This window comes from Alnus glutinosa, chromosome 12, assembly GCF_958979055.1.
Source record: "Alnus glutinosa chromosome 12, dhAlnGlut1.1, whole genome shotgun sequence".
In the NCBI taxonomy this organism is placed as follows: domain Eukaryota; kingdom Viridiplantae; phylum Streptophyta; class Magnoliopsida; order Fagales; family Betulaceae; genus Alnus; species Alnus glutinosa.
Window position 1 is genome coordinate 2,393,181 of NC_084897.1, and position 51,291 is coordinate 2,444,471.

Genomic DNA, 51,291 nt, shown 5'->3' on the forward strand with positions numbered 1-51,291 from the left:
ACAAAACCCTAAACACACTTTGAGCAACTTAATTGTAATATTCATCATTATAAATCATTATAATAGTAGGCATATATAGTGTAAAATTGGAAATCTCCAACCCAAGCTTGATCGATCTATTACATCAACACCCCCAGTTCCCTGCTGTACGTGACACTAAAGGCACGTACAAATTCCTTCCAGCTGGTTGCAGGTCTGCTATACATTTATAAAGAGAAAGAAAGAGACGTCGGGGAAAAGAAATGTTGAAGAAGCAGCTAATTAATTATTACTAATTATCACAAACTTGTGGATTCTGTGTGCCCTCGCACGTCAGCTTTGCATTTGAGGATGAGGATGAAATGGATTTGTCATCCTCATCGCCCGCGTATTTTAAATTGATGTCCACCAGCTCAATGTCCTGGCAAGGCACCGATGAACTGCATTTGAGAGTCACTGCTACAGCCGTCGCCGAGGTGCCCCAGATGTTCTTGTAGTGAACGTCGCTAATCTTCACTTGTGATGGCTGTATATAATATTTTGTGATACACAAAATGAATTAGCCCAACAACAACCCAAATCAAATTTTAAATTTATATGTGTGTCTGTATATATATATATATATATATGTGTGTATGTATTACCTCACCCGAACCCGAACCATAGTTCTGATCTATAATAATGGGATTGTTAACATTTTCCATACTAATATCTTCAAAAGTGATGTCAGAAGCTTGGCTTGGATCTGATCCGGCCCAGGTTTTGATCCTCACACCGTACATGGTGCTTTTCAACGTGCATTTAGACACAGTAATTCCACTCACATCCAACTCATTTTTATACCTTCCAAGGCTGCCAACGCTGCAAAATATATATATACATATCAACAAAAAGCATTTAGAATTTGGTAGATAAATTTCAACACCAGTTACTAACAAAATATATATATATATATATATATATTAAGCTTTTAAAATAAGTCATGATTTAGTATGATCGATATTAGAGCAAATATACGTATATATTTATAGAGAAAACTTCACTTACCACTCTTGATCTTGTATCACTCTACCCTTAAACTTTAAAAAGTATCAATTTAGTGTATTAATCTTTCAATTTCTTTCAAATGTATATTCTTACATTTGATATCAGAGCACATATACGTGTGTGTGTATATATATATATATATATAAAATTCAAATATTTAGGCAAGAATATTTTTACAAATTCTATTAAATCTTGATCTAACACTTAAATCCTTACAAATTTTTTTCTTAAAACAATGAAGGGTATTTTATATATAATATATACCTAATGCCATGTCCAGGGCCACAGGTGACACCAGAGACGGTGAGCTGGGTTGTCCCTTCTCCGATGGAAACGCAATCATCTCCGGTTCCAAATTTGCTGTCATATACATCAATATTATTGGACTGGCTGATATGCAAGCCATCCGTGTTGGGGCTATCTTCCGGAGCAACCATACTGAGATCGTAGACCTTAACGCTTTCGCTTAATGTTAAATGCATGTGGAACGATTTGCTGTTTAGGGAATTGATCCCATGAATTTCCGAATCCTTCAGATGCATGAATGTAAGTGACTGCAAAAAGTTATCAAGGAATTAATCACACAATCATCATCTCGATTAATTAATTGTTAATTAGCATTAATTTCAAATTAATTGCTTAATTAATTTCAGAATTAAACAATTAAGTTGCATGCATGTAGGCGCTTACACTAGCGAGAAGCTGACAATTGCTGTTGCCTTTACAGTCATTGTACTTCCACGAAGCCTCACCTTGGCCATCGAAAGTTCCACCACCAGTAAGTTCAAAATTATTGATATATTCGAACAGAAACCAGTCAGGACCAGAATAATCACTAAGATCTGTTGTCGCTTTAATTGTTCCTTGAACTTCAAAAGTTATTGATGAGCCCTTGCATGGCCCTTTGAAAGTGACTGGCCCTGACACATATGTCCCATCCGGAATAAGAACCTTGACCGCACCACTGCTAGATTCACATGCATCAACCCATGTCTTCATGAATGCCTGCATCAAATCATCAACGTATATATATATATATGTAATTAATTAATATTCCCATAGATTGAATTTATGATACTATATATACATTGTGATGATCATAATTCATTCTAACAAACGATAACAAGGCGCATATATATATATATGGAAGCCAAACACAATTAATTTCAATTAATATTGTGTCCGAACCCATCACCTCTTGATTATTAGTTTCGCCATCTGCTTGAGCGCCATAGGAGTTAACATTGAAAACTGATTGATCACCGCCACCGCCACCGCCACCGCTACTGCCACCGCCACCGCCAGATTGACCCTGATAATCACTATCATCAGCCACACCATGGCTGCTGCCAAGACGGGATGTAGCTTCCGCCTCAAGCAAGAGCAAAGCTAAGCCGATGAAAAGAAATCTCTCTGCAATGCTCATGGTGGCCTTAAGCGATGGATTAGATCGATTTTTTAGTAATTCTTCTAGCTTGTTTAACCTGTCCAATACAAGCTCAAAGATTTCTTGATTTATAGAATAAACCTGGTTCTAGATGGTGACCTCCAATTTGTTAGCACTTGACTATCTTTAGCAGCTTCAAAAGATCATGATGAGAAGATCTAGATCGATATATATCTTCTAGAGATTAAGCTAATTAGTTTAAATTTCTTTATTTGTTATTGCATGGCTTACCCAATATTAGAAATTAGAAATTAGTTTGTCTACGTTGGTGCACGGCTTACCCAATATTAGTAATGTTTTGTCTCTACCCTAAATAGGAATCTCCGAGGTAACATGTAAATGTCCCTAATAGCCACAATTCACGACCAGAATTTGACTCACAAAGACCAATTCCCTTCAACAAATTGGAAGCCTGCGACGCTAGCTTGAGATAGGAGGACAGTACTTTTGGGTATCTCCTGGACCCTTGATCCGTCTGCGACTATACCGGTTATGCATAACCTCCAATTGATCGAAAAGATCGACAACAAAAAATGTAGAACGACAATTTTTGTTAATTAATCATATGACCATGTTTGTTAATTAACATTTTTATTTGACGTTTTCAAAACAAAAATATTAACAAACAGTTCAATTAAAACATAAAACATGCCTTTAAAGATATATTTTTTTAAAACTAGAAACAAAAAACAAAAAACACATGAACAAACACATGAACAAACTAAGTACATATCATGATTATGATTCAATTCTTCCTGATTACATACTGATATATATATATATATTCATGATTATTATATTGTAAAGCACAAGGAAGATCCATGAACCAATTAGGGATAAATGGCTAGAAGAACGGATCAAAGATGTGAAGGATAATGGAGCTAGAATTGCTCTTATAAAATATCCAATTAATAATCCTAAATTGCCCTCCAAGATATACACACATGTGTTTTGATAATAGCTTAATTTTACATATTTATATCATGCATTATTAGATAGCATTATCATATTTATTTTGGGTCAATTCATGCATTTTTTATATGGTTTTGAAATAATGTTCGATAATTTATTTTAGAGAAATGCTATATATATTCGTGTTTGTGCGTTTGTGTGTTAATTTTTGGATTTTTACTTACCCTCAGTAACATTTTATATACACTTCAAAGAACTATTTGCAACCTACTTAATTAGTGAAATCTCAACGACTAATTTTGCATTTTTTTTTTTCTATTAAAAGCTTCTATTTGATTGTGATCAATATAATCTTAGTTTGATTGATGATCTTGTGCATTAGTTGAAGATTAATCCACAACTGTATTGTGCGAGTCCTAGCTGTTGCTTCCGTTGGGTCGTCAATGGAATGAAATAGAAATTAATGTAAAAAAAATATTACTCAATCTTCTCATTCAATCTTGTAATTGTTTTTCGGAAATAAATAAAGTCCTTTTGGACGACGTTCGATCATGAATCATAGATCAATTACTCTTTGTGTACATTATAGAGTACGTAAAAGAGCCCTTCGTGAGTTTAATTAAGGGTTTGGCTTTATTATTACTACGAGAATATATGAGACGATCGAGCCCTACAGGCTTTTTTATTCTGGTTTAAAAGCTAATCTTAAAAACCCTAAAAATATATACTTGAAGGAGTTAATTTGTATTCGCGCGTCATTATATAAGGTATATATATATATAGTATAAATTGCAAGGGAGATGTCTCTGATCCGAAGAAGCTTCGAAATCTCCAGCCCTAGCTTCTATTACATCAACACCCATGCAGTTCCCTGCTGTACGTAGCGCACCAAAGAGGCTTACTTGTAGCACACATTCCTTCGCCGTATGCAAAACATTTATAAAGAGAAAAGAAATTATGTTGAAGAAGAACGACCTAATTATTGATCATTACAAGGTGGTGGAACCTGTTTGCCCTCGTACTTAATCTTTGCATTTTCGCATGAGGATGAAATGGATGTATCTTTCACATTATTTCCCTGGTATTTCAAATCGATGTCCACCATCTCAATGCCATTGCAAGGCACCTGTGAACTGCATACGATAGACACGGCCACGTTCGAAACCGTGGTGCCCCTAATGTTCTTGTAATGAATGTCGCTAATCTGTACTTTCGATGGCTGCATGCAAACAATGAAGCCGAACACAAATCAATTGCTAAGCCTGCTGTGAATTGTGACAGTAAGAAAGTTTGCAGATCGAAATAGTAAGATAGAAACTGATGATCATATGTGTATGTATTACCGCACTCTTATGCGAACCATATTTCTGATCGATAATAATGGGATTTTTAACAGAATCCATTATAATATCATCAAAAATTATGCCAGAAGCTCGGCTTGGAGGTGAGCCGGGCCAGGTTTTGATCCTCACACCGTTCGTGGTGTCTTTCAGGGTGCAATGAGACACAAAAATCCCACTCACATCCTGCTCGTGGGGATACTTGCCAAGGCTGCCAACACTGGCAATGTTATCAACACAAAAAGCATTTAGATTTAATTGGAGGATAAATCTCAAGAAAAGTACTAACAATATATATATATATATTCTACAAGTATTTTAATTGCTTTGTCTCAAAGTTTAGAGTTATTTTTATATTTTTATTTCTTTTTAAATCTCCAAGTATTATATTTGGAAAGTAGTCAAACTTAGCCTATATAAAGGCAAGTCTGTATTATTTTAAAATCAAGTTTTGAAGTATCAATTAAATATCAGTTTTTCAGAGTTATTTTTCTGTTTACTTATTTTGGACAATTAGAGTCTTTCTCTTCCTTATTTGTTATTTTCTCTTTTCTTAGATTCCCTTTTCAATCTTCAATTTTTAAAATAATTTTAGTTTTGACCGGCGTGATCACTTTGGATCAGGGTTTGTAAGAAAAAAAAAAATCAAGTGTTGATTTTTACTAATACATTATCCAGTTATATATAAGTCTACTAAATAGAATTACTTTTTATATATATATATACCTAATTCCATGTCCGGGGCCACAGTGGACATTGGTGACGGAGAGCTGGGTTGTCCCTTGTCCAATGGAAATGCAATCATCACCAGTTCCAATTGAGCTGCTGGATATATTGACAAGATTGGACCTGCTGACATGCATGCCATCCGTGTTCGGGCTATTTCCCGGAGCAATTACAGTGAAATTGTGGACCTTAATGTTTTCGCAGCCTGATACATGCGTGTGGAACGATTTGCTGTTTAGGGAAGTGATCCCATTAATTTGGCCATTCTTCACATTGGAAAAGCTAATTGACTGCGTGCACGCACAAAGTGATCAAGAAATCACACAATCATCTCGAATAATGTTAGCATTAATTAAAAGTGCTTTTTATTGTTACTAGTCAAACTCAAATATATACAGCAAAATAAAAAACTATGTAAATTAATGGTATATATGTTGCTTACAGTAGGGAGAAGCTGACAGTCGGCGTTTTGATGACAGTCATTGTACTTCCACACAGGTTCACCTTGGCCATCAAAAGTTCCTCCACCAGTAAGTATCAAACCATTGATGGATTGAAAAAGAAACCAGTCTTGAGAAGTATAATCACTAAGATCTGTTGTGGCTTTAATAGTTCCTTGAACTTCAACAGTTATTGGAGGTGAGCTCTTGCACGGCCCTGCGAAAGTGACTGGCCCTGACACATATGTCCCTTTGGGAAAAACAAGCTTAGCCGGACCACCACTAGATTTACATGCTGCAACCCACGCCTTCATAAATGCCTGCATCAAATCATCAACGTATTTACTACTGCTTAATTAATTAATTTGGAGTTATTTTGATACTTCTCCTCATATTAATTGGTTATCCCCTAACCTTTAATACTAATTTTAAATACTCAATTTTTATCACATTCTCATTAATTCCATGAGACGGTACCCATCAATTTTTAATTTTTTTTTTTAATTTTTTAATAAAGGCCGATATAAAAACTGATAAACATTGTCACATCAACCTAGTGAATTAAATAGGAGTTTAATTCCCATATTCCACTCTCATTTTATTAGGCTAATATGATAGTGTTCATTAACCCATGCCAATAGGATAAGAGTAGGATGCATTAGAGTGGAGCACTTAGAATTACTCTTTATGTAGTCCCATAGAGTCTTGGATATATATATATATATATATATATATATATATATATATATATAAACTGATCATATTGGAACTACATAATTTTACAATTAAGATTAAACTCCTCATTTCCAACCCTTACCAAAAAGATGGAAAAAAAAAAAATTGTAATTAGATTTTGACTTCAAGTGGCTGCAAAGACCAACCAAAAGAAAGTTGGTATGAGTTAGAGTACTCTAAATTTATGATAGTACCACAGATTGAGATTGTCATGTCAACCCAAAGAAATAATGCAATTGAAATTTAAAAGACGAAACCAGTGGTGGCCGGGGGCTTGAGGGCCGGCCCATACTAAAATTGTTTAAAACATCAATAATTCAAAAATTCAAAGACAATGTCCATATATTAACATTTAAGAATGTTTTATTTGAATAGTAATAAGAAGTGATTGATGTGATATAAAATTTAAGAATGTTTTATAGAAAAGTAAAAAAGTTTTGTTTTGTAGTGGTTTTTTTATTTGAATAGTAATAAAAAAATTATTGATGTAATGTAAAAAGTGTAAAAAAAATTAGAATGTTTTTTATTTGATTTTTTTGAGAGGAGTGAAATGGGAATTGGAAATTTTACAATGGGTTACCAAACATCCATTGTCTCTAAACTCACCTGATCATTATTAGTTTTACCATCTGCTTTAGCACCATAGGAATTAACATTGAAAACTGTTTGACCAGCTTTAGCTTCTTCGTCGTCAGCATCACCAAGGCCACGACGGCGGGATGTAGCTTCCGCCTCAAGCACGAGCAAAGCTAAGCCAAGGAAAATTAGAACAAATATTTCTGCAATGCTCATGATGGCCATGGCCTTGAGCTACAGCTAGCTGGTCTGACGCTTAGATTTTAATTTCCTTGTTGTTTTAGTTGTGAAAATTACAAGCTCAAAGATGTTTAATTTATAGTATACGCCTGCTAGCTTCTAGATATATATATATATATATATATATATATATATGTATATATATTTCATGAAGAGAAATTAGTTTCTTTATTTGTTATTTGTTATTGCATGCCTTGCCCAATATTAGAAATTAGTTTGTCTAACGTTAATTGGTGCATGGTTTACCTAAATTAGGATCTCCGAGGTAACATGCATGCTCGATCATATGCAACCAGAATTCCCACAAAGACCAATTCCCGTCGACAAATTGTAGGAAGCCCCAATGGCAAACACAACAAAAAAAATGTAGAACGTACGACAATTTAGTAGGACCATGTAATTTCAATTACATTGGGTAAATAATTAATCATATTCATGGTTAAGTATGTTTGTTAAAATTTCTAGCCTGTTTTAATATTGTCTTTTGTTTTCTGTTTTTAAAACAAAAATATTAACAAACAATAACTCAAAACGTACTCTCTTAAATAAAAACACTAAAACATGCATGCATGCATGCATTGTCCGATCCTGTCAGAACATCTGTCAAACTAAAAACCAAAAATACTTGGTGTAATTCCAAAACTCAATTTGTCATATATATATAATCAGGTCCCTAGATATATAAATGCTAAGTTTTCCAAGACTTTTCCCAAAAAAACTTGATTCCAAACTGATGTGTCGTTACGTTCTCCTGTGAGTATTGTTTTAGTAAATAAATGCATAAAATGTGACATCGATCAATTTGGAACCAAGTTTTTTATCAATTTGTTTTAGTAAATTATTAATGAAAAACCTAGCATTTCTCTTTCCGCTAATGTCGGATGCTTTGGTCAATTCAATCAAAGTTTTATAGTTGGAACTGGATGGAAGAGTATATATATAGAATGGTTTATTAGATGCTTTGTGGGGGCAATGCGTGCTTTTCTTGAGATAATTATTCAATGAATTGAGATATATTGGAAGAAATGTTCTTTTTACAATGAATTGAGTTAATTATACTACCAAAGTGAAAATATTAAGATAGTAATTCAGGGTATCCTATGATTTAATTTACAAACTAATTAATAAATCAATTAAGTCTATGGCTATATATATAGCAAATGTGTGTGTGTGTATATATATATATTCTATATAGAATATATATATTTCTATTTCCAAACCAACATATATATGATAATTCATCGTCATATATATACTTCTAATATTAGAGTTTTATTGTATTAAAAAGCACAAGGAAGGTCCATATGAACTCATTGGGCCGGATAAATGGCGAGAAGAACGGATCAAATATGTGAAGGGTACTGGCCGGAGGATTACTCCAATAAGACATCCAATCCTAAATTGCCCTCCAAGATACGCATGGATTATATATGATAATAGCTTAATTTTGCATATTTATATCATTATTAGATACCATTGTTAGATTATATTTGGATTATCTTGAAGTTAAAGATTTGATGAGAATTGTATTGTCTTTGATAAATATTAGATTAGATTAGATTACAATTTAATAAGGTGATTCAATATCATCAAATTCCTAAATTCAAGGTAATATAATTTAATCTCTGTCAAAGACAATACAATTCTCATCAAATCCCTAATTTCAGGGTAATCCAAATATACTCTAACATGTTAAATCAACACTTATCTAACATGTTAAATATACTTTAATACTTTAATCATGTATACTCTTCCTCACGTATTAAAGTATTAATCAATACTTTTATACGTGTGAGCTTAGGTGAGGCTCAATACGTGAAATATTTAATTGAAATGAGAGGTAAACGATAGAGTCAAGGTTCGAACTCAAGACATTTGGCTCTGATACCATGTTAAATTCCATTTATCCCAAAAGCTTAAGCCGATAGGAAGAGGTAAATTTAATCACTTAATCAATACTTTAACATAACAACCATGTTCATATATATTTATAATTTTGGGTTAATTCATGCACTTTTTATATGGTTTTGGAATAATGTTCAATAATTTATTTTGTGCTTAAAATGATTTTTAATGTGTGAATATGTTGTTTGTAGGACTTTGGAATTAATTCTAGCAAAAAAAATATTAAGAAAATCAAGTTTAATTTTATCAATACTGCACAAGTAGACCAATTAGAGTAAAACTATCGTATCTTTTGACTCTGATATTAGAAATATGAAGGCAAACTTGCTGGCATTCAAAATTTGATTTAAAGGTCTACAATTTTACATATCACAAAAAAATTCAATTAATGCTTACTAGATTAAAATGGAATGTCAATAGAAGCTTAAAAATATGGCTCAAAAATTTCGCTCGACCTTCGAGCAACATTCACTCGAGCAAACCTGTTTAATAAAGTTGTATTTGAGCAGGACTAGGACTCCTAAACTTATTTAAGGCTTTCAATAGGCCGAATTTTGATACTTGTGTGGTCTTAAAATAGTTTTAAGTTTTCTTATTCAAATTTTAGAGTTTCCTTTGGTGTAATTAATGGCTTGCTAGAAGCCTTGCTAAGGCAAGGGTGAAGCCCGACACTTCATTAATATGTTCTTAACCATCGTTATTGTTGGGAATAATCCCACTATGGCCCGGCCCATATTTAGGGTCGCGAGCCTGACAACCCATGTCTGTTCAAGCTGGAATTTGGGTCCAAGGCCCACCTGATATAAGCTAGCAATGACGGATATTTAGAAGTCCCAGGCAGCGTATTGCCCAAGAGGAACTCAATAGACCAGAAGACCGTTATGTGCGACCCCGATTATCACGGAAGCACGTACACCCCGCATTATCCCGTATACTTCGGAACCGCGCCTCGCCCCTAATAATTCAGGATTTATGTTAATCTCGGATTATCCTCTGTAAATCTCGCCTTGAGATTATTAAAAAAAGAGTCCCGATATGAAAGGCGGGCGGTTACGAGCTAAAGCCTGACCTTGGTGGCATTCCTAAGGTGGGAAAGGAGAAAGAGACAAAACCGTAAGGGTAAGAAGGTAATTAACACTCGACTTATAAATATGTCAGGACCTCAGGTATGAAACTAAGATTGCAATTTTATACACTTCCGTTCAATATACACTCAGTTATTGACTTAAGTATCAGATGGAGGAATGCCGGCTAATCTCCGGCGTATATATTCTCTTCACTTTGTTTGTCTTGCAGTGATCAGACGACGAAACCATCGAGAGGGGGTAAGCTGTCACAGCAATACCATATTGTTTTTAAGTTTATGTTTTTAATTAATTGATTTACTTCTTTAGAAAAAATAATTAACTATATATATATATATAATTCTTTGATTTAACGTAGATTCTAGGCTCTTTAAACACTTAGAATTCCCTACGTATTAATAGAAAAAAATGCTCCAGTGGTCCATTATGTACGTACTTTTATTCAATCATTCCCTAAAATTCAAAAGTTGCTAATTTACTCCCTAAGAGTAGAAACGTTATTAAATAAATCATTATGTCTATTTTTTGTAAATTTTGAAATGCTACCGTGTCATACCCAATCAAAAAAATGAAATATGGCCCATTTATAAAAAATATAAATATAAAAATACAAAATCAAAAAACAAAAACAAATGTTTTGGAGTGGTCAGCTAGACGACCCAAAAAAAAATAATATATATAAATATATATGAAGTTTTTTTAAATATATTTTTATTTTTTATTAAACGAGACACGTGTCGTATTTTGATTGTGTATGACATGGCATCACCGTTAAAAACTTAACGGCATTAACTATTCGATAACGGTTCTAACTATAAGAAGTAAATTGATAACTTTTAAACCTTATGAGGGCGATTTGATAAAACTCTATACCTAAGGTACCAACGGCTCATTTTTCCCCAAATCAATGCACTCATTTTGTTATGCCCAAAATCAAATGAATTCATGACTCTGCCTTTGGAAAAATCATTTCTTGTTCTTTTATTGTTAAATCATCATACTAAAATCATCATTTGAATGAGGTTTTTTTTTTTTAGTAATGTATGAATATTTTTAGCTGAGTTATAAAATAAGATTGTTAGAACTACCATTAAATATATGTGTTGTGTGTGGATCCTTAAGTCTTAGTTTTTTAATGATATTATTTTCTCCCAATTTAATTTACTTTCACCAATTAACCAAACACTCAACTCTCACTCTTTGTATATAGTTACCTTCCCGATTTTCTTCCATGGTTCCTTGCGCGCGGTTTCTTCCTTCTCCCCCTCCATTTGATCTTCCTCCTTCCTTCTGATTCTCTCAAACTGTGCTTCCCCCCCCCCCCAATTCTTCCAACTCACCAGCCCCGTCCCCCTAACTCAACACTTGTTCCTTCTCCACCGCAAACCACCCTCATTGCCCCTCCACCTGCCTTAGTCTCCCCCCTCCTTCCCCTTTCTTCCCTAGGCCCCTTGTCTCCCTTGAGCTAGGTCACCTCCCTAGTGGAGACTCCACTGGCGAATCCCCTTTTCCCACCCTTGTTGGGTGTTGCTTCATCCTCTCACTTATGACTTCCCGATCCTTTCCTCACAATTGTACCATCATTAGGGTTGTGCAGATCGGTCGTGTACTGCCACTAGCCGTCATCGCACTACCACCGAGCCGCCACAAATAAGTAACGTCCGGTAGGATGTACAATATTTCCCTACCGACGTTAGTTCAGATGGTAGGCAAAACAGAAAACCAGAAGTTAGTTTTCAAACCAACCCGAACTGATAAGGTGAGTCTGGTGTGACTTGCCATTGGTCTAGTATTTTCGTAAGGCTGGGTTTTTTTTTAAAAAAAAAATTATTAAATCAATGTATTTTTGTAATTTTATTAACATCTTAGAGGTATTTTGGAGATTTCACTTCCTCCGTTAACATTTAATGCTAAATTTAGACAGGATGGTTGACATTGCAAACTTCTCGAAGATGTTAATCCTAAATTGACAATTTTTAAAATTTAAAAATACGTATAATTGCAAAAGTGACAAAAGATTAGGGGTGGTAAGTGAAGTTTTTCAAAAACAATATTTGTCCACCCTACTCTATAAAATTAACAAGCTAGAATATTACCCAATGAAATTAAAAATGTATATGGCCAAGTTTTTATGAAAACTATGCACCTTTGTGACAAATTATGCACTATAAAAATTAAATAATGCTAACACATTTAATGAAATAAATTAGCCATGTTAATTACATGTGATCCATTGAGTTAGGTTAAACTAACTAAAGTGTGGATGTTATGGGGATCTTTAAACTAAGAAGATCCCTCTACTTGAGACAAAAAAAAAAAAAAAAAAAAAAAAAAAAAGAAAAAGAAAAAGAAAAAGAGGATGGTTTATCTATTTTATTTATTTATTCAATTCAACTCCTTTGGTTGGAGAGCCTTTAATTAATTTGTTAATCGCATCCATTTGTATATGGATACGTGTCACATTAGTTTATAAAGATGATTTTAGAGATAAAACTGTCACCCAAGTGAGGGCGAATGCTTGGTAAGCTTAAGAAGATCAAATTAAATTAAATTAAAAAATTAAAAAATTTTAAAAAATGGAGATTCTTATTCTTTAAGCAAACAGCTAGCTCAAAACAACAAGAAGATTCGGTCAACGTTAACGTTGGGGACAATTAGAAGAAGCGGATCAAGAAAAGCAGAGAGACCTTATATCATCGATGATGTAGTAAGAAAAACATAAAAGGTTTAGGCTTGATCCCTTTTTTTTGGGCATAAAATATATTTTGTCGAAAATTGCTTTTAAAAAATTTATTTTTTAGGTACACGTGTTTCGCTGAAAATATTTTTTAGTACTTAATTGGCGTGTATGAAAAAGCACAAATTTCTTTTTATATTTTTATTGAATCATATTTACAACATAAAAATTAAGTTATTAATCTATAATCTATAAGGTATCAATATATATATTAAGTTATTAATCTATAAAAGTTAATTTTTATTTACAACATTAAAATATTAATATTAAATAATTTTTGAAAAAAAAACTAATAATTTAAATTATGACAGTGGTCATGCGAGGTTCGATTGTGGCTTGGTAGTGGTTCAACTGTGGTTTGAGGTGGCTCAGTGGGAGTCTGGTGTTACCTGGTGGTGGTTCGGCTGTAACTCGATAGTGGTTCAAGATTGCTCGGAGGTGATTCGGGGGTGGCTTGACAGTGGCCCGACGATAGCTCGATAGTGGTCCGACAATGGTCTAGTGTTAGCTTAGTGGTGGTCCGGCAGTTTGAGAATAAGATTGAGCACTCAAACTTAAAAAATTATTAACGAAATTTCAAAATGAAAATATTTTTTCCAAACTAAAGAATTTTTTTGGTTAAACCGAAAATATTTTCGGTTTAACTATTATTTTATGTTGCACTAAACATAAAATATACAAATATATATATATATATATATATATATATATATATATATATATTTTTTTACACCGAAAAAAAAAAGCCTTAATATAACAAAGATCAAGTCAAACAAGTCAACCCCATTTGATATAACTGGTCAAACTAGTTAACCCGTCCGCTTAACCCGCAAGGGATAGATAAGAGTTGATGTAAGTGAGAAACATTTCCCAACTTTCATGACTAAATGTAGTACTGAATCTATTTCTGATTACAGGGGATCGAGACTACTAAAACTTACAGAATGGCATCTTGCCTTGTTCTATATGCATGTCATGGTATTCTTGGAGGATACAAACTAACAGTGTTTGTCTAAAGTTTATTACACTTAACGAAATGATGGCAGTGGTTTCCTGTTGCGATAGCACTCCACAATCGAAACACCACCATACATTAGCGCTGCTTGATGGCTGTCAATGGCTTCTTTTGTGTGAAAAACTGTAGTAGTAACAGATGGGAGTTGATGGTGATGGCCTTGATGAAGAGGGGGGGCCGGCCTTGGCTTTCGCACCAAGCACTCCTCCAGTAAGGCAAAAGCTTCACGTCCAACTGCCACAAGGTCAGTCGAAGCTGCCATTTCACCTAATTCTCTGTACTGAAAGAGTCTTGAGAATCTGTTAACCCAGCTGTGCTTACACAAAGGCTAATGAGAAACACCTTTTTATACATAATTTTCTTCTACTTTGCATTATTATGCAACATGGTGTTATTCATATTGTGATTGGCCGGAAAGAAAGTGAAGCATTGATTTGATCTGCTTTCGGTGCCTCTGCTTGTGCATAAAAAGCATCTCTCTCTCTCTTTGTCCAAGCTACAGAGTCAGCAGGGAACATATTTCTTCCTATCCATACAAATATTTGAGTGGCATGGTTATTCTACATAAAAAGCATGAGGATATATATGGCAGATGGACCAGTATGGTAGGGACAGGTGGCCGGAGAGAAGAATAGGGGATTAGGGATGCGAGGAATAATTGAGGAATATTCAAATAATATCCAATTTTTTGTGGATTTTTATTTGGACAGTACCAAGTTGTCTCTATCCAATCCCTTTTGTTGAAACAGTTTGGGATACTTATCCAAAAGATAAAAGGATAAGAACTCCCTCAACTTTGGATATATATATGGTAATGAATACGAAATATCAACTGACAGCTTGTAAAGTTCACGTTTCAATTAGCCTGAGTTATATTCAAAGTTGGTTATCATTTGCTATCAGATCCAACTATTAAATTAAGTATTAGCTTAAACACAATTCATTAAATATGAGATTGAGGGTCCGTTTAGGTTTGCGATTTCAAAAAGTGCGATTTAAAATAACGATTTTAAAATGTGCGATTTGAAAAAAGTGATTTTTAAAAACGCAGTTAAGCGTTTGGCAAAATCACAGTTTAGCCTTTAAAATCGCGAATTTACCTTTTAAAATTCTGCGTTTTCAAAAAAGCACCATCTTATCTGCGATTTGAAAAAGCAGATTTTCTGCGTTTTCAAATCGCAATTTTTAAAAATGCAGTTCCCAAACGATCTATGTTCTACGATTTGGTTTAAAATCGCACTTATTGTCTACGAAATCGCAATCCCAAACGCACCCTGAATGAGTTATGATTTTGTGGTCAAGTTATATATAAGCGTAATATTAAATTATTAAATACTAATAAATGAGTGGAGCCGACAAAAGATAAATGACTATTTTCGAGTAAGAGTCAGTAGAATTAGCCGCTATAAACGTTGATTGTGAAGCATGATTGTATGTTATGATCGTAAATATCCCATATGATTTAAATACAACTTTAATCATTAATTTGTATAAAAACTCTTGAACATCAATTTTTTTTTTTTTTTAACAAACCGGTTTTCAATAATTTATAGTTCCACATCAAAATCAAAGCTCCTGTGATCAGCTCAACAAAATCCATGTAGAGTTGATCTTGTGGGCTATGATTTTGACCATTTACATAATTACATGGTTTTGGAGGAATTTTGATTGTGATAGAGGTAATTAAGGACCCCCACCAAGCAAAGTCATAGATTAACAAAAGTGATTAATTTTGTTGTGCAAAATACTCCACAGGCAGGACTCTGCCTTTTTACTTGATGGGATCATTGGGATGTAGACTTGTAGTTCAGTTCACTTTACCCAAACCTCGATCAACGTCCAAGGTTATCCATAGAAAACAAAAATAATAATAATAATAATAATAATAATCAGGATTAATTAAGATCAAGGCATATCCAAACAATTAAGTTCATTGAATGTTGTGCAAGACTCAAGGGTGCCTGAGATGATTGACTAATAGACTAATAGACTAATTATCCATGTTTGTCGTCGCACAAAACCATATATAAAAGTAATTCTAAGATATTCTTTTATCTTATATTTGATAGAAGGATCGTGAAGGTATTATTTTGGTATAAAATATTTTTGATATTTTTTAACAATAGGTGAGGACGAAAATAATAATTAACGAAAATTATTTTTAATTTGACATAAAAATCTTTTTAAATTTTGAAAAACGATTTACAGTTTTAAATCGTTTTCTATGTTTAAACTTTTGAAAAAATTATAATTTAACCTCATAAACAACTAACCATTCTACGGATAGTCTCCCGAACTACCAATGCTTTGACTCTATTCTCCCAAACTACCAAAAAGTTTCAAAAGGTCAAATTTGACGAAAAATGCCTATAATACCCCTGCCACTTGTCATTTTTCAATTAAAAAAAAACTAAAAATATAATTAAAAAATTAAAAAAACTAAAATTTTATTTTTTATTTTTTCAATTGAGAATAATCTCAGTTGATTGAAATTTTATTTTACTTTTTTTTTAATCTTTTCTCGAAATAAAAATATGAACTCATTTTTTAAAAATAAAGAAATTAGATTTAATCATTTTAAAAAATTACTCTTTTTGTAATTTTTTTTAAAATAAATTATTAACAGAATTTTTGTCATAAGTGAGTCAACAAATCGCCATTTGAAACAAATTTTATTTAATAAATATTACATATTGAATCTATTGACTAATTTTAATAAAATCTTTATCCAACATTTGTGATCCAAATTACATTTTCATTCGATTTAATCAAGGTTTTTATAAAAGAGACTAAAAGAGTTATGCTTTTATATATCTAAAATTGTAGGGAAAAAAAACTCATATTATATTTGATATATACACCACATTATAAAAAAATTATATCATAAACATGGGGCATTACTTTTTTAGGATTTATTAATCAATAAATTCATACTGATTTATAACCTTGTCAATCCAACGACCTACAACAAAGAACTATGAAAGTGGACGACCAAGATGTTTCCCCCCCCCCCCAAAAAAAAATTGGTGTTTCGGGGTGGCTTGCAGGCGGCACCCACCCCCCAAACACTAATTTTATATATATATAAATTTTAGTTTTTTTATTTTTATTTTTAAAATTTATTGTTTTTAACAAATTTATTATTTTTTAATTGAAAAATGACACGTAGTAGTAGTATTATAGGCATTTTTCGTCAAATTGGACATTTTTAAGACTTTTTGGTAGTTTTGGGAGTCAAAGTCCAAGCGTCGGTAGTTCGGGGGGCTATCCGTAGAATGACTGGTAGTTTGGAGGGTTAAATTGTAATTTTTTCAAAAAAGTTTATTCTTGCACGCACATTTGTGGGAATTCGCCACCGCTGGGCACTGGAGTTTGTTGGTAATCCGACTCTACCGCCAAAGATCTCCGAATTTTGTTGGGTTAGGATTAACCTATATAGTCTTATATCTATGCTTCGACACGATCCGAACCCAACACGCGACATAATGGCATGTAATTTTTTACATGACTCGCAAATCGGACACGAACCCAATATAAAATTAGAGCGTTATTGTTGAGGAATTTGAGCTGTTTAATTAAATGGATCGGGTTATGATTGACCTATATAATCTTATGCTCATGCATTAACACGACTCGAATCCAACACACAAACATGAACTGCGATCCCTAGAAAAAAAAACTATAGAAAAGATCTCCAGTAATTTTTTTACACAATATCTAAACGAAAATCTAAGAATAAATTTAACTCATACCTCAATGCAACTCAAACCGACACGCAAATATTAATAGTCATATCTAAATGTCTTGTCCTCTCTTCGATGGTAAGCAATGAGAGAAACATGCATCTCTGTTTAAAATGATAAGGACCTTATCTGTTTCATACAGATTACATCTGGCTAGCTGAAGGCCATAAAACATGAATTGGCTCTGCATTTGTTTTTTTCCCTTCAGCGAATCTAGTCCACAATTAAAAGTTTTCAGTAGCAAACGAATCCTTAAACCTTTTCCTTCTCAGAAAAAGTCCGAACAGAACATGATTTGAACTGGATGGGAAGCACCTACGAAGAAAAACCCATAATCTTTATATATAATCAATTTGAAGCTAAATAATCATATAGGAATGAAGCACGATACATAAAATATTTAATTAAAATTGAAGGTAAATTATAGAGACAATGCTTTGTTCTAATATCATGTTAAATTATCTGTAACGATCTAGAAAAAAGCGTTAGCCACATCTATGTTATTACCCTAAAATGACTAGTTAATTTGAAGTTTTCCTTAGAATCATTTATAGAGCCTAATTTCACCTAGTAACTAGGCAATGTGAGACTTAACACTCATCTATTTCTTATAAACCACCTACTCTATGTGAATTATTTATCTCTTATCAATATGGGACCAGAGTGTTACATCATCAATTATTTCAAAATTAGCAAAGTCGAGAAATAATGAATTGTCATCATGTAGTTACTATTATAACATGTGCAAAGCTAAAAAGAGTACATGATCATGATTGAGCTCATTTGGCAGCGCTTTTTGTGGTAAAATTTTACTTTTTAGCAATAAAAGTAAAAAGTCTTAACGAACAACTTAACACTCTCACAAAACACTTAAAACTAAAAAAAAAAACTCTACTTACCACTTTTAATCTTTAATTACTTTTGTAATTATACTATTCAACTTTAAAAAGTATCAATTTAGCGTATCCAACTTTTAATTTTTTTCAATTTCACCAAACCCTTGCAATTTTCCATTAAATTATGTCAAAATTATCAAAATACAATTTTCTTTTTTTTTAAAAAAAAAATATAATATTTTTTCAAAGATTAAGACATGGGTATTTTGTAAATTTCGTTAAATCCTAACCGATGCCTAAATTTTTATAATTTTTTTTTCTTAAAAAAAAGAAAAAGAAAAAGATGGATAGTTTAAAAATTTTGACATTCATTTGTTAAGATTTAACAAAAAAAATATAAAAAATTGGTAAAATTGAAAAAAATTAAAACATAAATATACTATATTAACACATTTTAATATTTAAAAATATGATTATAAAAGTAACGAAAGACCAACGATGATAATTTATCATTTTCATAATTTATGTCACATAAGAAAAAGTAAAAAAGGCCTCCTAAAAAGTTTTGTGAAACGAACTTTGTACATGGTCTGCCGAAGCATGTTTATTCTATAGACGTTATAAGATCTACATATGTCCATATTTCCTGCCGGTACGATACTCGGTGACGGTGATGCACACTCCTTGGAACAGCCTGGCTGCCTGAGCGCTGTCCATGACTTCCTCCACCGGGAAGCTTTGAACGGCGCGATGATCGCCACCTGCAGGTTTCGGGCTCTTCTTCTTGGCTAGAATCGGCTCAAGAATGCCGAAACCTTCTCTCCCTATTTTCGCAAGATCAGGCTGAGGTGCCATTTTTAACAAACAACGTACGTACGACAGATTCTGTTACTTTTAGGTCAAGCTTTTGCTCATGAGTCATGGCCTCGATCACGGCTCCTGCCATTATATAGTCGGCGTTCAAACATCACAGATTCTTCTCTGGTGTCACTTTAGGGATTTGGAGATTCGTGCATATCTATTTATCTCAAACTTTTCTTAGATTCCCAATTTGGAATTGGACGGAAAGGAAATTAGCTTTTTAGATAGGATCGGAATTTTTCTTACAATCAGCCCCGGCCCCCTTACTTCTCTGTCACTGCCTGTTATACATTACCCATGCCTCTCTGTTATTGAGCCGGGCGGTGAAAGAGGGCAGGAGGGGGCCCACTCCCCTTAGCAACGTACTTGCTCAGACAAGGGAGCCTTTGTTTGGGCAGGAGGCCCTCTTTCACCTCCTCTATAATTTTCTTTGTCCACCTTCTTTAGACAAATAATTGTGGCAGTACACGATGTGGGTTGTAGTTTTTACACTTTATTTTTACATTTTCTAATATCATGGATATCAAAACATTTTAACTTTTTTTTTTCTTTTTTTTTATATCACATCATTAATTTTTTAACGAACCCTTTTATAAAGATGGATTGTAAAAATGATGTTTTATAACATCCAATAAAGAGTTGACATATCATTAAAAGACTAAAATGCATTAAGCATAAAAAGCACCCAATAGTTTATTTTTCAAAGAGACCAACTAGTTTTAAACCCACCACATGTTCAACCCACCTGCCGTCGGATTTCGTCGATGGCTACCGCCAAATTTGCGTCGGAACGTGGAGTGGCAAAAAAGGGCTAGATTTGGAACTGTTGCCTAGCATGCTGGCCGACCACGATCCAGACCCCAATCCTTGACCACTGGTGGAAACCCACGCACCCCGACCCACCGAACCCAATCCGACGAAGCCCGAGGTTAGATTCAATGGCAAAGAGAGATTTGGTAAGAGAAAGAGAGATCCGGCGAAGCCCAAGCCCGAGATCCAATGTCGCTTAAATCGGCATAGATCTGGCAGTTTTTGGCCAAACCGGCGTCACAAAATTCGGCCATATCTGGTTTTGGTGCTGTCGGGGTGGTTCGGCATTAGCAAAACCCGGCCAGATCTGGATTTGGTGTCGTCAGGGTAGTTCTTTGGTGGCTGTTGATCAGTGGTCCGGTGGATATTATGGTGATTGTCCACTAGAGATTGACGGAGATTTTTTTGCAAAAGGAAATAGAACCTGGTGATGTGGTCGTCTGTTTGGCAGAGGCAAGGGTCCGCCGAATATTAGAGAGAACAAAGATGAGTAGGGGATTGGGTGTTTTCATGTTTGTAGTATTTTTGTTGTAATTTTTGGTTTTTTTATGAGTTGTCAACTTATAATTAGATGCTGTAAAATGAGGGTCTTATAGCCCATCCTTATTGAAAGTATTCTCAATTTTTTATTATTATTCAAATAAAAAAAATCACTACATACAATTATTTTTTTTCTTCACTTTTTTATACAAATTATTTTTACTTTATATCACATCTATTACTTTTGACCAACTCAAAAATTCTTCCCCCGTTATTATGTTATGTTTTGTCACTTACCAAATATACCCAGTAAATATCCAAATCCGCCTTGATACATGTCTTCTTAATCATTAGACAGTGAATTGGTTTAAGTTGCTTTTGTTTTTCTCAAGAGTAATGCTAAAAATATATTTTTATTCTACAATTATTACACAATAATGATTTGATAGTTTTAATCAACTATTAAATTAGCCATTGTTATATAAAAAAAAAAATAAATAAAAAATAAAAAAGTTAATTAGTACTCTACCACATTAACATTGCACGACAAAAAAATAGCATGAGAAAAATATATACATATAAAAAAAGAAAAAAGCCCCCAAAACTAATAGTTGATTTTAAAATAGCTTCATGAATTTTGAAGTATGATAAAGTAACCTATCAAATTACCAAAGTGTACCAAAAATGCCACTATTTTATTATATTACTATAATACTCTTGTCACATGTCATATATTTATTTATTTTTTTATTTTTGAAAGGATGTCATATATTTCATTAAAACTAATAAAAATTAATTAATTAAAAATGGGGGTGGTTGGCCACCCCCATTTTGGCCGGTGAGGACAGATAATCCACCCCCAAAAGGTCAAAAAGAAAAATAAGAAGTTGGGGTTCGACCATCCCATACCGGTTGGAAGAGGTGGTCGAAACCACTCCAGGCCAAATAGGGGTGGTCACGCCACCCCAAGGCCCTTGTGAGTGGTTTTGGCTACCCTCATTTTGTCATTTGGGGGTATTTTGGCCACATTAGCCCAAAGTAATGTAAATTTTTTTCTTTTTTCTTTTTTAAATAGTTTATTTTTTTCCTTGATTTTTAATTTTTATTATTTTTAATGGAATATATGACACGCGACAAGGGCATTATATGAATATTTTTGACAAAAGTGGCATTTTTGGCACATTTTGGTAGTTTGATAGGTCATTTTAGTATACTTAAAAATTTAAAGGACTGTTTTAAAATTGGTTGTTAGTTCATAGGGCTTTTTTATATTTTTGGAAAAAAAAATTGTAAAATTGATCCCTGTAGTTAGCCTAATTTACAAATTGCTCATTGTGGTATAAAAAATAATTCAGAGGTCCCTATGGTAGATGAAAATGACGATTTACTCCATGTAGTCAATTTCTGTTTACAATTTAACAGAATCTGTTTGGTTGCCACGTTAAACTCAATTAAAATACGACACGTGTTCCTCTTTAATAAAAAATTATTAAAAATATAAATATATGAAACCAAAAGAATAATTAGACCTTAAGAAATTTTCTTCTTTTTTTTTTTTATTTTTTTTTATTTTTTAGAGTTAGACCTCAAGACTTGTTAGTCTCTCCCATGCCCAAATAAAATGAGACAGAATTTTGTTCTAAACTGGGGTGAAATAATTTTTGTTTTAATTTAATTTATTAAACTGCATCTGTCTTTAAAGCATGTAATTCTCACATACTTTTTTAATCGAATATATAAAAACCCATTCATTAAAATGCCAGTCCTTATAACTCATGATTCTCACATACACTATTGGAAATTCATTTTAAAAATATGTAAGAATTATATGTTCTAAAACAATAGTCCAAGTTTAATAGACTGAATCGAAGAAAAACATATCCCAAATTTTCTTCTTTCCATTGATGCTCTTTTTCTTTTTTCTTTTTGATGGCAAAAGGAAATCATCATGCATTCATGGGTGACGTACGCCTTATAGTGGTGGGCCTATTTTACTTGTAATACAAATAATTGTGAGGAAGTTTTAGTGTTTAATAATTTTGATAAAACAAGTGGAAGATACAATGGGCTGAGCCTGAGGAAAATAACTCAAAACAAAAAACAAGAGCATCTAACAGCTATGATTGTTTAATCTTTTGGGTACTAAGAAATAATTCTTTATATCTATAAAAAAAAAAGAAAAAAAAAATCTTTATAAATAAAAAAAGAAAAACCAATCAGAGGAGACTGAAGACTACTACAAGGTTTTAGAAAGAAGAAGAGTTTTTCAATCTTCGGTTCAATTTCTAGAAAATGAGATATTTTCAAATTGAGAGATTTTCTAGAAACTTCCAGCTATGCAAAGAGAGCTACATAAGCTTAATTATCAGAAACCATTGGAAAAAAAAAGAAGAAGTCAAAAATGCTATCATGTATCCCAATTGACCCCTTAGATCATCTCGAACAACATTATCATTTTCAACTATCCAAAAAAATAATAAAACTTTAGGCACTTTTGCTTTCGATACATATTTCTCGCACGCTCTCTTTCGCATTTTATTCTCCTTCGCTTTCACCGAATGTCACCGACCATCGTTAGCTATTGCAGCCAAAGGTTGACAACGATGTCGGTCGTTGTTGTTATCATTTTGTGTCCATCTAAAAATGAAATGACTTTTAAAATTACTATTTGATCAAAATTTAATACTCTCGATGATAATTTTAAAAGTCATTTCATTTTTAGATGAAACTAAATAAACTTCTAGAAAAGGTATTGTTTTATCACCGTGTATTCATTCCACGTGTCGTAAATGTAGGAGAGAGCCAAAGGCAGAATTCAAAACAATGACCACGGAGAAAAAACAGCCACGATAAACAGAAAACAAAACCAAAAAATCGCCCCGGTATTTTCATAAAGGCCACCACCAGTTTCTTTTCGCTTCTGAAAACCGCCAGGTTCCCAAGAAAATCGAACGCGCCTTCTCTTCCCCGCTATAAATAGATTAACTCTCTTTTATCCAAACCCATCAAATCCACACACACTTAGCTTCCTTCTTCTCTTTGATCACCGAAATTGAGAGATTTTCGTTTCTATATAACGCAACGCAGAGGAAAGTCTTAATAGCTTCCAGAATTTGATCATGACGACCCCGAAGTTAGCTCGAATCCCGAGCATGAGAGACCGAGTGGAGGACACTCTCTCTGCTCACCGAAACGAACTCGTTTCCCTACTCTCCAGGTTGGTTCGCCCTGATTCCTACTTCGCTCTGTGTACCCTGTTTGGTTCCCGGGAAAACGGGGGAATATAATTCCTTTTTGTTTTTTTGTTCGTTGGAAGGATGAAATCTTGAAGCTTTAACTCAATGCGTTTTAAGATTACGGGTTCTCCTTCATTTTTTCCTGTGCTTTTTTTTTTTTTTTTTTTTGTATTTCTCGGCGGCCAAACAGAGGGTTAGATTTTGTTGGAGGGTGACAGTTTGTGGAAGTTTCAGGCAAACCTTGTTATGTGTTTGTGCGCTTTTAATGCGGTGATTAAATCAGTGGTTGTTTGGTTTTGGGGTGTGAAGTTACGTGGCTCAGGGAAAAGGGATTCTGCAACCGCACACCTTGATCGACGAGCTTGACAAGGCCCTCGGCGACGATCAAGCGCGGCTGAAGCTCAAGGATGGTCCTTTTGGCGAGGTCCTCAAATCTGCGCAGGTTAATTTTCTCATCTGAGTGCTGTTTGTTTGGAAAGAAATAAAATTTTTAATTGAGAACTCATTTTTTGGGGGGGTTTCCAACAAGTTACATGAAACTGTGAAGTTATAACTTTGAATATTAAAAGGAAGTTTATTTTGGTGGCAGGAAGCCATAGTTCTGCCTCCATTTGTGGTTATAGCAGTTCGTCCAAGACCTGGGGTTTGGGAATATGTTCGTGTTAATGTCCATGAACTCAGCGTGGAGCAACTGACGGTTTCTGAATATCTTAGCTTCAAAGAAGCACTTGTAGATGGGCAGTAAGCAATTTCCTTGCTTGCAAAAAATTTAATTTTACAAAAATATTTTATTAGATTATGTATCTTAGCTGATAATCCAATTAGTGTTTCTTTATAACATTCTGTTCTGCTATTTATTTTGTGTTAGGTCGAATGACCGTTTCGTACTAGAGCTTGATTTTGAGCCATTCAATGCAAATTTTCCTCGCCCCCACCGGTCTTCATCCATTGGCAATGGTGTTCAGTTCCTTAACCGTCACCTTTCTTCAACTATGTTCCGTAACAAAGAGTCGTTGGAGCCATTACTTGATTTCCTTCGAGCGCACAAATATAAGGGACATGTAAGTTTGCTAAGCAAAGGGCCTTCTCCAAAATTGTTTTTCATTTGCAGTAATGTAACTGGTTGCTATATTATAACTTTTGCAATTCTTGTTCTATTCTTTTGGAAGTGATTAAAATTGCTGATTTACTATTGTTTTTTTTGTTTTGCTTAGCTATTAGATTGCTGCTTAATATCACTTATTTACACGCTATGGTTTTGATTTTAGTTGGTATTATTATGCTGTGGAAGAGAATATTTTGAAAGAAATACCACAAATTTTTCTTGATTTAAAAACTTTGAGAGCTAAATGATTTAATTGAGGATTATGTGCAGGGGTTGATGCTCAATGATCGCATACAGAGCATATCACGACTTCAATCCGTGTTGGTTAAAGCTGAGGATTATCTTTCTAAGGTTCCGTCTGTTACTCCCTATTCTGAATTCGAATATGAGTAAGTTCTCTCTCTCTCTCTCTCTCTCTCTCTTTTGCATATCTGTCTTGTAGCATGCAGTTCATTATGGGCAGATATCTCTAGAAAAATATGGCATAGTTTCAGTTCCTGAAGTTTTCTGGGTTTACTTGTCACTTGCATGCAGATTTCAAGGAATGGGTTTTGAGAGAGGTTGGGGTGATACGGCAGAACGAGTATTGGAGATGATACATCTTCTCTCGGACATCCTTCAGGCTCCTGATCCCTCTGTATTAGAAACATTCCTTGGGAGAATACCTATGGTGTTTAATGTTGTCATTTTATCTCCGCATGGTTACTTTGGGCAAGCAAATGTTTTAGGTTTACCGGACACCGGTGGCCAGGTATTCATAATTTTTTCTTTTGTGATAAACCATTACAATTAAGCTGCAAAAGAGATACATGTTCACCCCCTCCCCCTGCCTTTTGTCCTCTTCTTATGTAGATTTTTTCCTTTCTATTACATAGATGGAAATTACTTATCATGCACTAGTGTTAAAATTATTGTGACTGGCCAAAATGCTGGAAATGAAGATTTATTTTACTTTTTTCCTTTATTATTATTATTTTGAATGTGAAGGTTGTGTACATACTGGATCAAGTTCGTGCGCTGGAGAACGAAATGCTTCTTAGAATACGTAAGCAAGGGTTGGATGTCACTCCTAGAATTCTTATCGTAAGTGTTTTTGTGGATAGCTTTGGTAGGTAGACGTAGTTTATATTTCTTTGTTTTATGTATGGTGTTTCTGATTTAAATGTTTACTCTTTTTTCTTTTTTTATCCAAGGTGACCAGGTTAATTCCTGATTCAAAAGGAACTACTTGCAATCAGCGGCTGGAACGAGTTGCTGGAACCGAATATGCACATATTTTGCGAGTTCCTTTTAGATCAGAGAAAGGAATCCTCCGTAAATGGATCTCAAGATTTGATGTGTGGCCTTTTCTGGAGACCTTTGCAGAGGTAAAAGATTTAACATTTAAAGAGAATTGCACTTCTCATTATATGTTCTTATTTTAAATCGGTGCTTCAATAGCTATTGTCGGTAATGTGGATTTAAGCTACATCTTGCAATCATGTACATATTAAGTTTATGCTACTTGTGAGAACAAGAAATTCATGTTTATAAATATCAACAGTATCTACTCCTGTGGATATCAGCACAAATTTAAATTTTTCTTTTTTCTTTTTTGGTTTTGGGGGGGGGGGGGAGAAGAGACTGGATAAGATTATATCTTGCTTGCTCAATCAGCTTTGCATCAATTATTTATTTATTTATTCACAAACAATTTGACAGCTCTATGGTTTAAGAGAAACTGATTGCCTTCCCGTTAAAGCTTAAACTTTGTTACATCATTAATTTGAATTTGTAAAACCTATTTAATGCCCCCATTACCATCTCATAGTTACCACTACCAACTATTATGAACCTGTCACTCTAGATCACAACCAACATGAAACCACCACTGCATTGCTATCAAATTACTTTCATTATCACTACCACTGTCAACCTATTGCTTCTGCTGGAAGTTGACTATTCTCATTGGACCACCCGTACTAGTTTTACCATATTTGTCACGACTAAATGCCCACTCAAACTCATTATGTTTTCAGGCTTTTTTCCTTTCATTAATGTTTTGTTAATTTTTAATGTTTTCTTGCTTTCTCATAACCTGTTGTGTCACATACATTCATGGTTTTTTTATCAGGATGCAGCAAGCGAAATTGTTGCTGAGTTACAGGGAGTACCAGATTTTATTATAGGAAACTACAGTGATGGGAATCTTGTGGCATCTTTATTAGCTTATAAAATGGGGGTTACACAGGTTAGCAATGATTTCTGGTATTCTAATAATGCTAATGGGACACCCATATTGTCCGCTGAGAATGCAATCTTAGTTATTAGCTTTGATATGTGTAGTGTACGATTGCACATGCGTTGGAGAAAACAAAATATCCAGATTCGGATATCTATTGGAAAAATTTTGACGAGAAGTACCATTTCTCATGTCAATTCACCGCTGATCTAATAGCCATGAATGAAGCTGATTTTATCATCACCAGTACGTACCAGGAGATTGCGGGAACGTAAGTCTTTTCTTTATACAGTAGGGTATATTTATGTGCCATTGTAATATATTTTACATTTAATTTTTTTTGGCAGAATACAAAAATCTTGGTTAATTGTGTCCTTGATTAAAGCTCATGGATAATTGTGTTTGGAGATAAAGTAAGCTGCATTATTAGAATGGCCATGAAGATGGTATTCCAGTGATAAAAGGGCATTTTCTCATTTAGCAGTCTTTTATACACTCTAGATCTATCTTGCCTCTTCTTTGCCCAACTTCAGTGTTTCATTGGGTTTATACTTGCCTAGTAAAATATCTAATGTGTAAAAATAGAGGGGTATCTTTCATATGGGATATTCAGGATGTTCCACCACCTAAAATAATGTCCCTTAATCAATTGTTGATGTATCAGCTATATGTTCTCTACTTTATTTTATTGTATTTTTCATTTTTTTGGGGGGGTGGGGGGAGGATGTGCCATTTGGTCGAAAGACCCCTGGCAGTTCAATCATGTTTATTTTTACTGGGTATCAACCATGTGAATTAAATTTGCCTCCCTTTGTTTTTATAGAAATTGGAAATTGGAAATTTCTTATTCGACATTGTTATTCTTCATAGAAACTTTAATAATTCTAGTTAAATCAGGTGTTTAACTTGTATGCTCTTTGTTTCAGGAAGAATACTGTTGGCCAGTATGAGAGCCACTCTGCTTTCACTCTTCCAGGGCTTTACCGAGTTGTTCATGGCATTGATGTTTTCGATCCAAAGTTCAATATTGTCTCTCCTGGGGCTGATATGTCCATATATTTCCCTTATTTTGATAAGGAAAAAAGACTTACTGCGCTACATGGCTCGATTGAAAAGTTGTTATATGGTCCTGAGCAGAATGACGAGCACATGTGAGTCTTCTTCATTCTATAACTTTTTGTCTTCGACATTAATTTCTTAAGGGCACATTTCAATCCAATAAATTATTCACCTGATAAATAATTCAGAAGAAACACAGGACACATTTCTTTAAGGGCACATTTCCCAGTTGTGAAGGATCACAGAAGGAACATAGCAACATAGACACAAGAAACACAGGACAATATGTCGATATTTCTTTTTTAACGCTCTACATTTTTTCGTACTTCTCAGTTTTGAGACCAGTCCATCCACTGTAAACTATGGTTAACTAAATTATAAATGACGTGCAAAGCGTACAGACACTTGTCAAAAGTTCCACCTTTAGCTCTACTGACATATTCTTAGTAACCTTGTTAAGGAAATGGTCAAAAAGGGTTGAAGATAAACTTTAAGATTCTATTTTTATGAAGTACATATTTATACTGGTGATAGAACATTTGACTCCTACAGAGAGCAGCCATTGCCTCAGCTCAGGTCATAAATTGTGAAAGGGTAGAGTTCTCTTTAATTTTCGAATGGGTAACGGTGGGGGTAGTAGACATCTACCTCTTTGATCGTTTATTTAGTTCTATATATTGGTGGGTAGTAGACAGTTAACACTTGGATCTTTTGTGTATTGTGCAGTGGTACATTGAGTGACCGATCAAAGCCCTTAATTTTTACCATGGCAAGGCTGGACCATGTGAAGAACATATCAGGGTTGGTTGAGTTGTATGGTAAGAGCAGCAAACTGAGGGAACTAGTAAATATTGTTGTGGTTGGTGGCTACTTTGATGTAAAGAAGTCCAGCGACAGAGAAGAAATTGCAGAAATCGAGAAGATGCATGCTCTTATAAAGAAATATAACCTAGATGGTCAATATCGATGGATATCAGCCCAAATGAATCGAGCACGTAATGGTGAGCTATATCGCTATATAGCAGACACAAACGGTGCTTTTGTTCAGGTATATAATGCTAGCAGTCTTCTTTATTGGATTTGCAACTTCTGGGGATTATGCTTAAGTTCCCTTTTTTGTAATTGGCAGCCTGCTTTATATGAAGCATTTGGACTTACAGTTGTGGAGGCGATGACTTGCGGCCTTCCAACATTTGCCACTTGCCATGGTGGTCCTGCTGAGATAATTGAGCATGGTATATCAGGGTTTCATATTGATCCATATCACCCAGACCAAGCTGCTGCTCTTTTGGTGGATTTCTTTCAACGGTCCAAGGAGGATCCAAGTCAATGGAAAAAAATTTCTGATGCTGGACTCCAAAGAATTTATGAAAGGTTTGTGTTTCTTGATGAAACTAATAATTCCTTATGATGTGTTACATGCGGCTCACTGAGAAAATTATAACATCATAGGTATACGTGGAAGATTTACTCCGAAAGGCTAATGACATTAGCCGGAGTTTACGGCTTCTGGAAGTATGTCTCAAAACTAGAGCGGCGTGAGACTCGACGTTACCTTGAGATGTTCTACATTCTCAAGTTCCGTGGTTTGGTGAGTATTTCAACATTTGCTCCCTACATAGTTAATGTGTAGAGATTTTGTGAAGGCATGGGGGAGTATAATTATAAGTCTTAACTCCATCATCTTGAATGAATTTTTAGCAAGAACAGCAGAATTTTAGTGCTAAATGCATGTTATGTATAAATTCTTTGGTTGCCTTGTTTCAGGCAAAATCTGTTCCTCTGGCGATTGATGACAAACATTAAGCTGCTAGTACTCGAGTGAATCTTATGCTGCATGAACCAGCAACTTCACGCAGTAATGATATTATACATAAATAAAATTCTACTTGTGTTTAGAATGATATATAAATTAATCTCTAGTGTAATTTTATGGGAAACACATGTATGTATTAAACTCGGAGAGAGTGTTGCTTAATCAGTGAATATTGGGAATGCTCGAGTGTTGGAAGTGAAAATCATGTATTCTAGGCTTCTAGCTGTTATGAGTTAATCATTTTGCCAAAATGTTCCTTTCTTATAAAGGCTTTTTGTTCCTAATATTCCTTCCATAAGACGTATTTTTAGACGACAAAGTTGAAAAGTTGAAACACCCTGGGAAATCACACTAAAGAGAAATGCGTTATTATGAAAACAGACATGTCCACAACTTCCACAACTTCAAAGAGTTGTGAACCAGCTAGGTACTGCAATTATTGACGCTCTTTGTTTACTTGATAAGAATTCGGCATGAAATTTGGAGGTTATAATTGAATTCATCTGTTTATTTAAATGGGTTGGTTTATGGTTGAGTTATGTAGTTTTATACTCGATCATTGGCACGATTTGAACTTAAAATTAGCGAGTTAGAGTTAAAGTTTTAATTTATTTAATTGAATAAGTCGGGTTATAATAAATTTATATAATTTTATATATATGTCCGGACAAAACTCGAATTTGACACGGGAAGACCAATTGTCATCCTTAAAATCGATCAGCATGATAAGGAGAGGCATGCCTGTCTGTTCATCACCAATAAGATGGGGTTTTCTGGACATAAATGGTGGTTTTGTAGGTACTCATGTTATCTGCTGTTTCTATGACACTAATATTACATGATATTGAAGTGATAAATCGTGGTTACATATTTATTATTGTGTGAGAAAGGGTCTAAATCGAAAATATACAGAAAATAGAGCCCTGGAGTTGAGATTTGTAAGACAAACGTGGCCGGAGGAATGTCTTTCGGCCCTCAAAATTCCTGTTCTCATCATAGTTTAGGGTTCCAGTGTCTCATTGCGTGGCCCAATGACTGTCGGTCCCGCTTTATCTTTCTGACACGTCTGCCAAAGCCTGCGGAAAGTAGCTTTATTGACCGCAGGAGCCACATCCCCTCCAACAGTGTATCACATGCTATACAAAATCTTTTCACTCTCCCTTCCTTTCCATTGGTCAAATACTCGAACCCACAAAACCTTTTTTTTAATGTATATTCAATTTCCATTTCTTAAGTTTCTAGGGCAGGTCACCCAAGAAAAGACCATTTAATAACATTTTTCACGGAATCAATACTCAGATCATTTTTTTTCCAAAAAAAATCTCATTTAATTTTTTTTAGACAATTATATACTGGTCATTGAAGTTGACTAATGACTCCATATGATACAAAATGTTTATAGAAGGTCATTGTGATAAGTTATAATTACAAATCATTATCTGAACTCGTTTTTTGTCCACCAAATTAACAGAGTCTATTAGTGAATTACAGTGCAAATTATATTAAGAGTTTGTCTGACTATTTATATGATGTGACAAACTAACGGATTCTATTGACTTGGTGGACAGAAAATGGGTTCCGGGAGTAATTCATAATTATAGTTTGTCACAAGGACCCTCCATGATCTTTTTGTACCACATAGAGTGATTCATAATTTAGGCCAACCCCAAGGACTAGTAGTGCAATTATCTATTTTTAAAAAAAAATAAAAAATAAAACAATTTAGACTTAATTTTTTTTTTTTTTGGGTTAAATACCCAAATTAGTACTTGAGTTTTAAGCGTTTTAAAATTTAGTACCTGCGTTTTCATTTGTATCATAGATGGTACCTGAGTTGGGTAAAAACTCATTTGGTACCTTTGTTAGATTTTTCGTCCAAATTTTAACTACTTGTCACATGTCGACCGTTGAGGTTGACATGTGACACTATATATATATTTAAAAAATAATTAACAATAATAAAATAATAAAATTTAAAAAGAAAAATTGAAAAAAGAAAAGAAAAAAAGAGAAGATAAGCCACCCCCTTGGTCTGTCCATGGCAAAGAAGAAAAAAAATGATGGGTTTTGGCCCTTGGGGGTGGCCGAACCACCCCGTGGCCCACCCCCATGGGCCACGAAGGTGGTTCGACCACCCCAAGCCGGCCGGTCTGGGGGTGGCCAAACCACTCTCGTGGCCCATGGGGGTGGTTCGGCCACTCTATGGACAAACCCTCAAATTTTTTTGATGGGTTTTGGCCCTTGGGGGTGGCGGAACTACCCCCTAGGGCTAGGGGGTAGTTCCGCCACCCCCATCAAACCCTCAATTTTTTTTTTTTTTTATGGGTTTTGGCCCTTGGGGGTGGTTTGGCCACCACCAAGGGCCAAACCCCATAATTTATTTATTTATTTAATTTTTTTTTTCTGCCATAGGGTGGCCAAACCACCTCCCAGACAGGGCAAGGGGAGTGGCTCAGCCACCCATCTTCTTCTTCTTTTTTTTGAATTTTTTTTAAAAAAAAATAAAAAAATTAATTATTTTTAATTATTTTTTAAAGATTTTTTATTTTTATTTTTATTTTTTATTTTTTTATATAGTGCTACATGTTAACCTTAGCGGTTGACACGTGGCAAGCCGTTAAAATTTAGATGAAAAATCTAACAGAGGTACAAAATGAGTTTTTACCCCTAATTCAGGTACTACCTATGATACAAAAGAAAACTCAGGTATTAAATTTAAAAACGCTTAAAACTCAAGTACCAATGAAGTATTTAACCCTTGTTAAATGTGGTGTAGTTTTCTTTACTGCATCTAAGCTAAATCATTTTCTTGATTAAGTGCCACTAAGAATACTTCAAATCACTTTCAAATGAACAAAATGGTCATCATATTACTTTTTTTTTTTTTTTTAATGACGTGGAACCTCTCCATGGTAGGATCACTTTGTGTATTTATCATTGTCAGGTAAACTTCGGGTCCGTGTAAAGCGCCACCTCCATGTGAATCGGGTAATACACCAGTTTCGCTTGTAAACTAACCCCAAGGAACTGTTTGCACCCAAGATGATTTGAACCTTATACTGCATGAGACTATCACAAACACTAATGCCCTTACTACTTGATTGTTGTCACTGTACTTATCATATCAACCGCTTAAATGTAGATTGCTCCATGGCAATACATACACTTACAACAATTATAAATTACCGTGACAATTCACTTATGCTTATCTAGTTAGCCACTAAAATACGAACGTAACAACATAGAGGCAGACCCATGCAATTGCTGGGTGGCTTCAAATTCCCTTAAAATTTATTTATTTTTTTAAAGGTGGGCTCTCTCATGTGGCCCCCTTAAAAAAAACTCTATAGTTTTACCCGGCCTTCACATCAAAATTTATAGTTCTATCCTTGTGTGATAATCATTTGTATAAAATATGAAGTTCAAAGATGACAATTCGTGTTTGCGTGTCGAGTTCAATTAGGGGAGTAAACCCGGAGCTGGTTCCTAGTTATTGGGCGATAACCGGGAATCGGCTCTGGGGTCCCCGGTTATTGAAAATCAGTAACCGGCCCCGGTTAACCGGGGGTTACTCGGTTACCCTGGGTGAAACCTGTTATTTGGACTGGTTACTTGAAAAAAAAAAAATCTCGTTTATTAGATCTGGGCCATGAATAGGCGAAAAAAAAAGCCACTGGAACTCTTCGACTCACTGACGTTGATTAGATCTAGGCCGCGTGAGTACTAACCACGCACTCGTGACCATATCGCCAACATGAAAAAAAGCCACTAGAACTCTCCGACTCGCTGACGTCCGCACTCAGATTGTAGCTCTCGAACTGCTCGCTCAATCGGTTGAAATCGTCTTCAGTAGTTCATCGGTGAAGATTTTTTTACACGAGTAGAACGCCACACGCGCTAAGATAAGTTAGGTACTTGCTATTTTAGCTTGTGGTCGGTTTAGGTCAAGGTGTAACGACAGGGATCGGACGGTGGTGACGAGTCAGATGGTGAGGGCAGTGGGGTCGTGGGGACAGTGGAGAGCATGACAGACAGATGCATGGGTGTGCTAGAGCTAGGGAGTACGGACGTGGAGAGAATCACGTGTGAAGGACCCAAAGGTTTGACAGTGTGAAGAAGAAGTCTTCTTTTTGAAGATTTAAGAAGGCAGGGCGCGCCGTAGTCTCGCAGAAGGGTGAGAAGAAAAGGCGGAACACGAAAATAGGAAAGGCTGAAAGGGTTAAAGGGTAGGGTGTAGTATTAGGGTAAAGGGCAAGGGGTAATTTTATTTTCTTTAATATATTATATACTCGGAACCGGTTATCTTGTTATAATCAGGCATCTAGAAAATTAATAACTGGCTTTGGGTTCTAGTATCCAGTTACTTGAAACCGGTTAGTGGCAAGAGCTGATTTCCCGACCAATTATAAATGGTCTGAAATTAACCCCTAACTTCAATTCATCTAATGTCGTGTACAAAAGATTATAGGTGTTGTCAAATTCATGTGTAGAGTTCTTATTAGATTCTCGATGTAAAAAATAATCAAAACTCAACAATGAGTTTGTTACTCGATTGTACTAAAAGTTAATATAGTACTCCAATTGCTTTTCCTTTTAATTTACTGTGTAATTAAGGCGAGTGATTGGCGCAAAACCCATGAGGCGCGCCACACAGAGAGAGAGAGAGAGAGAGAGAGAGAGAGAGAGATAGGTGTTAATAGTTGCAAGTTTAACAGTAGATGACAAATTACAAATTCCCAAAATGGGCTAACATGCTTGGACTTGTGCTATTTAGAGCCACACGCTTGACTTATAAGCGCCGTTGCTAGCACGAAATTTGCTCACATCACACCATGAACGTACCATGAAATAGACTACTGATGATAACAATAATGTATATAAATAACCCCTTGCTTCAAAGGTTTGGGGCTCGAGCCATGGGGAGGATCTCGAATCTATCACCACTTTACGACTTCAACATGTTCACTTCCTGAGGAATATCATCAAAAAAGGAAAAGGAAAAGAAAACAAGTTCTTTCTAGAGCTGGCCAAATGAGTGAGCGAGATAAGCCAGCGTGCCTACAAGGGGTGCGTTTATGTATGTCGCCGGCTCTGACTGCTCGTAGTCTGGCCGTTGATCTGGGAACCTGTCATGCTGGTCTGGCCCACCCACGATTGCACCCACCAGGATGTTTGGGTTGGGGGATTGGGATTTCATGAAGTTGAACCCTGGGGAGCACTGGATCTTTGCTGGGTGTGCAGCAATGGACGGAATTGACGAGCCCCTGTGGTGTATCCTTTGAGGGTATCTTGGACCATACCCCACCATGTACGACATCTTCAATGGGTTGTCTCCGAGCAGATAGTCTACCTGTAAAAAAAGAAAAAAGAAAAAGTAATTACTTTTGCGAATGAGGAATGTCTTTTTCATACTATATGAGTATATATATGAAATGATAATAGTATAATACTACCCACCTGTCTTTTGGCAAGGACTCGGAGCCTCTTTGGCGTGACAGTGATTCCACCGCAGTTAACAAATTTGCGGGCAGATGTCAAGTACTTGGCATAGGCTAACAGCAGGAATGAAGTGGAGGTCACATACTGCATGTTGCTATCACCCATCTTGAATAGAAGCCCACCTGCTCATAAACAACCAAAACTAGCCGTTACAAAGAGGACAACTCTTTCACACACACAGAGAGAGAGAGAGAGAGAGAGAGAGAGAGAGAGAGAGAACCTGGGGTATATTTGGATGAGGAAAATGGGGCCCCTGGTATGATAGAACAAATGAAATTATCTGCATGACCCTTGTAGTCGTGAAGGGATTGGACCTTTTGGACAAGAAATGCCTAAAAAATGCATTGTTTCAATATCAAACACTTTCAATGTCTAAATAATTCTAAATGGAATCCAAGACAAGTGAGCTAAAATTAGGGACCTTGGAGAGAAGAATTCTTGCTCCAACATGCTTGTTATCCCACCCAAAGAAGTTATCAAACTCTGCAGCTCCAAGGACCTGTCCATTCACTTGGATGTAGTTGAGGTACATCGGATTCTTGGTGGCCTTGTGCAGCCAGGCAGCACCCCACAAAAGCTCATCCTAACACATTATTAAGATGCCAAAGACAGCTTTTTAAGTTCACCAGCATTTCCAGAAACAACATCAAAACAATTTGGGAGGACAAAAAAGTTTTACCTGATAACCAGAGTAAGAGCAATAGAAGGGGCACACAAATTTCCTCAACCCATTGCTGTAGGGTCCTCTGTACTTGTCAGCAAACTCAAATACCTAGACCCAGAAAGAAAAAATTATCTTAGCATTTGGGGAAATTGAAAGGAAATAAAAATAGGAAGGATTAATTTGTTGCTCTAATTAGAGTTTTACCCTCATAGCCCTTGTGGCCAAAAGATTGGCGTAAGTTGGGTCACTTCTTCTGAAGACCAATGAAGCAGCTGCAAGAGCAGCAGCTGTTTCACCCGCTACATCAGAGCCAGGGGAGTTTTTGTCTACCTTGAACACATTCCTTGGTGTATCCATGTCTTCAGGTCTCTCCCAACAAGCATGGTCCTTGTTAGCATCACCCACCTGCCAAATGTGCCCAATGCAGCCGAAAGGACCCCAAAAAATCCATTTGATGAGACACAAAATAGACAGATGTGTGAAAATACAGAGTAGAGAGAACAAACCTGGACATAAATGGTGTCTGGATGTGCAGTTGCTTTGAGGAGATAATCAGTGGCCCAGCGAATGGCGTCTTTGGCGTTCTGTAACTCACCTTTCATCAGCCCACCAAACTCAATCACACTCCATGAAAGCATGGTGGTGGTGAAAGCCATGGGGAAGCCAAACTTCACATTGTCCCCTGCATCATAGTACCCTCCAACCAAATCAACCTGCATTTCAAGTTTCACACCCAAAATGAGCAAAACCCACTTCACATTTTCCAAAATACAAAGAAGAAAAGTGAAGAAACAGAAGAATGTGTTTAAATACATGCACAGCTGAGCCATCTGAGAGGCCAGAGTTCCTCCTCCAAGTGATCCTCTGGTTGGAAGGGAGCCTCCCTGACCTCTGGCCATCAAAGAAGATGATTGATTTGGTGAGAGCATCTCTGTAGTTGTGAGTAGCAAAGCGAGGGTGGTGGTGGTGAGGGAAGGGGTAGTTATGGTGGCCAGGAAAGGCATTGCAGAGAACCAGAGAGATAGTGAAGCAAGCAAGAAGAAGAGCAGTGAAAGAGGAAAGACAGAGAGCCATCTTTGGGGCTCTGCCCAAAGTAACAACCCAACCAACCAACTTACAACCAACAACAAACCTGCAAAATCTGCAGTTTTAGAACACACAGGTCTTCCCCTGCCACTACTTATAAAGCAAAAGCTGCCTCTCTAACTTCCTGCTTGGCTACAACAATAATTAAGTCCACACCCTCCAACAGGGTTTGGCTTTAATTAATTAGTTCCTAGTTCACTGTTTACTACCCTTTTAACAGGGTTACCTTATATCATGTTTATGTCAGTGCAGGCTTGCCTTTGCCGAGAGGATTAGGGTATCCTCCCTGTCCCTCAAATGTTCTATCAAGATGTTTTTTTTTTTTTTTTAGTAATTATTTAATTTAATTTAATGTGTACAACATGCTATAAGATTAATAAAGGTTGAAGTTAGCCTAGATGTTGTAAGAAAAATTACAGCATGTGTAATTTCTTTATTTTTGAACAATTTTGCTTTCTCTCTCTTTTTTTTTTTTAATAAAAAATAAAAAATAAAAAAAATTAAAATTAAATATGAAATTTTATATACCATTAAATAAAATAATATGAAATAAATCACCTCCATTTGGAATGAAGTAGGGAAGTGGGAAGGATGGTTGTCTTTGCCGAAAAACTTATGACGTTGGGGGGCATTAATATCCAGGCAGAAGAGATCACATGGGAATTTAAATTACATTAATTCTAGGATAGCAAATTTGTCAAAGAGTCAAATTAGAAAGCGACACGTGGGCAACTGATGGCTACCTTTTTTGGATCGACCTTCTTGCTAGATGATATCCAGCTTATGCAACATGTGACTATCCACATGCTCGCTATGGAATGTATGGTTTTAACGTAAAAAATAAAAATAAAAATAAAAAATGGACATGATCTTTCTTTGTTTTTTAAGTTTACAAGGTATAAATTAATAGACATACGATTTTATTCTAAAGAATGTTGGGCCCATATGAAATAGAGTAATATTGTGAACCATATTTATATCTTATTTTAGTTAGTCCTTTTTAAAAAAAAATAAAAAATAAGAGTTAATCCAAAAGCTTATTAACAATGCCGCAAGCATTTGTTTATGAAATATAATACTAAACAGAAAAACAATTACAAGAGAGTCATTCTCGTTGTCTAACAAAGGAAAGGAAGAACGGATAATGCTTCCACAAAATATAGAGATAACTGCCCATTTAGCTAAGTTATGAGTGTGATAATTAGCACTTTTATGAACCTTAGATGTCGACCCCGGTTGCGGTTACCGATTATAGGATTTTAGAAAACCGGTTTATATATATTGTAAATGGGTCTCAAACTCAACTTCTAAATTCATGAATGAATCATTTTAAGTTTTTCAATATGAAGGTCTGGTATTTTTTTTTGAATTGTCATCATATTTTAATTGTAATACAATTGTTATTATATATTATAATATTTGTTTGTTTGATTTTCTTTACAATCATTTTATTTAACCTATGGACTTGATTGTGAGCTCATTGAGATGAATGAATGGTGAATGGTAAATGAAATTATGCAGGTCCAATAGTATTTGCTATTTAGCATTGAATATTGAATGGTTGGATATTGGATTAAAAAAAAAAAAAAAAAATCAACAATGTATGAAAACTAGTTACTCGTTAATAACTAGATAACCGGTGATTATTTAAATGAAAATAACCGGGTACCCCGGTTGTGGTTGCGATTATGAGGAAATAACTGCAACTGCAATCGGTTGTACACCCCTAAAGTCAAGAATGTTAGAAATCAAGAAGGATATCCTCCAACTCGTGGTGAGGTAACTCTTTTGAATAACAAGAACAAAGGTTAGTGAACCGCCTTCCAAAATAATGTTATCCAAGTTCAGTTCCAATGTTGAGTTAACCACAAGCGAGGCTGTCAAGCCTTCTTCAACATTTGGGGTACATGATCATATATTGATCAATTGCCCAATCGCTATGTGTTTCGGGATACATGATCACACATCAACCAATTGCCCACTCGTCATGGATTGCTGGTACTAGTGTCCTACGAGCTCAGTTCATGAATTTTTAGTTATAGTGTGGCTTTAAAACGCGTTGTGTCAAGAAGTGTACGTTTATATATATAAGCACATCTTTATTCCTATATCCATACGATGTAGGATGTCACACGACTCACACCTATTCTAGAATTGTCTCGTTCCCTTCTCGAAAATCCTATTTGTATGCAAGTGTTTAAGCTCTTTTGTATGGGCATGGTTGTTTTTGTTTTTGGCTACCACCTGTAACTTGTTTGCTTGGCCTCTCGCCCCCTCCTTTTTCCACTACCGAAACGCTCGGGTATTCTCCCCTTTATATCGGTGAGCATTTCACCCATTTAGCAATGGGGCAAAGGTATTCATGACGTAATTTGCTGCCCTGGCCTTGAGCAATGGACCGCACGACAGGTAGGTGAAGAAAAGATAGGCTTGCTCAAAATGTTAATGATCAAGGGTTACTCCCTTTTGATCTTTCCTTCTTATTTTATTTACGAGGTTTGACTTTATGAAATAAAATTTAAAATTTAAAATTTAAAATTATTTTAAAAAAATAAATTTTCACTAAATTTACTAAACTTTATATCACCCCAAATTTGGCCTGCAAATTTCATGAGCTATTCAATTCTGTTTTTTTTACATTTTTTGAATTCCGATCCTCTCCCCTTTCACTTTATTTTTCACTTTTTCTCTCTTCTCATTTATTACGAGTGGTTGCTTAAAACCAATATAAAATTAATATTTAGTTAAAATAAAGAAATTTTTGGAGAGTTTAGTGTATGAAGTTTTTTAAAAGTAGTAGTTACAATAACAAAAAGTAAATTTTTTTAGCTAAATTTAGATTAAAGTTTAAAAAACTTATTGAGAATACTCTAAAGACTAGACATCCAAAGAATCCGACCAAGTCGTTCTTAATTAAAAAAGCACATGGAAAATTGTGCATTGGGCAAATGGATAGCATTATGATTCTTTGAGCATGGTCCTTGTTAGCATCACCCACCTTCTTTGCGCATGGCCCTTTTATTTGTAGGAATAATTGAACCCAATCCTAAATATTTTATTTTAAACTAGAAATATTGGTAAATTGTGCAAGCATTATGCTTTGAGATTATATATATAGAGGTCGATAAAAGGCCAAATTTTGCATTCTTTTTCCTAAAGTACTCCAATGGAACTGCCCTCCAACTTATTTGGGAACCGAGTCTAAAGGGAGCTCTTGCCCACAATTCGAGGCACAGATCGAGTAAGAAATTCCCATATTATCCTCAGTGAAAGATGATCAGGAACAAGAACAAGATTACAAGAAGATGAACATGGGTTCGATGCTTCCACTCAAATCTGCTGTCGGAGAAATTAAAGGGGGTGAACGTAAAGATGTAGATAATGTTGAAATCCTTGAGTTCAGTGAGTGAGTGGCTAGGGTTGATAAAGACCCATGCAGATATAGTACTTGGAATATTGGAGCACATTGAATCAAGAAATGTGGACAAGCTACGGAAGATTTGGTTCTGAGCCCTATCTCCTTTTTTATTTTTTGCCTGAATCAGACCAAGTTCTTATCCCTATCTCGGATGATACCAACACACCCCCCATCTCTTTGTTAAGTTCAAAAAATTGGAGAACCATTACCATTTTCATCGCCAATTAATCTCTCCTTTTTTTAATTTTTATTTATTTTTTAATAAAATTAGGCCTCTTCAAACGCATGCTTAAAATCAATTTTGTTTGAGCGTGTTAGGGAAATTATCCACTCAGAAAGGTTGTGGGCCATGCAGGTCCATGACCAGCCTACAATTAAAGTCCTAAATGATATTAAGTCAAGTCATCAGGTTTGTTGTCAATTCTCAGCCTATAAATAGACATTTATAACAGGTATAACCCTAGACTCAATTATCTTAAGCACATTTTTTTCTCTAAAAATCATAATCAATACTCTCTGACTTAGGCATCGGAGGGGGATCGTCGGCACCCCCGACGCAGTGTTTATTATTTTGCAGATCATGAAGAACAAGACGAATCATTAGGCAACACGTCACCATGCTGAAAACTGTATCAACAGAGCGAAACATGACAACTAACATTAAATCAAATGTTGAATCTCACTTACTCGCACGTGTGGAGCCCAGTTCGTTTAAAATGTACTAGACATATTCAATCTCGATCGTTTGATCTTACCCACCTCTTGTGGGGCACTACCATGTGAATATGTCATCTCGTTCAAACAAAACACGTCATACCGTTTAATGCGGGTCACTTCTGATATACCCGTGTGCGCCATTTTGCGAAACCCAAGTTCGTTTTGACGAACATGCCCATCAAGGACGGAGCTACTAAGGGCTTTTTTTTGGGGGGTGGGGGTTGGTCCCAAGGTTTTCTCTTAAAAAAAAAAAATAAAATTAAAATTTTACCCTCAAGTTTTTTTAGGAACCATTCTTAAAACCTTCCAATATTTTGGCAAGATTTGGCTATGACTCTTGATATTCAAAATTAAAGGTAAATATATAATAAATTCTTGACTTGGAGCGTTTTTTTTTTTAAAAACCCCTCAACTTTTTTTTTTTTTTAAACATTGGATCATTTAGTTCTTTTGTGAATTTAAAACCAGCTCCTCCGTGAGTTTTCCGTCAATTTTTGCAATATTCTTTAGTGCCACATCAGCATTTTTGTCACATCATATTTAAATATTATTTTTTATTATATTATTTTATTTTGCAATTAAAATTTTATTTTCAAAAAAGTGGAAATAGGGGTTTGGGAGGGGGTGGCTCGCGGCCACCTCAACATGGGTATAGGGGTGGCCCGAAAGCCACCCCCGGGCCACCCAGTAACCATTTCGGGGATGCCCAAAGGCCAACCACCTTCCTAAGGGGCCGGGGGTGGCTTGCAGGCCACCCCCCTCCCTATGGGAGGTTAGCAACCACCTCTAAACTCTTTTTTTTTTTTATTTTTTTTTTTAAAATATAATATTTTAATTACAAAATAAAAAAAAATATTTTAAAATGATGTGGCGAAAATGTTGACGTGACACTAATGAAGGTTGGAAAAATTGACGAAAAACTCACAAAGGGATTGTTTTCAAATTCGCAAAAAACTAAAGAATCCAATGTTGAAAAAATAAAAATGTTCTTTTTTTTAACAAAAAAAAAAAAAAAGAGTCTAAGCATTATCCACCTAGATAGAGTACATCTCGACAATCCCCCAAAGGTTCCTAGGTTGCTTTCAAATGTCACGCCTTTCACAAAACTTAGCTCCTTATAATTCTCCAGATTTATCATTTCACCACACACTATCACAAATTAATCGGCCTAGCTAGCTTGCCCACAAAATTAAAATCTCTTAATCTTAATTTGCAAAAGTAAGAGTCCTCCATCTCCTGTCTCAAGGGTTTTACTGTTAATAATTAGGTCGTGAGATGGATGTCCATCTTGTATACGCAGAACAGGATTCTATCATTAAACCTTGATAATGTTGTTTGCTGCACATCTAACAAAATTAAGGTTGCCATGTCTAAATTAAGAGCTCCACTGAAATCATTTTAGATTTAGCCTATGAAACGGATCATATTATGAACCATATTATTGTAGTTGTTTCATGTCTGAGAAAGTGAGAACCTCAAAATATCTTGGGCAAAAGATTGAACCATGGGAAATATTGTAAAAACCATGCAATCAAAGAGTGTGTTTCTTCATGTGGCCAGGTAGGGTTACTTTTTAGTTTTTATATGTAATTTTTTTAGATGATTGGACTGTTTTGAACTCCTTATGCGGCACAGCATTATTTCGTTGGCACTTTAAGCCTTTCCCTCAATTTGCTGCCCAATTAGAGAGAGCCAGATTGCTGCTCGATGAACAGGGTAAAGAGGAGCAAAGAAGACCAAAGCATGTTTGGCAGAAGAAAAAGGTCAGGCAATCATACATCAAGGGGGGCCTATAAGAATAGATTCACGAAGAAAAACAGTCACGAAAACGTACAAGTATTATTATTGAACAGAAAAGAATACAGAAAAAAAAAAAAAAAAAATTAAAGAAGAAGATAATTTTGATAAAGGGAACATCATAAATGGAACCTTTTTCTTTTTTATCAAGAAACAATATTGGCCCAGATTTGACCCAATAACATATTTGAAGAGTGTCATGTTCATATCATCACGTGGTCCTCTGGTCTTCAGCCACATGCAGTAGCATGTATGCATGTTCATTTTCTATATACCTCCCTGTAAAAGAGAAGATAAAAGACTTATAAATCCAAAGAGTGCAGCAAAAAGCTGACACCACATATATATATATCTCATTCGGTGAGAACTTGGAAATGCAATCTACATGAGATGGGCATAGTTTAACTTGATTTAAATGATCGAGTTACGATTTCCACTCAAAAAAAGAAAAGAAAAAGAAAAAACAAAAATAATCACAGGAGGAGTAGGCTTGGTAGCGGCGGACTTTGCTCCGAGTAGTTTGGTGAGGGAGGACATGTGTTGAGGTCTGTATGGACATGAATCCATTACATCCCCACAGAGCGGGACGAGATAAAGTTGCCTTATCCTTTTTGTCTGGAAAAAAGAATAAAAGAAAAAAATAGTTACAATTTCCAAAAGTATCTATTTAGAGAAATGCAAAGTTGTAAACTCATATACTCTTACCGTCCAACCTATCATACCTGAATTTTCTCATCTTTTTAATTGATGTATAGATCTATTAAAATTAATTTTATAGGGAATAATTTATAAAAAATCATAAACTTTAAGAGTAATTTAAAACTTTGGGGATAGGAGACTAGTTTTAATAATTTTAAAGAAAAATTATTATTTTTCTTTAAAATAATATTATTTTAAATAATATTATTATTATTTTTAATAATTTTAAAAAAATTATTAAAATTATTATTTTAATAATTTTAAAATAATTATTAAAATTATTTTAAAATATTATTATTTTTTTAATAATTTTAAAAAAATTATTATTATTTTTTAAAATAATAATAATTTTAAAATATTATTATTTTTTTAATAATTTTAAAGAAAAATTGATTTCAAATATTATTATTTTTTTAATAATTTTAAAGAAAAATTGATTTCAAATTGGTTAGGGGTGGTTGCCACCTTGGGAAGGGGGTGGTCGACACCGCCTTTGGGGTGGCTCGCGGCCACCCCCCGTAGGGCTGGGGGTGGTTGCAGATCCATTTCGGAGTGGCCTGAAGGCCATCTCCGGCCACTGGGAGTGGCTATGCGCCACCCCTCAGCCCCTGGGGGTGGCTTTCGGGCCACCCCTAGATCCATTTCATAATGGCCTTTTCCCAAGGCCCTGGGGGTGACCGCGAGCCATCCCCCAACCCTTCCTTAAATAAAATTATTAAAAAATAATATTTTAAGGTGATGTGGCACAAAGGCTGACGTAGCACAAATGAAAATTGCGAAAATGGACGGAAAAGTGACGGAATGACTGATTTCAAATTCGCAAAAAACTGAAGGAGTTATATTGATTTTTAAAAAGTGAGGGATCCGTTTCAAATCGTGCCCTGACTCAAGGAATTATAATACATTTACCCTTCTTTTAAATAGAGGCATTTTGGAGACTTCATCCACTAAAAACCCATGTGTTTATGTCAGAGAAGACGAAAATGGCTAATGGATGGGCAAACTTGTCAATGGTTGGAACTTATGAGGGGAGGGAGGGGGAGAGTAATGCTAGAAGTCTTTCTAGTGTACTTCCAATAATGACGTGGCTTTTAAAATCACCATTAAACTTGTGATTGATCACTATTGAATTTTGATCAAATTGTGATTTTAAAAACTATCTCATTTTCTGAAGGACACAATAAAGACTTATAGAATTACTCGTAATTCGTAGAAGGGGTTAATTGCCACTTTTTAAACATAGGAGGTAAGATTAAAAAAAAAAAAAAAAAAAAAAAAAAAGGTCCAACTTCAGGTTGGGTGTTAAGGAGGTTGGCCTAGTGGAACTCAAGCTCGTTGAGTTGCTGCTCAAGTTCCATCTCGATGACGAGGCTTACCACCAGGACGAGGACGAGGAATGTGGTGTCAACGATCCACACAGCCTTGCTATTGCTCTTTCAAGAGCTTATTTTTCAAAAATGTGGTGTTGCATGCCACCTACGTACCTTGCAACACAATGGGAAACCTACTCAGCCTCGCAATTACGTCGCTATTGAGCCAAATGTGGAGGTTTAGTTACCTTCAACTATTCTTTGGGGGTAGCCGAAGTACCATCTCACCAGTGAGGATAGTTTGGCCCCCTAAGCAGTGTGACGGCCTAGGAAAAGGTGGTGAGATAAGAGCTCAACGGTGGTGGAGAGGTGGGAGAGGGGCAAAGGGAGAGGCGGCGGAGGGTAGAGAGATGAGACAAAAATGCAAAATATTTTTGGATAACATGACAATTTGAGTTGTTTATTTTAAATGAACAACACATATTAGATGTATTGCACGGGATCTCAATCCAAACATATGCTTGAGCGCCAAGCTGCATGACATGATCTTTTTTCTTATTTCAAAGTACAATCGCTTTTACCTTTTGCAAAAAAATGCATTGCCACATCTGCCTACATGATGAGTTTGATTGTGTTGAGGTGTAGAAGTTTGACACGCATGGATTTATAGGCCTTAGCATTCGCTATTATTTCACTAATGTGATATATTTTAGATGCCTTTATTTGCTACAAATGTTACTAAAAACACAAACCTTCAAACACTAATTTTCATGAATATATGTTGCCATTCTTCTTAAAATTCATCTAAATTGATTGAGTTGGAAACCTACAAGCATGATGGCATGCCTTATATTATTGTTCTTATCGTTATTGGTGTAGCCAAATAGGCGGATATTATGGACACACTTGTGCTGCCATCAGCAACCGATTACAGAAGGCCCATTGGGCCTTGCCACCTCCATGCTCTACTTCACCCCACTCGAGATTTGAGGCCTCGAATCTCATTTGGGCTCATTTGAACTCTGAGAACCAAAAGGAGGCCCGAGTCCTTAAGCTCAACATTACATTATGATAAAGAAAGGAATAATAGCATGCCATATAAAATGTGGTACGCCAGTCTACTCCTTGTGCAACTAAGCATGAATTCGCAGTCGATAAAAATGGAGAAGACAACTTCTTTAGGTACGCTCACAATTTTCCCCTACCCAACATTCTACCCTTTTGCCCTTACTGCTTACTAACTTAAGCATCGAAGGTTCTCCAACGAGCCTCTCTAACCTTTTTTTGCTTTCCTTGTAGGTTTCTTAAATCGAGCGTCTAACATGCCGTCACTGTAGCAACAACTATTATTATCATTTGTATTTCTCATATAAGAATATTACCTTCATCATTTTTTTTTAAAAAAAAAAATGAAAATTACTAAATTAGTCCCTATGGTTTGACCTTGTAACATATAAATCTCTGAGTTTTCAAAATAAACTTATAAATCCGTATAGTATGTCTATGTAACAAAATGATCCATTCGTACAAATTTTGATCATTTTTACAATGGCCCAACACTAGCTCTAAGGCATCCTAACCTTTCTCGACAATTGCACTTTAAAGGTCTCCTAATTCAACATAATACTTGGCACCGATGTCCATTGGTGGGTTGTGATCGCTATACATTTTGCAAACCTCACTATCGAGTTCATTGCATTTAAGGCAAAATGTGACTGGGGATCAGATTTGAGTCCTGTTTGTGTTGGACCATGCCAGGGGGCACTCCCTTTGGGATCAGGATCCCCTCAAATTCTCTTTGACAATTTGAGATCTCAAATTGTTAAATCTCAGCTCTTTTTTTGTATCTAACAACTCATATTGTGCCAATTGTCAACATCAAATAAATGCGAAATAAATGCTAAAGGAATTCAAAAAAATTGATGAAAATAGAGACGAAAATGCCCTCTCCAGGGCCCCCTGCTACAACGCCAACAGTGATTGCTACGGCGACCACGTCACCTCGACGGCCCCTTCCTTGGCTAGCTGGCCGGAATTCGGCCGTTCTAGCCGGAGAACGGCTAAATCCCAGCCAGACGGTCGGAATCAGGTCATTCTGGCTGGGGAAAGGCCAGATCCTGGCCAGCTAGAGAATGGCCAGATACCAGTCAGCCGGCCAAGGAACGGCCAAATCCTGGCCAGGTGGCTGAAATCCAACCGTTCTGGTTAGGGAACGGCCAAATCCCGGCCAATCGGCCGATCTAGTTGGGGAAAGGCTAGATCCCGGCTGGCTGGCCGGGATCCGACCGTTCTGGCCGAGGATCCGGCTGTTTTTGGAATTTTTTGGTGAAGGGCATTTTAGTTTTTATATTCATGAGTTTTTTTGAATTCCTTTAATATTTATTTCGCATTTATTTTATGTTGACAGCTGGCACAATATAAGCTATTAGATCTAAAGAAAGTTTGAAATTTAACAATTTGAGATCGAATTTGAGGGGATCCTGATCCCTCCCTTTGATTGATTATGGGGGTGGTCACAACAATCGATTATGGGGTAGCCGACCAACCCACCCCAAATCATTTTTTTATAATTTCTTTAACTTTCACTTTTAGACTTTTCACATTTAGAGAGTGAAAAATAATAGGGAAAAACATAATTAAGCCCCCAAACTACCAGCCATTCTCTGAATAACTCCCAGAACTATCAAGGCTTCGACTATGGCCCCCAAAACTACCAAAATCTTTGAAAAATGCATATTTTTGATGAAATGTCAAATACCCCTGTCACATATCATTTTTCAATTAAAAATAAAAAAAAAATATAAGAAAAAAAAATTAAAAACTAAAAAAAATTTTAAAAAAAATTAAAAACTTCTTTTTTTTTTTTTTTTTTTTTTATTATTATTATTTTTTTTTAATATTGTGATTGACTAGAGGACGTACTGCTTCTTTCCAACATCGTTGTTGGGTATGATGCACGCCTGCAGCTCCGTGAACTCGTCCCTGCCTCTCCGAACGTGGACATGGCCAATTTCCTATCCTCCGATGTTTATGATATTGATATTTCGAAGATTATGAAAGATTCCAATTTGAATTTTGATTTGTTACAAACGACGAACAAGTCTATCATTGTTGTGAAAGACTTTGATCAATTTCTGACGGAGAAATCAACAGCCGTGAGCTTGTTCACGATGTTCATATCCATTTTTCTCTTTGTGATTTTTTGGCATTCAAAACATTGGCCAATAGCTACCTGGGGCTTAAGTATCGCAAGCTTTTTTCTCAGGTGGATGATATTTTTTAGAGCAGAGAGAACTTGAGCCTGGCCAGTGGCCGAGATCAGGGAGTTGATGATTGCGAACTATAACTCGCCCAGCCGGGCTATAAAATCGGTCATCACGGCGTTATAAACGGATAGTGACGGGAGAGGTGTTGGGAAGATTGGGTCGTGGTTGAGAAATAATGCCACCCCAAACACCCATCTTTTTTTAAAAAATAATAATAATAAAAAAAGAAATAAAATTTTAGTTTATTTATTTTTTTACTTTTTGATTTTTTTTTGAATTTTTTTAATTGAAAAATGACATGTGGCAGATGTATTATGAGGATGTTTCGTCAAAATGGACATTTTTCAAAGATTTTGATAATTTGGGAGGCCAGAGTCCAAACCTTGGTAGCTCGGGAGGCTATCTGGAGAATGACTGGTAGTTTGGGAGACTAAATTGTATTTTTTTCAAAATAATCATAATGACTCCTAAAAGGTGTAATCAACCATAAAACATGCAACCAAAATGTAAAAGTAGAAAAGCAATAGACACGTACATATATTTTGGTTACAAAATGGAAACTCTTTATACCAAAGAAAAAAATCACTCTGAGGCAGCCAAATTCAGGAAATCCACTATTTAGAAGAAATAGCTAGTTACAAAATAGTAGTACTCACAAACCCTTTTATAGTAGTCGTACCTTGAACTTTAACACGTACCTATACGTGAACGCTTCTCAACCAAACCTCATGTCTGAAGAGTTTTTCAATGGATCCCTTTAACTTAGAGTTCTTCTCTAAGTTAGACTTCAAATAGTTGAACAATACAACACCAAATAAAACTCTAAGAGAGTTAGCACATTCAACAATTTCTGCCTAAACACGATCTCTTAGCACAATAGGAATTTTACTATGGAATCCTTAAAATTATACAGCCTATGAGCCTCTTTAAATAGGCTTCAGAAATCCTAATTCTACTCAAACTCGGATTTGCATATGCGGCGTCCGGACTGGTAACAAAAACTTTGAGTAATTATTGAAGCGTGTCCAGCCCTAGCGTCCGGACGGTTGCACAAAGTACTTCCATTGTTCGCAATTATCGCATCTGTGTTCAGACCTTCATGCAGATGGATGCTCTCTATGACTCGTGTCTGCTGGGCCTTCCGGATTTCTTGCAGACAGATGCTCTCTATGGACCTTCATAGGACTTTGACTTAATTCTGAGCTAGGAGTCTGGACTTTGGCATCTGGACGTTCGGACGGGCTATAGGAAAAACCGACTTTCTGAGCTGTAAAGTCTTTGTAATCTTTTCTTCAACAGGAACTTGCATTCTTAGAGATATTCTGTTCAGATTCAAGCTTTGATCAGTCATTTCCATATTGGAATTAATATTTTGCAATATTCTTCTGGAAGATTCTAGAAATACGGTGTCCCTGTTATGGAAGCCCTTGACATGAAAGTCCCAGAAATAGAAGTCTTTGAAATGGAAGCGTTTTTGTTAACCAGAATATAGTCAATTAAAATAAACCAACAGAGAGCAATACTGACAAAAGTTAAATTTAACTTTGAGTTGAGAGTTTGTTAAAATTTTAGAAAAAAAAATAAAAATAAATTGTGAATGCTCCTACAATGTCATACACATGAATTTATAAGTTTATTTTGAAATCACATAGATTTTCTTGTAATAAGGTCAAATTATAGGGAACAATTTAATAAGTTTGTTTGTTTTTTTTTTTAAAAAAAAAAAAATTGTAAAAAACAAATGAATAATCAAGTCCAAGGCTGCCGGCGTACTTTCAAGTTTCTAGTTTAGATGTGCATGAAACTATCTCTCATCTACGCATGTGGTAGCAGCACTAGCAGTGTCATCATTACAACCTGTTTCAAAGTTTCATATCAGAGCTCCAGGTTTCATCATTTTTCTCTTTACATCCCGTGATTTCCGGATTGTCGCAGGATTTGCTAGTATTGTCATCCACGAAATCACAATGCTTGATAGACTTTTGGGCAATTGGCATCCTATGTGCTTGGGCTGTTGGAACATGCAGGGACCACATGATACTAAGTAACTCTCTCAACTCTGTCTTATCTCTTATGTAACATGGGCTGGCTTGTTGTCTAGAAAGGGCTAGAAAGCCTAGACCCCTAATTTTTGGGAGTGCTTAAACTCAGTGGATTTTAGGGCAATGCCCATCGAGGGCCTCTTACAATCCCTTAGAGCATTTTTATTCTTTCTCCTCCTCACTTTCCTTTCTCTCCAAGCCTCACCCAACAGAAACACCCTACGATTCATGCGGACAAATGACACATTGTAAACCGTTATATATAAAATATAGTTAAAATTTAACAATTTGAGAATTAATCTCAAATGTTTAAAAAATTTGAGGAGATGCTAATCAGCTGCTCATCAACTTCAAAGCGACTCTCCCAACCTATCCACCCAGCAGCTATTTCTCTTTCTCCCACTCACTTGTCTAAATGACGAATGAAATGAGTAAACTGGAA

General features: G+C 35.4%; 3 protein-coding genes across 3 annotated transcripts; 1 reads left to right on the forward strand and 2 right to left on the reverse strand.

Annotated features, from left to right (window-relative positions):
• Nucleotides 1–271: 271 nt before the first annotated feature.
• LOC133851496 (uncharacterized) lies at nucleotides 272–7,427 on the reverse strand. The gene is made up of 11 exons (XM_062287936.1): nucleotides 7,233–7,427; nucleotides 5,894–6,211; nucleotides 5,452–5,741; nucleotides 4,729–4,945; nucleotides 4,379–4,604; nucleotides 2,555–2,606; nucleotides 2,222–2,510; nucleotides 1,717–2,031; nucleotides 1,291–1,580; nucleotides 624–840; nucleotides 272–505 (listed from the first exon to the last, which is right to left on the reverse strand). Exons 1-11 carry the CDS (start codon nucleotides 7,425–7,427, stop codon nucleotides 272–274), a joined length of 2,643 nt encoding a protein of 880 aa, XP_062143920.1.
• A 16,362-nt stretch (nucleotides 7,428–23,789) lies between these two features.
• On the forward strand, nucleotides 23,790–30,635 carry LOC133851494 (sucrose synthase 2). Its single transcript, XM_062287934.1, has 15 exons — nucleotides 23,790–24,131; nucleotides 24,460–24,592; nucleotides 24,740–24,891; nucleotides 25,019–25,211; nucleotides 25,526–25,644; nucleotides 25,790–26,006; nucleotides 26,243–26,338; nucleotides 26,449–26,622; nucleotides 27,369–27,485; nucleotides 27,581–27,747; nucleotides 28,403–28,627; nucleotides 29,262–29,583; nucleotides 29,665–29,909; nucleotides 29,988–30,126; nucleotides 30,303–30,635. The coding sequence occupies exons 1-15, from the start codon at nucleotides 24,034–24,036 to the stop codon at nucleotides 30,339–30,341; spliced, it is 2,436 nt and encodes an 811-aa protein (XP_062143918.1). The 5' UTR covers nucleotides 23,790–24,033; the 3' UTR covers nucleotides 30,342–30,635.
• A 4,403-nt stretch (nucleotides 30,636–35,038) lies between these two features.
• On the reverse strand, nucleotides 35,039–37,740 carry LOC133851495 (endoglucanase 17). Its single transcript, XM_062287935.1, has 8 exons — nucleotides 37,328–37,740; nucleotides 37,021–37,227; nucleotides 36,719–36,919; nucleotides 36,530–36,622; nucleotides 36,272–36,433; nucleotides 36,071–36,182; nucleotides 35,809–35,972; nucleotides 35,039–35,701 (listed from the first exon to the last, which is right to left on the reverse strand). Exons 1-8 carry the CDS (start codon nucleotides 37,586–37,588, stop codon nucleotides 35,369–35,371), a joined length of 1,533 nt encoding a protein of 510 aa, XP_062143919.1. The 5' UTR covers nucleotides 37,589–37,740; the 3' UTR covers nucleotides 35,039–35,368.
• Nucleotides 37,741–51,291: the final 13,551 nt, after the last annotated feature.

Bases quoted from the DNA above. Each gene is read 5' to 3' on its own strand.
- LOC133851496 (XM_062287936.1), bottom strand. From the start codon at position 7,427: ATGGCCATCATGAGCATTGCAGAAATATTTGTTCTAATTTTCCTTGGC. The intron at 2,607-4,378 runs GTAATGATCAAT...GATCTTTTGAAG, and splicing joins CAAACAGGTTCCACCACCTT to CTGCTAAAGATAGTCAAGTG. The intron at 841-1,290 runs GTATATATTATA...TATATTTTGCAG, and splicing joins GGCCCTGGACATGGCATTAG to CGTTGGCAGCCTTGGAAGGT.
- LOC133851494 (XM_062287934.1), top strand. From the start codon at position 24,034: ATGACGACCCCGAAGTTAGCTCGAATCCCGAGCATGAGAGACCGAGTG. The intron at 27,748-28,402 runs GTAAGTCTTTTC...TCTTTGTTTCAG, and splicing joins TACCAGGAGATTGCGGGAAC to GAAGAATACTGTTGGCCAGT. The intron at 28,628-29,261 runs GTGAGTCTTCTT...TGTATTGTGCAG, and splicing joins GAGCAGAATGACGAGCACAT to TGGTACATTGAGTGACCGAT.
- LOC133851495 (XM_062287935.1), bottom strand. From the start codon at position 37,588: ATGGCTCTCTGTCTTTCCTCTTTCACTGCTCTTCTTCTTGCTTGCTTC. The intron at 37,228-37,327 runs GTATTTAAACAC...CTTGAAATGCAG, and splicing joins CAGATGGCTCAGCTGTGCAT to GTTGATTTGGTTGGAGGGTA. The intron at 36,183-36,271 runs GTCCCTAATTTT...TGCATTTTTTAG, and splicing joins CAAGAATTCTTCTCTCCAAG to GCATTTCTTGTCCAAAAGGT.